The 72089-nt window shown below is 43.6% G+C and overlaps 3 protein-coding genes across 3 annotated transcripts; 2 read left to right on the top strand and 1 right to left on the bottom strand.

Moving 5' to 3' along the window:
• Positions 1-32144: 32144 nt before the first annotated feature.
• Positions 32145-34808, top strand: LOC308289877 (C5a anaphylatoxin chemotactic receptor 1-like). The gene is made up of 2 exons (XM_080731645.1): positions 32145-32179; positions 32942-34808. The coding sequence occupies exon 2, from the start codon at positions 32948-32950 to the stop codon at positions 34007-34009; it is 1062 nt and encodes a 353-aa protein (XP_080587771.1). The 5' UTR covers positions 32145-32179; positions 32942-32947; the 3' UTR covers positions 34010-34808.
• Positions 34809-38773: 3965 nt separating this feature from the next.
• LOC308289970 (C5a anaphylatoxin chemotactic receptor 1-like) lies at positions 38774-39850 on the top strand (the record flags this gene model as incomplete). The annotated part of the gene is made up of 1 exon (XM_080731750.1): positions 38774-39850. One exon carries the CDS (start codon positions 38774-38776, stop codon positions 39848-39850), a length of 1077 nt encoding a protein of 358 aa, XP_080587876.1.
• A 7756-nt stretch (positions 39851-47606) lies between these two features.
• Positions 47607-59294, bottom strand: LOC308289278 (dapper homolog 3-like; the record flags this gene model as incomplete). The annotated part of the gene is made up of 4 exons (XM_080730925.1): positions 47607-49123; positions 50415-50561; positions 50925-51048; positions 59058-59294. The coding sequence occupies 4 exons, from the start codon at positions 59292-59294 to the stop codon at positions 47607-47609; spliced, it is 2025 nt and encodes a 674-aa protein (XP_080587051.1).
• Between the last annotated feature and the right edge of the window lie 12795 nt (positions 59295-72089).

Here is a 72089-nt window from a genome sequence, read left to right as displayed (position 1 = left end):
GAAGACTAGCTCAAAGCAAAGCAGACAAGGCACAAAAACACACAAGAAGGATGGGGAAGCCACTATTTCCTGCTACAAATGTGGACAAAAAGGACATATGAGAAGCAAGTGTTCCCAGAAAGTGTGGTGCAGTTACTGCAAGAGCAATACACACGCTGAGCCCCTGTGCAGGAAGAAGGGGAAAGAAGATGGAGCCAGAAAGGTTGCAGAGAAAGAAGAGGACATCGACGACGAGGATCATTGCTTCATGGCCAAGGCAAGCAGCGAGAGGCCATCAGCCAACGTAAAGAAGAAAGGGATCATGATGGACGCCGGCGCAACGTCCCACATTGTGAATGACATCACTAAGTTCAAGAGCTTTGATAGCTCATTCCAGCCCGACACCGATTCAATCGAGCTGGCGGATGGGACCAAGTGTAGCGGGATGGCACAACGCAGAGGGACGGCGCTGATCTACCTGCTAGACACCGATGGACGTCAACATAGAGCGCAGCTGCAAGACGCACTGTATATGCCAACGTATCCACACGACATCTTCTCAGTGGCAAGAGGGACAAATGGTGGAGCTACAGTCACCTTCAAGAAGGGGGACAGCCACATGATCACCAAGAGTAACCACAGGTTTGATTTCCATGAAAGTGGTAACCTATTTTACTTGCCAACTGTTCAGAAAGATGTCAATGATGATGATAAATGTAATGTGTGCCACGACATGCAAACTTGGCATGAAATTTTGGGGCATTGCAATTATGAGGATGTGCAAAAATTATTGGGTGTGGTAAAAGGCATGGAGATAAGAGGCAGTGCAGTCAGGCCAGCACAGCTGTGTGAAATTTGTGCAAAAGGGAAATTCACACAGACAAGGAATAGGGAGCCAGACAAAAAGGCTACAGAACCTTTACAGCTGGTCCACACTGATTTAGCTGGTCCAATGAGAACCCCTAGTTTAGAAGGGCACAAATATGCACAGTCTTTTACAGACGACTATTCAGGTGCCATAACGGTGTACTTTCTGAAATCTAAAAGTGATGCAATACATGCCACAGAGAGGTTCTTGGCAGACTCAGCACCTTATGGAAAAGTCAAATGTCTTCGTTCTGATGGGGGCGGGGAGTTCATAAACAGGGAATTCAAAGCACTGTTAGACAAAAATGGGATTAGGCACGAGACATCTGCACCTTATTCGCCTCACCAAAACGGCACAGCTGAGAGGGGCTGGCGAACCCTTTATGAGATGGGCAGGTGTATGCTGTTTGACAGCAAGTTGCCAGATAAGCTCTGGAATTATGCTGTACAGACAGCAGCCTATGTAAGAAACCGGTGTTACAGTAACCGAACAAAGAAAACACCGTATGAGATGCTCACAGGCAAGAAACCGAATATGTCGAAACTCCAGAAATTTGGATCTGTATGTTTTGCCTACAACACACAAGAAAAAGGGAAGTTAGATTCCAGATGTGAGCAGGGCCTTTTTATTGGTTACGATAAGAATAGCCCGGCTTATCTTGTGTACTATGCAGACTCAGAGAAGGTCCAAAAGCACAGGCTAGTGAAATTCACAAACAAGACAGCCAAAGAAAAGGAAACACAGACACACGGACCACACATTGAGTGTCATGACAGAGAGGTACACCCCAGGGTTTTTGACAATGAGGAAAATGTTGATGAAAACAGGGGAAATGCTTCAGGTCAAAGTGTACAATGTGATGTTTCTGAAGCTGAAGGTGAACAGCAAAGCACTGAGCGTGAGACTAGGAAGAACCCACCTAGAACTAGGAAAAAGCCTATCCACTTACAAGACTATGAGACTGAGGATACAGTAGACAAACTGGTAACGTGTGTAGATTCATGTTATAGAGCTGTCTGTGACATACCACACAATTACCAGGATGCTATAAGGTCAGCCAAGTCACAGCAGTGGATTGATGCAATGAATGATGAGATGCAGTCCCTCAGGGAGAATGAAACATTCAAAATCACCCCATTGCCATTAGGCAAAAAGGCAGTGGGGGGTAGGTGGGTGTATACTCTCAAGAGTGATACTGACGGGTCTGACAAATATAAAGCACGATTTGTTGCAAAAGGTTATAGCCAAAAACAAGGTATTGACTACGAGGAAACTTTTGCACCTACAGCTGACATGACCACTGTTAGAGTAGTCATGCAGAAAGCTGTGCAGGAAGATTTAATTTTACACCAAATGGATGTGAAAACCGTGTACTTGCACGCACCAATTGATTGTGAAGTCTATTTGGAACAACCTGAAGGCTATGAGAAAAAGTCAAAAACAGGAGAGAAACTAGTGTGCAAACTAGAGAAGTCCCTATACGGTCTTAAGCAGTCAGGCAGGAACTGGAATTCTCTGTTACACTCATATCTCACTGAAAAAGGTTTTGAACAAAATCCTGCTGATAACTGTCTGTACACAAGGGAAAAACAAAATGAAAAAGTGTTCCTGCTTGTATGGGTTGACGATCTGATTATAGCTGCTAATAACGAGAAGGTTGTGAAAAGTGTCAAAATGATGCTCACAGAGATTTAAAATGAAAGACCTCGGGAAGTTGAATAATTTTCTTGGGATTGATTTTAAACAGTCAGAGGGCCAAGTCACAATGACACAAGAGAGATATGCTAACAAAATACTCTCCAGGTTTGGTATGCAAGATTGTAGATCTCGAGAGACCCCATGCGAGTCTAAACTTGATTACACAGACGATGCTGAAAAATTGGAAGATCCTAGGATGTATAGAGAGGCTGTGGGAAGTCTAATATATTTGGCCACATGCACCAGACCGGATCTAAGTTTTGTCGTTAGCAAACTCTCACAGCATTTCTCAGAACCTAGTGAAGAGCATTGGAACACTGTAAAACACGTGTTCAGGTACATAAAAGGTACGACAGACCGTGGTCTATGTTTCAAAAAGGATGACACAGGTCCACTGGGCCTAATAGTCCATAGTGATGCTGACTGGGCATCAGAGGTTACAGACCGACGTAGCACCACAGGTTACTGTGCCAGTCTGAGTGAGAGTAGCTCTCTCATCTCATGGAAAAGTAGAAAGCAACCAACAGTAGCACTGTCTACCTGCGAGGCAGAATACATGGCCTTAGCGTCAGCAATACAGGAGTGTATATATTTACAACAGCTACTCAAAAGTATTGATAAATATCAGTATGCTCAAACCAAAGTCTATGATGACAATCAAGGGACCATCGCACTGGCCAGGAACCCGGTTAACAGACAAAGGTCCAAACATATTGATATAAAATATCATTTCATACGCGAAGCTGTCAGTAGTGGAAGGGTATGTTTGGAATATTGTCCTACTGATAACATGGTTGCTGACTTAATGACAAAACCAGCCACTAAGCTCAAACTGCAGAGGTTTGCTGTGTATCTGTTTGGCACTTAAAGTGCAAGAAAAGCATGTATATGCCAAATGTGTTTTTGTTGTTTTATTATTTTTTGTATTTGAAGGCCAAAAAAGGGAGAATATTTGTTTATTTTCTACTGTGTACCACACAATAAGCTAAGATCGAGTGGGGGTGTTAAATGCAGTATTATTCTGGGCGCTCTTACTTATTATGTCCAGCAGGGGGCAATGTTGTTTGTATTGACTCAGCCTGTGTACTCCTGTAACCTGTACCTACCTGTTCCGGTATGACACTGTGTGTTGTGTGATAAAAGCTGAGCGGCAGCACACCGCACTCTCTCCCGCCTGATTGAATAAATATGCTACAAGGAAGCTAAAGATATTCTCTGTGAGTTCTATGATATCTCCACCGCAAGACACTCAGTTCTACAGCCATCACTGGAGAACTTTATTGTGCTTACATGGCTCCGCTTGCTGCATGAGGAGCTGCCCAGACTTGTGAAGCAACAGTATGGCACAGAGCTACGTTCACGCACACTTGCATCCATTAAGCCAGAGATTTCGCAGGCTCTTGATTCCCTGTTAAATGAACTACAGGCGTCAGAGGACGCAAGGGCTATGCGCACAGCTGTCTCTGAATTTTCTAGGTCTGGTTCTAGATTTTCTAGCTCTAGATTTTCCAAGCCAAGACAGATGAGTCAGGGTCCGAGGAGGAGGGTGTGCCCTCTCTGTAAGGAGGCCAGAAGAGCTGATGAACACTTCTTGAGCACGTGCCCTTTTCTGCCCCCGGAGGACAAAAAGTTCATGGCAAGGACACGGCAGGTTACGGGGGAGCTGAGTGAGTCTGAGGGCGAGTCAGACAACTTTGCTGGTGAAGAGATGACTGCAGCCAGTGTTGTCCAGCGTGTGGTCATCAAGGCATCCCCGTATCTGGACACCTTTCACGGTCATCTAGCTGTAAGGCTCACTATTGACAGTGGCGCTACAGGGAATATGATGAAGGCATCATGCGCTACGAGACTGGGCGTCACCGTTACAAAGACCACACAGTTGGCCCATCAGGCTGATGGCTCCTCTCCACTGAAAGTAGTGGGGGAGGTAAGAACATGCTTTCAAAGAGGCGGGCAGAACTTGTACTTTGAAGGCCTCGTCGTGGAGAACCTTGAGTCTGACATCTTGGCTGGGATCCCGTTTATGGTGAAGAATGACGTTTCGATCAGGCCAGCCAAATATCAGGTGTGTGTGGGTGAAAACACCTACTATTATGGCAACCAGCACAAAGGCGACAGACATGCGGTGCGGCGTGCACACGTACTCAGTGCACCTGACAAGTCTACAGTATGGCTACGGATCTCACAAAGGCCTTCTATCAAATTCCATTATCCAGAGACTCTTGGAAGTACTGTGGAGTGGTTACACCGTTTAAGGGTGTTCGTGTGTATGTGCGCTGTGCCATGGGCATGCCGGGGTCGGAGACAGCGTTGGAGGAGCTGACATGCAGGGTGTTCGGGGATCTTCTGGAGCAAGGCCACATAGCCAAAGTTGCAGATGACATGTACTGTGGCGCAAACTCTCTTGATGACCTGTTGGCCGTCTGGAGGAGGGTGCTGTCAGCCCTGCAGCATTGTGGGCTGAAACTTGCCGCCACCAAGACCACCGTAGCACCCGTACAGACTTCCATCTTAGGCTGGGTGTGGCGTCAGGGTACCATCCGTGCCACCCCTCACCGTGTGTCTGCCCTGGCCGCGTGCCCGCCCCCAAAGACTGTGACTGAGATGCGTTCATTCATTGGGGCGTACAAGGTGTTGGCTCGTGTACTCAAAAACTGTGCTACCACACTGGCACCACTTGATGATGTGGTTGCTGGCAGAGACTCAAAAGATGTGATCCAGTGGTCTGACGAGCTGCTATGTGCTTTTAGTAACTCCCAGAAGGCCTTGTCCTCAGCTCATGCCGTTACATTGCCGCGACCTGCTGACCAGCTATGGATTGTTACTGATGGTGCTGTCAGGGACCCAGGTTTGGCAGCTACGCTGTATATCACCTGTATGGACACTGTGAAAGTCGCTGGATACTTTAGTGCTAAGCTGCGTAAAAATCAGGCCTCCTGGCTGCCCTGTGAGGTTGAGGCCTTGTCAATAGCAGCAGCAGTGAAGCACTTTGCTCCCTACATTATTCAGTCATCTCAGAGGACATGTGTTCTGACAGACAGCAAGCCATGTGTCCAGGCCTTTGAGAAACTGTGTAGGGGTGAGTTCTCAGCAAGCCCTCGTGTCACATCGTTTCTGTCAACAGCCAGCCGGTACCAGGTGCACGTGCGGCATGTGGCGGGGGCATCGATTTTACCGTCTGACTTTGCCAGCCGCAATGCAGCAGAGTGTGACAATCCAACGTGCCAGATTTGTACATTTGTGCAGGTGGCTGCAGAGTCTGTTGTGCGCCAGGTGAGCACTGAGGACATTATGCGAGGAGCGCAGAAGCTGCCGTTCACCTCTAGGTCAGCGTGGCTGGCTATACAGTCTGAGTGCTCAGATCTCAGACGCACGGGCGCTCATCTCCGTCAGGGCACACGACCGTCAAAGAAGCTGACGAACGTGCGGGATGTGAAGCGTTACTTGAATGTGGCCACGTTGTCCAGGGACGGCCTCTTGGTTGTCCGCCGCCACACTCCTCTTGCAGCATCAACAGAATGCATTGTAGTGCCGAGGGCTGCTCTAGATGGTTTACTCACTTCTCTCCATATTAAGCTTGACCATCCGTCCACCCACCAGTTGAAAACCATCGTGCAGCGTTACTTCTATGCCTTGGACATGGATGCTTCTGTTCAACGTGTCGCTGATGGGTGCCATCGATGTGCATCCCTGAAAAAGGCCCCGGCGTTCATGCTTGACCAGTCTACGTGTCACCCACCCGAGGTCGTTGGGGCCGCCTTCGCAGCAGATGTGTTTAGACGTGAACGCCAATTCATTCTTGTCGTTCGAGAATGCGTGACATCCTTCACACTAACCTCCATTATTGAGAATGAACGCTCAGAGACACTCAGAGATGCTCTACTTCGCCTGTGCGTAGGCGTGTGTCCACTTGATGGGCCCTTTGCAGTAATCAGAACTGACCCAGCTCCAGGGTTTGCTGCGTTGGAAGAAGATGAGGTTCTCGCCACGCACAGGCTGGTCGTGGAAGTGGGCAGGGTTAAGAACATCAACAAGAATCCGGTGGCTGAGAGAGCTATTCAAGAACTGCAGGGTGAGATCTTACGCATTGAGCCTAATTGTAAAGCTGTCACACCCCTGCTGCTCTCCGTCTCCACGGCCCGCTTGAACAGCCGGGTCAGGTCACGTGGGCTGGCTGCCCGTGAGATGATGTTCCAGCGGGATCAGTTCTCTCATCAGCAGTTACCAGTGGATGACCAGGCTCTCATCAGAGAACAGCAGTCGCAGCGTGTGGCCAACCACCCTTACAGCATGAGAGCGAAAGCACCATCCGGCCGTGCAGGTGCGCCAGTATCCCTCCAACCAGGAGACCTGGTGTACCTATATGGGGATCAGAACAAGTCAAGAGCCCGTGACAGATACCTGGTCGTCAGTGTTGATGGAGCATGGTGTAACATCCAGAAGTTTACGGGTAATCAACTGCGCCGTACCTCCTACAGAGTCAGAGTGAGTGATTGCTACAAGGTGAGGGACCAGTCTCCTGTCACGGAACCAGTGGACGCTGGCCTGTCGTCCGATGAGGATCCTGTGGAGTCTCTACGTGGCCCTGATATTCCACCGGCCATAGCAGAGCCGCCCCTGTCACCCCAGTATCATGGTGGCACGTCAGCAGACGTGCCTGAGACATGTGAAATGGACCAGTCAGTGGAGAGTGTGCCTCCTCCTGAGGCTGAGAGAGAGGTGACAGTGCCTCGCAGGTCGGGGCGTCAGACCAGAGAGCCAGATAGGCTGAGATATTATTGGTGAATGGACAATGCACAAGTTGGGGTGTTATTTAAAAAAAAAAAAAGAGAAAAAGGGTGGCGCCAGGGATTATGTTATTCCCTCTGACTATGGGATTGTGGGTGGCATGTGATTGGGCATGAGAACATGTATATGTATGTACCGTCATTTCCTGCCCATTCATTCAGTAAACATGGTTGCACCGCTCATCCTCTCCTGTGTGTGATTTACAGTTCCTCCTATCTAAACTGGCGTAGCTGTCCCAGCTGACTTCAACCAAAATATTACCTACCTAGATCTACGGTATTATAGGTAGTCTGTAGTTGGACAGATTAACAGTTAATGCAAAGACCATTACACTAAGTGTGTTACGGTCACACCCACCCACACACAATTTATTTTAGTAAAGAGGAAAGAGAAACATTGTGGAACCAGACCAGAAGATCAGATAATAGATGACGATGACTCTTTCACAGAAAGATGACATTCTGGGGGACAGAAGTAATGGCTACAATTCCAGTTTGTGATTTTTTTTATTGCACTCATATTGGCTTCACATAGAATTTCACTTTCAAACAAATCCTGATAATTAAAATGTATTCAGCTTTATTTTTAACGTAAATATAACAGATCAGGTACTGTAGACTTATGTTGACAGGCCTTTGAGCAGATTTAGATCGACATGGCTAGGCTGCAAGTGGTAGGCCTACTATGCATGCATAAAAGGCCAGTCTAAGAACTGCATATAGAGATACCACAAGTCATGATCACCCCAAATAAAACCCAACAAAGACAGTGTCATTATCTTTGGATGCAAAGATGTCATGACGATCAGGCCCCCACAAATTAACCCAGACCTCATCTCCCTGGGCAAGCCGCACTACACTACTGATGCTGGCCACTTGGCTGCATTTCTCTGGAAGGCTGGTGTCGTACATGGAGACAACAACCTCGCCATTCTTGTAGATGCCGCACTGAGCCCTTCCGTACACAGACGCGTGCACAGTGAAGTGGTAGAGACCTTCACGGGGGCAGGTGAAGATGCCTGTGTCGCGACTTTAGCCAGCTCCCTCGTTGACGAGCACATTGGCAAATTTAAGCACACCTCTGTGACACGGGTAGCTGTCCGAGATGTTCAGTTTGGCTGTGAAGGCAACAACCTTGCCTACAGTGTGAGGGCAGAACAAGAGATTGGTCATTACATGAAAAGGGATAGATTATCATATTCATTCAGCTGGTGTTGTAGAGGAAGTGTTGTGCAACAGAGTCAGAGCCATAGCCAGACAACATTACTATGATCCTATCTAAGATCATAAATAGACTAGACTAGCAATGGTTCTCAAATTTAAATGTCAAGGTCGCAACTCAACTATGACAGTAAAGCCTACAAATGGAACCAAATGCACCCATTATGGTCCATTTGACCCTTACAGACTTTTAAGGGTCAATTTAGACCATTTATAAAGGAACCCAGACTAAGATAGTCCCTGGAATCCACTTTGAGAACCACCGTAGAGGGTGATGTCAGTAGGCTACATGTCAGTGTCCTTTTTCTTTCTTTTTTTTCATGTAATGTTTGAGCTTATAATAAAGAATGATGTGACACTCCAAGAAGCAAGCAATCTATTGGCAAACTATTGTTAAAAAAAGAAGGCCTATACCTAGAAGTGGAGTGAAATGTCATTATTGATATTTTATTCATTTATTTACCAGGGGTCACATCAGGTGTATCTCCACGACGAGAAGCCATTGTTGTGATGTCTGATGAATGATACACCTCCAAGGGGGGAAATACATGTCAAGATTTCAGTCAATAGTAATAAGGGCATAAGTACATCTTTTGTATAACATAAATTATTAGTCGTCCAAATCTGTCGTTTAGCATGGTGATATTGCAATCATATCCTATTGCATTCTTCTATAATGCTTTGATGTAGTCAGCTTCAATTGTAAAGAAAATGCTAAAAAATAATTTTCCTGATTGAGCAGACCCCGCCTCTAAGATTTATTTTGGGCAAGTATTGAACATGTGTAATCACAGTTAATCATAATGATATAACTATCAGTTAATGCTTTACATAATTCCGTCTAACAGTCTATCGGTTAAAGAGGTCCTTACCTGTTGCAGCCTTGCAGAAGAATGAATTTTCAGCCTGGTTTAACCTCTTAAAAGACATGTAGGGAGTGGACACAAGCACAAGTAGTTTGTCTGGATTGTTGCAAGATGAAAGACAATCTTAAGCAGGTCCCTGAAAACATGACAAGAATGTAAGTTTTGCGAGAAAGACTAAATATTTGGGTTTCTGCTGATCGTTCTAAATTCTATGGGGTAACTACATGAAAAGATTTACATAGACAAATGAGAATCACTTTATTGGCCAAGACAAATGAAATAAATGGTAAAGCATGCATCTATTAAGGGCTCTGCTTCACTGATATGGTGACTACAACTATCCCACAACCTTAATTAGAATCGCCCCGTGTGTTTGTGTGTTTGTGTGTTTGTGTGTGTTTCCATCTGTAACTCCACGTTCAGCAGTTGTTCAATTGTCTAAAAAACATAATACAAAAATCAATGACGCATGTACCTTGCCCAACATCAACTTTATCACCTTCAAATGTGTCTCTACTTCTCATAATCCCCAAATGTTTAAAATATTTCCCCAAATTTTGGCCTGTAGGCGGCTTTGTCCTGTGATGCGATTTACATCACAAATGGGCGTCAACAAGCGTCTGTCTGCTTCACACCAAGGGGCTGTAGGCTAGTGTCATTTAATGGACACAATCTATCTATCTATCAATCTAGATATAGATATCCTTATAATCTCATAGTTTTTGTTTTATGGTTTTATTGATACAGGTGTAGAAGAGAGGAAGAGTTGAAAATGCATGGTTATTGCTGCCACACACACACACACACACACACACACACACACACACACACACACACACACACACACACACACACACACACACACACACACACACACACACACCACCAAACAGATAGTTCTGTGTAAGTGGTCGAAACCACAGCACTTTCTTGTATGAGAAGGAAACTCTCTGGCATCCTGCATGAGGGGAAATATGAAAAAAGGCCTCTGTGTGAACGCCTACGTTTTCACTGTTTGATGTTAGTGAGGACAATGATGCTTTTTAAGTGCATATATACATACAATTATAGTTATTACAATTCAATATTAACACTTTATTTGAAGGTGTGTTCATAAGACTGACATAGCTCTGACTGTCATATCCATGTTCTGACGTCTATTGTCATGAAAAGGGGTATTTCACTTTAACACCTACTGTGGCTTCTGTGTGCACCTCAGATACAGAAAGAGTATGTGAAAGTGAGTATAGCACACAATATTTAGAGACATTAGCATCATATGCAGGTGTTTTAGAAATATCACATGCACCTTTGTCATTTTGGAACAAACAAACAGGTCTCAGTGGAAGAGAATATTTGTAATGGTATCAAAACGTCCCTGTTAACCACAGCACTTAAGCGTGTACGTATGGCAACAATGTCAGTTAACCCACCAGGTTGCATCCTGCATCAATGGAAACAATGTGCTGTGGTTTTTAAGGTGTCAAAAACAACAACTTTGCCCCCCTGCTCAATCCTCAGTGTAAGAACACCCAGAGATGTGTGGAACGAGACACAGAGCAGCTTGCATGCACTTAAGTGTGCATACACTCATGTGCCACGTGTCCAAATATTAGGGTGTTACTTATTTATTTACTTACGCCTATCGCCCAACTTTGGGCATAGGCCACGCGATGCCTTTTATATTGTTTTATTGTACCAGGTGGAGAAGAGAGGAAGAGTTCAAAATGCAAAACATATAAAGTAATTATCATTTATCATTATGATGAGTTGATGCAGAGCGTGTACAGCTGCAGCTGTTGTAGGACGGACAGACAGACAGACAGACAGACAGACAGACAGACAGACAGACAGACAGACAGACAGACAGACAGACAGACAGACAGACAGACAGACAGACAGACAGACAGACAGACAGACAGCTCACCACAGGAAGAGGAGAGATAGTCACTCAGTAACACACACACACACACACACACACACACACACACACACGCACACACACACACACACACACACACACACACACACACACACACACACACACACACACACACGCACACACCAAATGATGCACACACATACTCCCCCCACCACCATCATGATCTACCCTTGTATATATTATACATACACAACACACATTTTCTATAACGGTATAGAAACACAATATATTAGGAAACAAAAGGTTAAATGCACAAATTACATTCTTGAGTTGTCTATAGAACCCTGCAAGAAATCTCCAAACATTTCAGTGATGCATAACTGAATGTACAGTATTGGTGTGTTGGCTGATCAAAACCCTGATGAAGACTGGCAACAGTAGAAACGTTGCTTAAATAAATTATTTGCATCGTGGCTGAAGAGTTGTGTGGCCTCTTTCTTCTCATTCGGCTGAACATTATTATCTGGTGAAACTATCAAACTTGTGAAGCAGCATTCTGATCTGTCAAGATTCTTTAAGTTCCTCAGTTACTGCTGCTGTTACAGGTTATTGTAACCGAAGGTCGCAGTTTACCATGAGAAATGTCACAGCTTGTCTCCGTCTGTGTCAGTCAGTCAGTCAGTCAGTCAGTCAGTCAGTATACGAACAATTTTAAAGTCTATGGGTTGGTTCCCTTGTCACTGTGACATCACAGGTGACATCACCTTTGTAAAAGTCCATATATGGGTATTCCCCAGAATCCCTTTTATGCCCATATATGAAGATCCCTGATCGATATGTATATATCACTGGCCCTGCTTGGCTTTAATAATTAACATACGTTTTATGCCCATATATGGAGATCTTTGTCCCAATGTCATCAATATTAAGGACATATCTGGGAATGCCCATATTTGGTAATGCCCATATATGGGCGCCTCGGATAAAAGCACTAACGTATGATGCACCATTTACCCATTCTCTCTCAGTCTGTCAATCATAGTATAATTCTCTCACTTGTAGACGATCTGTCTCATGCTTAGTTGCCACACAGATGCATCTTGTGATTAAACAATACTTACATTCTTGATCATAATGAAACTTTATTTGGAAAAGAGATCTCATCTAAATTCTTTGCAGCTTTGACTCTTACTTGAGGCAAAAATAAACTTGTGAGTTGTGAACTTCCTCTACGGGTTGTGCAGAGTTGAATGTGACATTAGAGCAGAGCATGCAATGTCATAGGTTATACGGTATATCGCTACTTTTGTGACAAATGGGTGAAGTTTGTCTCAGAACAATGCAATGTGCTCAAGACAGATTACCTATTATGGCAGCATGTCCTACAAGACAAAAATGATCAGATCACTTGCTCTATAGCGGAGGTCAACAGGAGGTCAAGGACCTCTAGGGGGTTCTCAGAGTTACTAAAGAGGCCAACAAATCTTTTTCATTAACCACTTGAACCCTATAGCAGCCCTATTCTGAGGAGAACCTACCGATGAATAGCCGATCTACAAGCTCACGATGCCTCGCAGCTCTTTCGGCAAAGAGGTTTAGTGTAGAGGGAAAGAATAGCAGATTAACTGATGACAGTGCAGTCAAACATACAAGTAGAAAATGACTGCAGGGCATTGTGAATGTCTGCTGTAAAATCATCAGCACCTGTTTTGAAAAGCCTAGAGCTAGTTTTAAGCAACAGGGCAGAAAGATGACATTCTGGGGGACAGAAGTAATGGCTACAATTCCAGTTTGAGCTGTTCCTTTCAGGGCAATGTGTGCACTGACTGCAGTCTCTAACCCAGTCTCTTCATGCCTGAGGGTGTTACTACTAAAACATAACAAATACGTGAAAAACAGGACTGATATTTGAATTCATTACCCAATTTTCCTCTTTCTTTCTTGTAGCCCTAGCTTATTTTTATAAATGTGTGCATGGGGTTGATGGCGTTTATACGGTGTAAGAAGCAGTTCTCAAAGGACAACTGGTTTTGGGAAATACATTTATTTTCTAATTAAATACACTAGAAGCTGGGCCGCCCTTAGTCGGCGACCTGGCCAACTCGGAACAATGTAAATAGGGAATGAATGCCCCGCCCTTTAATGCAAACCCCATTATACCTGTTTTCATAGGACCCATTTTGACCATTTGTCTGCCTGTGTCCATTTATGCCCATATATGGAGATATCTGTATCTGTCTGTCTGTCGGTGTCCATTTTATGTCCATATATGGAGATCACTGCAGTTATAGTTCTGGGTCCATTTTATGCCCATATATGCCCATATATGGAGATATCTGTCTATCTGCGTCCATTTTATGCCCATATATGGAGATCTCTGTATCTGTCTGTCTGTGTCCCTTTTATGCCCGTATATGGAGATCTTTGTGATTCTGCATCCATTGTATGCCCATATATGCCATATATGGAGATATCTGTTTATCTGCGTCCATTTTATGCCCATATATGAGATTTCTGTCGCTTTTTCAAACAGATGGTCATAACGGGTCCTATGACAACAGGTATAATGGGGTTTGCATTAAAGGGGGAACCGGCACTGTGTCTGCAACACAGTCGGAGGCACAGACAGATACAGAGATCTCCATAATGGGAATAAAGGGACACAGACAAACAGATGGAGGAGGAGACAAACTTAATGCAAACCCCATTATACCTGTTGTCATAGGACCCGTTTTGACCATCTGTTTGCCTGTGTCCATTTATGCCCATATATGGAGATATCTGTATCTGTCTGTCTGCATCCACTTTATGCCCATATATGGAGATCTTTGACCATCTGTTTGCCTGTGTCCATTTATGCCCATATATGGAGATATCTGTATTTGTCTGTCTGCATCCATTTTATGCCCATATATGGAGATCTATGCAGACACAGTGCCAGTTCCGGAAAATCCTGATGTCAGACATCAGAATCCGAACCTTTCGTGCTGGTTCCAGAAAATCGTGTATCGGGTCGGGTCGAGGCCGAGCACTGCACTACCTGCTGCGGTGGGGAACGCACGTGCCGAATTTGAAATAGGGAATGAATGCCCCACCCTTTAATGCAAACCCCATGAATGCCCCACCCTTTAATGCAAACCCCAATATACATGTTGTCATAGGACCCGTTTTGACCATCTGTTTGTCTTTGTCCACTTATGCCCATATATGAAGATCTCTGCACACACAGTACCGGTTGCGGAAAACTCTGATGTCAGACTTTATGCCCATATCTGGAGAACGCGCGTGCCGGTGGGAAGAAGGGTTCTCGAGATACGCGGATTACATACATACATACACATTCACAGAGATTTTGTGTTGACTCATGTGGCGTACGTGATGTCAGAGCCTTTTATGAAGTGATGTCACAATGACTCAGCGCTTGCGCCGATTTCCTCCGGAACAGCCTGATGTCAACAATCAGCTCCGCATAAGGAGATTCCGAACGTTTCGCGCCGGTTTCGGAAAACCGCGAGTCGGGTCGGGTCGAGGCCCGGCACTGCACTCCGCGCGGCGGCGGGGAACGCGCGTGCCGAATCTGAAGCCGGTGGGACGAACGGTTCTCGAGATACGCGGATTACAAACAAACAGACAGAGATTTGTCGCATTTATAGATAGATGTGGTCATATTAGTTAAGGATATGTGTAATGTCCGAAATGAACTGTGGAAGGCAGCAATACTTACATTAGTCACAACTCTCCTATTTAGCCTAAACAAATGGAGTTTCTTTGATATCAACTATTGGACAAAATGCAACTATTCATTCCAGTTACTGTAAGCTACTCTTTCTCTTCAATGTCTCGCGTTGCCATGGTTACCATAGACTTCCATGTAATTGTGCAATTGTGTCAAAAGTGCACGCCCATGCCTAGATGATGCACCACGTGTGTAGATGCTGTTCACAGCTTTCAAACAAAAAAATCCGCTTGGAAATCCGTTCAGGCATTCATGATTTATCAGCCATTATGTTTTCTTCAGATGTAAACAAACATGGCTGCCATGTTTGAAAGAATGAGTTGGTATGGGGGTTAAACATGCAATTTCGCTATTGCAATCATGCCTAATACATTTCTGGAGGTCCAAAAAAAAATTTAGAATTTTTTTTTTTTGAAAAAAAGAAAAGTTGTTTTTTTTCAAAAACGGCCTAAACTCGGGAAACTCAGGGTTGGCACAGCGGTAGTACCAATACAAACTCGGGAAACTCGGGGTTGGCACCATATGTGTTAACTTAAATCAGTCTTTTTATTTTTTTACATTCTCCAGTCTCCAATCTCTAAACACTTCCACGTTTTGCTCATCTGATCTAACATAGCTGTCCCAGCTGACTTCCACCAAAATATGACCTACCTATATCTATGGTATTATAGGTAGTCTGCAGTTGGACAGATTAACAGTTAATGCAAAGACCATTACACTAAGTGTGTTGCGGTCACACCCACCCACACACAATTTATTTTAGTAAAGAGGAAAGAGAAACATTGTGGAACCAGACCAGAAGATCAGATAATAGATGACGATGACTCTTTCACAGTATATTGCCAAACTCAGCGGAAACCCAGATCACAAACACGATGAGGACACAACCATAAGTCAGTTAGATATCTGCCGCTTGCAGGTCAAGTGCATTTTCACCAAACAAGATCTGTTTGAAATCATGAAAGAAATAATTACTTGTTTTATTTACAATGTCTGATCTGTTACAGCCTATAATAACTAAATATTTGAAATGATGAGGTATTCCTAACAGTTTTCATCAGTCATTTTAAACACTTTGTATATTCCATCCACCTGTAGAAGCTAGACCTGCGCCTATACAATATACTGTATAGAAAAGATTAAACCGTGCTGCCAGCACTCAGTTTATTAAAGCGATGGCCACTGCCTGTTATATACTGTATATCCCCAGACCATCCCTGAGCCCTTGATCCTCCGGCTAATTCCCTGAATCGTCCAAATCCAAATCCACCAATGCCGGTAACAACACACACAGTTGTATGGCTGCCGTTGGCTGGGGAGGTAAAGACGGAAGATAATGAAAGAGAGGAAGATATAATGAGCAGGAAAGACAGAGAAAAGGGAAAGGAGGTGCATTGATAGGAAAGAGGGAAGGACTTTAGCCACCCTCAGCCAATTTAGCCTCCCAACGGCAACCTTATCATTTGACAGACCAATAGACTCTTTTCATAGCAGCCATTTTCATGGGTAAAAGAAAATAATAATAATAATCGTAGTTTGTGTTTAGATATTACTGCGTGCCAGCATGGACGGCTCCTGTACAGTTTAACTTCATGCAGGCACAGAGAAACATCTACCGTATATGAAACACAGACACAACTAATGTTATTAACTTCATTAACTTCCCAATGTATGATTGAATGGACCATTGTAAAGCGCTTTGAGTTCGTGACTTGCTTAGAAAAGCGCTATAAAAATGTAATCCATTATTATTATTATTATTATTATCATCATCTGTGTTTACCGTCACAGAGAAAGGATCCATTGTCACATTTAGGAGAGACATGGTCTGCATGATCAGCTTAGTCATCATACATAAAAGCAAAGCAAGATTTAAAAAGGAGGGCCTTCTGTGGGGTCCCTGACCTTGGTGGAAGACCCTCCTGCGGCAGGAGTCCTGGCCACCCCACTATAGGCCAGCAGCAAGGCTGGGGCCTCACATCATAACTAATAAAATAAAATACTCTCAAATCAAGATTTTAGGTTTCACAATCGTTAAAGTTTCATTCAAACATTTTATTTAGTCAGCTGTGGCAACCTATTACCTCATCCCCTCACCATTACACAATGATTAATAACCAGAACCAAATAAAATCCCAGAGACAATCACATACTATTTCACCAAAGATATGATGAGCTGCTGATACAATCTTATTTTTACACCAATCCACACCAAACTTTGCAGTGTTACAGCTGTGTTTAACACTTCAAATGGCCAACTCGGTGACCCTTGCGTGATTACAATATTCAGCAAAATAATCTGGATTATAATTTTAGTCATAATCGTGCATGCAGCCCTTCTATCTGTGTGCCCTGCAGTTCATAGTCCCTCACAGATGTATCAAGCCTCCACAGATTGCCGGTGGCTCGGCCAGAGGGGTAGGGCAGCCAGGCCCTGCTGCTGACGGCAGCAAGCGAGTCGACGTAATCGAAAGAGACGCTAATCCCACTTCTATCCAAAGCCTGTGGGGCTGGAGAAGGATAGAGGGAGCGACAGAGACAGAGAGAGTAGGAGGAGAGAGAGAGCGGGAGGGAGGGGAGGCAAAGACAAAGATTGGGAGGGAGTGGGAGAGCACGAGCACTGACAGAGGGAAGAGGAGGCAGGAAGTTGGCTATCGTAGACCAGGGAAGAGCGTGCAGCATGTGGCCTGGTTGGAAGTCCTGTATCCTTCATGTCTGCTCAGTGGCTGGACCAGTATTGATCTAGGCCCAAAGAGAGAGGTGGCATCTTGGCTAAACATTGACATACGGAGAGCGCACCACCTCCTGAGCCCCTGCTGAGTCCTCCAGGACTCCCAGAAGGAGCCTCCCCTTGTCCAGGCTTCGCCCTGGAGGCCTCCAGCCTCTCTGATGAGGGTCCTGCAGAGGGTGAGGGCTGTGGGAGCTGCATGCCAACTCCTGCAACCCCCTCTCCTCTGCCCTCGGATGTAGGACCTATTGTGGAGGTACCCTGCTTCCACACCGTGATGCTGCACCAGGAGGATGGAGAAGACATCTGCCTGACCACCACTGAGGGGTAAGGACAGGGTGCTTCTTTGTGTGTGTGTGTGTGTGTGTGTGTGTGTGTGTGTGTGTGTGTGTGTGTGTGTGTGTGTGTGTGTGTGTGTGTGTGTGTGTGTGTGTGTGTGCACACTCGCGCGCAAGCGTGTGCGTGTGCGAGAACCAAAGTTGGTGGAACGTTAGTCATTTTAACAAGGACTTGTTTTCCAGCCACACTACTTTGCCTACCAGTATAATGGACAACTCAAGACAATACACAAGCACTCTTGATGTCGGAGTGAGCTGTTGAGCGAGTTCTGAGTCATGTGCAGCAACACACTAGGAATCAATTGTATATTAATGCTAAATACTTTTTAGCTTGATTTCATATTGTCCTCTACAAGTCTGGAGTAGCCAATAGCCTGTGTGCTTCAGTAGCTACAGATCAAGAAGACAAATAAAGGAAACATTTGGGCAAAGGATAATCTGACAGTGGATGTGTGCACTGTACATGTGTATGTACGGTATGTGAGTGTGTGTGTGTGTGTGTGTGTGTGTGTGTGTGTGTGTGTGTGTGTGTGTGTGTGTGTGTGTGTGTGTCTAAAAGTTGCCATATTGCTCTCATTAAAGTAGGAGGTGATCATTGGAGGTCAACATCAGCTCTGACCATGATACGAACTTTGAGACACCAACTGTCAAGCATTTTTTAAGATAGGCCTACACAAGGAATCTCAAAGCCCATTAGACCCACTGAATATTGTTAAAAAGGCTTGAAATGTGAGTTGTGTCTTTACAATAACAAACGTTATATGTCAATTTATTCACGTCAATTCGGGCCCCTTTTATTTTTGTGGTGGAAATGGGATTGTGGTAGGAAATAAATTGGGTGATGGGGAATTATCTTTTTGGATTAATAGTTGTATTGGTAATTCAGTTTTACACATTCAATAATCAGATATCATATCTATGACTATGATGACAAACCACACAGAAAAGGAACGTTTGGGTGGTGGGGGATTAACGCAAGAAATGTCACTTATTTCCCCCCCAGGTCACACAGGAAAGAAAAATGTCTATTTGCATAAAGGAAATGATTGTCAGATAGCTTGTTAACTGTGATCTAAAGTATTAGCTGTGGTTGCTAACACCTTGTCATCTAACCCCGTTTCCTGTCCCTAATCCCACTATAGCGTTAGTGGCCCAGTGACAACTCAAGCCCAGTTTTGCAACCAGGTGGCTGTCTGAAATTAGATTTCTTCATCTTTGCGTTTTCATTTTGTTTCTGAGGGAATAGAGGAATCTAAGCTTGTTTTCAGATTATGATGGAGAGACAGGGTGATTTAAACTTCAATTTAGAAAAAAAAAAAAAAAACACATTTCAGTTGCTGTGAAGATGAATGAGCTGGCCTGCTAATGACCCCAAAGGGATTATGTTTATTTATTTTTATTCTTTCAACCTCATCATTCAGATTATGCTCCCTTATTTCTGTTTTTATGTACCATGAATGTATGTTGTCTTTTTAACCACTGCACAAACAAAGTTCCGAAAGGAAAATAAAGTTCTTTGAATTGAATTGAATTGACTTATTCCCACACCTTGTTATCCATTCTTTTATGAATTTGTTTTGTAATAAATCAATTAATAAAATACATTATCTTGAATAGCATTCCATATGCAAAAGTGATAGCTTACAAATCAAGATTCATTCATTGAGATCAATAGAATGGGAGTGTTTAGGTTTTATTGTAAATGATCTACCTCAGTTATTTTAACACCTATGTGTACCTATTTAATGGCTGATGTCAGTTTTGATAACTCAAACTTTGAAAAATCACAAAATGTGCAACAAACAAAACAAACAGAACAATTGATTATGGTAGATTCTAGAATGGGGGATGGGTGCAGGTGGCTAGCATGCAGGGGATTACAATCTGACTAAACCACTACATTATAACAGCAGAGGCTGAATGTTTCCATCACAGGTGGCGCTCAAACAGCTTAGTTTGACAGTCTCACATACAAGTTGGTCAAAAATGATTTCAAAGATTTCAGAGCGTACAAACTGGCTTAGTAATCAGGGGTGTCACAACAAGGGGGGGGAAAGTGGGACTGAGGGCCCAAGGTGGAGGGGCCTTAATATTTTTATACTTTAGCTATTGAAAAATAGCAGATATACAAGCTCACAGTGCCGTGCTGCGAGCTTGTAGATCTGCTATTTTTGAAGTCGTGAAAATGTGTGCAAATCTTTTAATATATGTATTTATTGAGCGAACATATTGTGGTAACTTCACTCCAAGAAAGGAACACTCTCACGCTTTTCTGTCGTTGACTTTTTATATCAAGACTCTTTGCAGTGACAAATATATATACAGAACACTGTGGAGCACACACGCCAACACTGTAGCCTAGTCAGTACTTTTCCTATCTGCCGGTCACACCGGAGGTGAACCCTAATAACCCCAAGACTGGGAGACTGGAGTTCAAGGTCACCAGCTCCATCTACAGGCGACACCATATCATACTGTGACCTTATAACACCTCTCCCCCCTTAGATTTCAACATCACAATAAATGCCAAGTAAAGCCAAAATAGCAAATACATGTTTCTTTTTTTTTTTTCAACACATCCACAGATTATCTCAGTGCATTTTTTTTTCTTTTTTTTCTTTTTTTTTTTCTTTACACCATAATAATAATAATCACTTAGTGATAAGTTCTCAACACAAGTCTATCAGGAGGTCTACGGTCACGTAAACCTCTGCGCAGCACTGGTGTGGCTGCAGTCACCACTGGCGAAGGTGATTTGGGAGGGACTGGTGTTGGGGGCATGAGAGGGGTCTGTGCGGGTGTGGAAGAATGTTCATTCTGTTCAGGGGGCACAGACGCCTCTGCCAGTGTCTCTCGCTCAAGCACAGGCACGGTTGTACCTGCTTCCTCAGTAGGGTGAAACACCACTGGTGACTGTGTGACTTTCTCTGTGTCTGGACCTGCCTCATAACGCAGGCGCACATGGTCCTGATGTCTGCGGAACTCCCGTCCGTCCCTCAGCTTGACAACATGTGAGACTGGACCACTCTGCCTAAGGATGACCCCAGGCAGCCATTTCTGGTTGTTGTTATGGCTAAAGTCCTTCACATAGACACAGTCACCTGGTTTCAACTGTCTCTCTCGTGCATGTTGATCATGTCCTTCCTTCATTTTCTCCTGTTTTCTCTCCACCTTGGCCTTCAGGTCTGGACGCAGCAGGTCCAATTTTGACTTGGGCCGCCGGCCCATCAACATCTCAGCTGGGGTGCGTCCAGTTGTCGTCTGTGGCGTGAGGCGGTAATTAAACAGGAAACGTGACAGTCGGGTGCTAATAGAGTCTCCTGTCAACCTCTTCAGACCCGCTTTCACTGACTGAACCGCCCTCTCAGCCAGCCCATTAGAAGCCGGATGAAAAGGAGCCGTCCGGATGTGATGAATGCCATTCTGCTGCATAAACTCACTGAACAGCTCACTGGTGAACGTCGCCCCGTTGTCGCTAACCAGGGAATCTGGTAAACCATGAACTGCAAACACTTGACGGAGCTTTTCTATGGTCGTAGGGGCTGTGATGTTGCTCACGATGTGGGCCTCTATCCACTTGGAATGGGCGTCGACCATGATAAAGAACATCTGCCCCATAAACGGGCCTGCAAAGTCCACATGTAGCCTAGACCAGGGACGGTCGGGCCACTCCCATGGGTGCAGTGGTGCTGGTGGCGACATATTCTGGTTGAGCTGGCATTGTGTGCACAATTTCACCTTGTTCTCCAGCTCCAGGTCCATTTTCGGCCACCAGACATAGGACCTTGCCAAGCTTTTCATCCGAGACACACCTGGATGAGTCTCATGTAGTTCCTCCACAATCCGTTGACGAGCCGGGGGCGGTGCCACCACCCTCGAGCCCCAGAGAATGCATCCATCTTGCAAACTCAGCTCTGTCTTGCGTTTCGCATAGGGTTTGAGGTCCTCACTTTCAACCTCACCGGGCCACCCTTGCAACAAGAAAGTCTTAACTCGTGACAGGACTGGATCTCTCTCTGTCCACTGTCTGATTTGTGCTGCCTTCACAGGTGTCTCTGCCATTCTCTGCAAGGAAAACACTGTCTCGGGCGGCACATAAGTAGTCTTAGGTGTATCTGGTAGAGGCAGTCGACTCAGTGCATCAGCATTTGAATTGTCTTTACCGGCTCTGTACACAATTGTATACTGGTAGGCAGACAAGGTGAGGGCCCAACGCTGTATTCTGGCTGAGGCCAGCGGTGGGATGCATTTAGTCTCGCTGAACAGGCTCATCAGGGGTTTATGGTCCGTATGGATGGTGAATGGACGGCCATACAGGTACTGATGAAAACGTTTTACAGCGAACACAATGGCCAACCCCTCCTTATCCAACTGTGAGTACCCCTTCTCGGCAGCAGTCAGGGTGCGAGAAGAGAAACCAATAGGCTTCTCGGAACCATCCTCCATGACATGGGACAGGACTGCCCCCACGCCATAGGGCGAGGCATCACAGGCAAGCGTTATCTCTTTAGCTGGGTCATAATGAACAAGCAATGTCTCTGAGTGGAGGAGCCCTTTAACTTCCTGGAATGCTCTCTCCTGCTCTTCACCCCACTGCCACTTAGTGTCGTTGTGCAGCAGTTTGTACAATGGGGCCAGGACCGTTGAGAGTACCGGTAGGAACTTGCCATAATAGTTCATTAGGCCTAAAAACGATCTGAGTTCAGGTACACACTTGGGACTTGGTGCCTCTTTGATGGCTCGCACTTTGTCCTCCAAGGGCTGCAGCCCCTCTGCTGAGATCTTGTGCCCCAGGTAGGTTACACTGGGTGCCATGAACACACACTTGCGACGTTTCAAACGCAGTCCTGCGTCCGTCATCCTCTTCAGCACCTGCTCTAGGTTAGCTAGATGCTCCGCCTCCGTAGCCCCGGTGATCAGGATGTCATCCAGGTAGACTGCTACGTGAGGAATTCCCTGCAACAAAGTGTCCATTGTTCTTTGGAAAATGGCGGGGCTGGACGCCACTCCAAACACTAGACGGTTGTACTTGAATAACCCCTTGTGGGTGTTAATGGTGACAAACTCTTTTGACTCCTCGTCCAACTGCAACTGTTGGTAGGCGTGGCTCATGTCCAGTTTTGTGAAGAGCTTCCCCCCTGACAGGGTCGCGAACAGGTCATCCACCCGTGGCAAGGGATACTCCTCCAGCGTAGAGCACTGATTCACCGTCAGCTTGTAGTCGCCGCATATCCTTGCCGTTTTGTCCTCCTTTAACACTGGAACAATCGGAGCCGCCCACCTTGAGAACTGCACAGGCTCTATGATGTCCAAGCCCTGCAACCGGGTCAGTTCCTCCTCCACAATGCTCTTCATAGCATAAGGCACTGGCCGGGGCTTAAAGAAACGTGGCTTAGCATCAGCATCCATATGAAGTTTCACAGCCACGCCCTTCAGTGTGCCCAGCTCATCCTTGAAAACTTCTGTGTAGTTCTGCAGCAGGTCCTCCAGAGTGTGTGTGCGGGCATATTTAATTTCATGCCAATTAAGGCGGAGTTTGCGGAGCCAATCCCGGCCCAACAGACTAGGCCCGCTCCCTGTGGCTATCACCAGCCTGGCTTTAGCTCTCTGACCATCAGCTTCAATGTCCACATAAATCACACCCAAGTGAGGTATGGGCTGGCCTGTATAAGTCCTGAGCTTGAGTTTTGAGGGCTGGATAGGAGGCAGACGGGCCCCCCATGCCTCTCTGTAGGTCTCCTCACTGATGACTGAGGCAGTAGCTCCAGAGTCAATCTCCAACGTGATATTTTGCCCATTAACCTTGACTGTGGCATAGTAAGGCTCAGGTGGCTCTTCATCTGTTTCCACCCCAAACATATTGTAAGTACACGTAGCCTCCCCATCCTCCTCTTCTAGATGGTGTGTGGCTGCTTGGGGCTGCTGAGTTTTCCTCCCCCCAGGCTTAACTCTCCCCTTAGCACTTCTGCACTTTTTAGCCAAGTGGCCCTTCTTATTACAGGAATGACAGACAGCATCTTTAAACTTGCAGTCATTAGCATAGTGTGACCCCCCACACCTATAACACTCCACCCGCTTTGCCTGCTTACTATTCTCCTTTCTGACTTGGTACACAGCCCCCGCTTGAGACCCATTCCCCTTCTGGATATCTTTTGCATCATGTGCAGCCATTTCCATACCCTGGGAAATGTCGAAGGCTCTTTTAAAAGTCAGTGGTGGAGTTTCCCCCAGCAGGCGGCGCTGGATGGCGTTTTCATTAATGCCGCACACCAATCTATCACGGAGCATGTCATCCAACACGGCCCCAAACTCACAATGTTCAGATAGCTGACGTAGCTCCGCTACGAAATTTGACACAGACTGACCTTGTCTTCTGAAATGGCTGTGGAATTTAAACCGCTGGACAATCACAGAGGGCTTCGGGTTGTGGTGGTTTGCCACGAGCAGGACAATATCATTGTATGAAATATCTCCCGGTTTCCTTGGAGTGGCCAAGTTCCTTATCAATTTATAAGTCTTTGCCCCACACACACTCAGGAGAATAGAGCGCTTCTTCGCCTCATCATCAATGTCATTTGCAGAGAAAAAGTGTCCCAACCTTTCCTCATACTCCGTCCAGTCCTCGTTTCCCTCCACAAACTCGCTGATAGCTCCAAACATTGCCATCTGAACGCGTCGCTCGACGCCGCCGCCAGCCGGATTCTCCGCTGCCGCCGCACCGCCGTTCTGAGCGCCTCAGTTCGTCTCCACGTCCCCGTTCTGCGTCGCGTCGTCACCGCCGCCGCTGCTGCTCATAGCCTACTTCTCCAGCTTGAACAGCACGTAATCCAGTTTACCTCGTCGCCAAAAAGATGTGGTAACTTCACTCCAAGAAAGGAACACTCTCACGCTTTTCTGTCGTTGACTTTTTATATCAAGACTCTTTGCAGTGACAAATATATATACAGAACACTGTGGAGCACACACGCCAACACTGTAGCCTAGTCAGTACTTTTCCTATCTGCCGGTCACACCGGAGGTGAACCCTAATAACCCCAAGACTGGGAGACTGGAGTTCAAGGTCACCAGCTCCATCTACAGGCGACACCATATCATACTGTGACCTTATAACACATATGTAATTCAAATTTTGGCGTGGCCAAATACATATAATTTTGGGGGTCCTTCACATGAAAAAGTTTGAGCACCACGGACATAGAAACATAGGTTTTTTTTGAAAGAAAAAGGTAGAGGTTTATATTTTTTCCACCTGAAACTCACTGGCCTTAAAGATTCTTCTGTGATTAACATGTAAAAAAAATATTTTTGCACTACAACCATGCTACACCCCCCTCATTTTTTTGACCCTCTAATGCTGTTTGCGGATATTTGGTTTAAAAATCAATACTAATATAAATTTTAACTTAACAAATCATCATCATACATTGACTTTGTCTCAATTCCAAACATTCCAAATGATAGAAATGGTAAAATAAACAGTGAACTTAGAGTGAAGCATCTGGCAAGAGAAAGCGCTGTGTGTCCTACAACAGCAGACAGGAAGACAGACTGCTTGCAGGAGGCGCAAGAAGCTCATAATGTGCCTCACATGCAGTCCGTGTTTGTGAAGCATGTGCCTCTTAGTGTATACGTACAAGTGTACATTCATATGTGACAGCTCTTATTTTACATGAATTTCAGCTATCAGTAAAAACGCCTAGCTCTGTCAGTGTTTAATGTGATATAGCAAAGCATAAATGCAAACATTTACCATATATATCATATGAATTGTTTGGAATTGAGACAAAGTCAATGTATGATGATGATTTGTTAAGTTAAAATTTATATTAGTGTTGTTTTCTAAACCAAATATCCCCCGGGTCAAAATGACCCGCAAACAGAACCAAGGTGAAGTGAATCTGAACAGAACTTAAGGGTTAAACCCTCCCCCCTATGAAGAACATTCTTGGGGGCCCCGCAGTGAATCCTTGTACCCAGTGCCCAGAATTGTACCAATTACCAGAGACATTGAGCACACACGTTGAGCTGACAGGAACATCTCAAACTAAAATCGTCATGATGTCATCTTTATGCAGTTGAACACTTATAGAACACTAGGCGTTTCAAAACAGGTGCTGGTGATCTCAGAACAGACATTTACAATGCTCTGGTCTGCAGTCATTTTCTCCTCTGGTTACACAGGGGTGTCTTCTTGGCAAGGAAGTTCTGCTGCAAAAGTATTGCGATATTAAGGGGAAATGGGGTCAATCTGGAATTCTTCTAAGAATACATTGCCTCAGATGTGCAGGGTATTGTAGTTCTCGGGCAGAACCCTCTTATCGCCATATTCTAACTTTGTATTCTACTTTATTCTTCTTTTTCGTAAATTAATGCCCTACTTTCACCAGGGGGTCTGGGACCCCTAGGGGGTCCTCAGACTCAGAGTTACTACAAGAGGTCCTCCAAATATTTGTGTGATAGAAGCTTTTTTTTCCTCCTTTTTTAAATTAACCACTTGAACCCTAGTGTCCATGTTCTGAGAACTTTAACCAAAAATAGACAATCTAAAAGCTCACAACACCTCGTAGATCGGCTATTTTCGGCAAAGAGGTTTGGTGTAGAGGGGAACAAGAGCAGACTAAGTACAGACTAAGTAAGTAGTGAAAGGTCAAGTTTATTAAGTATTGACGGTTCAAGTGGTATTCATAGATATGGAATCTATGAAAAGGTTGTGGGGGTTCCTGCTTCATCTCTCTCTCAACTAAGGGGTCCTTGGCCTGAAAACGTTGAAGACCCCTGCCCTGCTTGATCATTACAGCGTCAAACAAAAACATCAAGCTCGAAATGCTGCATGCGTGCAATCTTTCTTGAGCACATTGCATTGTTCCACTCGTGGCAAAGTTCAACTTCGTCACAAACGTAGCTAAAGCAAATGTGTATCAACGTATAACTTTCAAATGGTCATTTGCAGATGGCAGATGCACATAGAGAACAGGATTTATTACTGCATGCTCTGCTCTAATGTCCCTTTCATCCCTGAGCAACCAATAGAGGAACATCACAATAAGATTATAATAGGAAGTTCATCACGTTTGCCTCACACAGTTGAGTAACATGATGGCAAAATGGCAAAAAAATTGCCTTTAAGTGTGTGTGTGTGAGAGAGAGAGAAAAGGGGATTCACAAACCCTAAACCGATTGGGCTGGGGAGACTATAAGACAAAATGTTTCCTTTTCACGAAAGCATTTCTTTGACAGGGTTCATACGGACACAACATTCAGACATAATGTTTTCTTTTCATGGTTCATGTGGACACTTTCAGATATAAAGATGTTGATATCGTATCAGCCAAAGGTCACAGAACCACAGACTGGTGGTGTCAAAGTGTAGTTTGTTGTACTGTATCAGTCGTGCCAGGGTGGCAGCGCAGTAGCAACCTTTTTTAATTTTATTTATCTCTGGGACCGGCATCTACACTGTAAAGCTTCTGAGCTACAGACCTGTAAAAGTCCATTTGATTCCAAACTACCAATCCCCTGCAGGTCCCTTTGGGAGCTTAGACAATGCATTCTGTGAAATTCACAGGTTCTATCCAGGTTCTATCCAGGGTCAACAGCCAATCTAATAAAGCCCTGCTTGAATAAAAAAGGATCCAGCATTGTGTATAAAACTGTAGGGATGTGCATTTCCTACTGCTCTTGTCAACAGCCAATCTGCAACGAGTCCAAATTGATATAACACCCCAAAAAAATCTGTATCAAACCTTTCTGAAGGGTCACAGTGTTTCTTTGACAGTTCCTCTGAATGAGGAGTTTCCATAAAATGTAAGTGTAAAACAAAAAAAGTAAATTATCAGCCAATCTAATAAAGCCCTGCTTGAATAAAAAAGGATCCAGCATTGTGTATAAAACTGTAGGGATGTGCATTTCCTACTGCTCTTGTCAACAGCCAATCTGCCACGAGTCCAAATTGATATAACACCCAAAAAAAAATCTGTATCAAACCTTTCTGAAGGGTCACAGTGTTTCTTTGACAGTTCCTCTGAATGAGGAGTTTCCTAAAAATGTAAGTGTAAAACAAAAAAAGTAAATTATGCAATCTGTGTGCTTCACACTAAATGTGTCAGATGGCACTTTGTCAAAGTGGTTTGTTCTGTTGAGATTGGCTGGTAGACATCTGAGCTGCATGGGATTTTCAAATGCTTTGGCTACCCTTTACACTATGAGATGGAAGCTAAAAGCAGAGTTTATGCTGCCACAGCATTAAATTAGGGTGAGTGAGGACGTAATCCTTGTTGATATGATCAAATTTGACTAAAATTCTAATCTGGGGCTCAACTCTCTGTGTGTTTGTTTGCATTCGTGCGTGCGTGCGTCCGTGCGTGCGTGCGTGTGCGTGTGCGTGTGTGTGTGTGTGTGTGTGTGTGTGTGTGTGTGAAACAGAAAATAATAATGCAACTAGATAAAGGGTACAAGGGGATCATGAGGGTGATACTTAAAAAGGCTGAAAAGGGTGAATGATACCACAACATCTGTTAGAGAGAGAGAGAGAGAGAGAGAGAGAGAGAGAGAGAGAGAGAGAGTAATGAGAGATGAGAGAGGGATTTTTATTTATTTATTTATTTCTGATTCTGAGGAACCAAAAACAACCTTGTACAAAAATAAAGAATCTAAGTGTTATTTTAACTCTATACTGTGCACCTGTCTCATCTACAGAGGGATGGAGATGACTGGACAAGAATACATGGAAGACATGGACAGGAAAGACAACATGTTGCCCTTCCAAGTAAGTTCCATCACTTCCGTTACATATGACAATATATGGCATTGGTTTACGTTTTATCTACACCGGAGAAAATAGTGTTATTCTCATGTCCTATGCCAAAATTGTGATGCCTAATCAATGTAAATGTAGGCAATAAACAACTGTTTTTGGCATCAACTGATGCCATGATATGAGTCACCATGGGGCCCATGATGTTACCCTCGATCATTGCAACCTCCTCCCACCATCCAGATCTTCCCCGACCCTATCGAGATCGTCCTGGACCCAGAGTGCTCCGCCAACTGCCTTGTGCACGAGCATGACAACGCCAAGGAGCGTCTACCGTCCATCGTGGTGGAGCCCACGGACGTGACCGAGGTGGAGAGCGGAGAGCTGCGCTGGCCCCCGGAGAGCGTGGACCTGGAGGACGAGGACCTGTTCCTGGAGCAGTGCATCCCCCCGGCCAACATCGCCGACTGGGGAGAGGAGGACGAAGAGGTGGAGGCAGAGGAGGAGACCTCAGTGATCCTGAACCACCAGCCAAGTCTGACACTCATCGGTGAGTTCATTGTGTAAATCAGGGGTCTTTTCAACGTTTTCACGCCAGGGACCCCTTAGTTGAGGCCAGAGAGATGAAGCAGGGACCCTCACAACCATTACAGAGATTCCATAGTTTCATTGTTTGACAGCACAATCATCAGTGTGTTTTGGATTCATGTAAATTTGTGTTTTCAGATATTTGACCACTTGAACCGTAAATACTTAATAAACGTAACCTTTCACTCTGTACTTAATCTGCACTTTTTTACCCTCTACACCAAACCTCTTTGCCAAAAATAGCCGATCTACAAGCTCACAAGGCCTCGCGTTGTGAGCTTGTAGATCGACTATTTTTGGCTACAGAATATGAACACCTAGGGTTCAAGTGGTTAATATAAAAAAGATTTGGAGGACCCCCTGGGTAGTAACTCTCAGACCCCCTGTTGAAGACCCTTGGTGTAAATAAAGGTTAAAAACAACAACATTCACATGGGTCATGGGGTACTATGTTTGGCTTTAGTCACTCTCTCACAGTGGTTACTCAACTCATGTCTATATTTACATTCTTAAGTCCCTTCTTTCTCTTCCCTCTCTCTGTTTCCCTCTTCTATTTTTAAAGAGTTTTATCCAGTGAAAAACTACAGCTTTAGCCTGCGTGCATGCAGCTACAGTAGTCATGGATTGTTGACTACTATTGTACTGATATCATATATTAAAGTGTAAAATATGAAAATGTTATTGCACGTGAAATATTGATTAATATGGTTAAATAGTCCTGTGATGAATTAAGGGTGTTTTTCTGTTTTTCTTCCCCCGTAGACCTGCAGTCTGACGCGTTTAGAGATGACACGCCGACTCTTCCTCCTAGCAATGCTCCGTCCCTAAACTGATCGACTTCATCCCAACACCTCCACTGAGGCACCAAGGACTCATACGTTTAGTAGGCTCAATGGTTGCACATGGAGTAGATCCCCTATCAAAATGGACAAATAGCAGCAGTCTGACTCTGTAGATAAGTGGTTCTCAATTAAACATTTTATGTCAAGGACCCTGGAAATTATTATATGTTTGGTGTCCGTGGACCCCATCTGAAAGGATTGTGTGCCAGGGACCCTCATACAAGATTTGTGTTGTTAATTATTTTCTTTTTTGTGAGTGTGAAAATAGCAGATCTACAAACTCAAGCTTGCAGATCATCTATTTTCAAATAGCCGATGCACAGTATAGTATAACTTGGTTAAAGTGTTTAAACTGATCTTAGTTGATGCTATATTAACTGGTTTTGCTGGTGACCACCTGCCCTGGAACCCCCTCGAGAACCCCTGGGTCTCCAGACCCCACTTTGAGAACCACTGGTGTAGATGTTATGTATTTTGTTAAATCCACACTGTGTGTGTGGGTGGAGAACATATAAGCAGTGGATTGATATCAAAAGTCACAAGAACATGTTTTCTTGACAAGAAACGCACAAACCTTATGAACCATGCATGCACAATTGCACATACTGTAAATGTAAATGAATCAGACATGTACACTACACGCAGACGCGCATGCACACACACACACACACACACACACACACACACACACACACACACACACACACACACACACACACACACACACACACACACACACACACACACACACACACACACACACACACACACACACAGAGGGAGGCGGAGTATGCTTTGCATAAATGTCATTGCCATTGCTTTTTCCAAATTTTGCTGATGTTTTTATTCTCATTTCCTCATACACCATGAATATACCGACAGCATCACTGACAGTGTTGACTTAAAGGTTTTGTCACAATACTGTATCTCTAATACACAACATGGGATAATTCTGCATTAGTACACGCTGAATGCAGAATTATGAGTCCATGTCCCATGTTGTGTGTAGAGATACATAACTCATAGCTCATAACTGTATTCACAACTCTCCTTTTTCCTTTCATGTTGTTCCACATGGTTAGTAATTGTGTCCTAAGCAAATTATTCTTCACAGATTAGGCTTATTTAAATCTTCGCTTTTGTTGGTGAGAGTACAAGGTATTATATAAATATTGTCTGTGTGTTGACAGTGTCTGTCAACACACTAATGAGTATGCTATGAGGCAGATTCTGTGTAATGATTTATCACAATATGGACATGTCCATATGGACATGAGTCACATGACAATTATGAACATATTGAACGTCACAGAAAAAAGGTATCATTATGAATAAAGCACTTTGACAAAGTCGTCTTGTTTTGTTGTATAATTCAGAATGTGTCTTTCTTCAAATCCACAGAGCAGAATGCTGATTATTTCTTACATGTGTTCATAATGAGTAGCTCATGTCTTCTGCCTTTATAAGAAACTAGAGGTTCAGGCCCCTGCGCAGCCCTCACATCTAGAGTTCTGGTTGCTATGTGGCCTTGCCAGCTGGAACAAATCCCTTTTATGCCCATAGATGGAGATCCCTGATGCCCACTTCCCTGATGTCCACATCACTGTGGTGCGACCTCGCTTGTCACCTTGAGGCGTCTTAGTAGTGTTGAAGCACTCTCCTCAGATTACTGCTTTTATGGTTTCGGGGGATGTTTCCTGTTTTAGTAAATGGCAGATGACAATACTACTGCATCTACTAATGCCTTCATTCAGCGGTTTCTTTATCTGTAACACATCTTAAATCTATCCAAGGGGGCGTATCGTGTGTGTGTGTTTAAATGTTTCTGAAAAGAAAGACAGTTCCCTTTTCTGTAGAGCTGTGTGGAACCAACATCAAGACGACTTTGAAGCAGTGAGTTAAAACATTAAGAATACGACTTATTTGTTGTCTTTTAATTGCTTGACACAATGAAATTATTGTTTTTCATAAAACACAAATACTTTAATGTGTAGTGACTTTATATGTGGGAGTGGGATTATTGAGACATAATAGGAAAACCGAAAGGTTGGCACGATATAAGAAACAGGCTGGACGGTTTCATGCTTTGGCAACTGAAGTATATGGCCACTGCATGCACAAATGTAGTATTTATCACTACATGCACAGGTGTAGTGTTTAGTTTATTTTAAATGTATTTTTATACAGCTGAGGGCCATATAAAATACCTTTCCTCACTAATGGTCATTCCTCCCTCCTCACTATAGGATGGTACTATTTCAATGTATCTCTACTTTGCATCTCAGTGGCTTAGCTCGATAGCTTGAAAATGTACCTTGCTTGAAATTAGTGGCCATTTCAAGTTAATGGAAAACACAGCATTTCTTTTCCTGTTGCATTAAGTATGATCAAACCGTAGCCATGGTTGTTGCATCAAGAAAGGATTTAAGTTTAAAATCTGGTGTGAAAACCAGATTTTATATTCAAGCTATACACATCCTGCCTTTGAGACATATAGAACGAGTAGACGAAAATGGTACCATAGTGAAAATTAGCATAAGCCTTTCACAAGAAATGAAAAAAAAAAAAATAAATAAATACAAATTTTATGTAATTGTAGAACCTTTCTGTCATGCCATTTTACTGACAAATCTTTCTTTTTTTTCAATACGACAGCCCAAAATGGCAGACCTTTTTGACTACTTTGAAGACTACAACTTTAATTTCACTCACATTAATGAAAGCCTGCCTTTTCCTACTGACGTCCCAAGACCTGAGATTCAACCGTATCAGCTAGTGCTACTACTCGGCTATGGATTTGTCTTCCTACTGGGAGTTCCCGGGAATGCTCTGGTGGTGTGGGTGACCGGCTTCCGCATGACTCGCTCTGTCAACTCGGTGTGGTTTCTCAACCTCGCTGTTGCAGACCTCCTATGCTGCCTCTCCCTCCCACTGCTCATGGTGCCTCTGGCCCACGATTACCACTGGCATTTTGGTGCGGTGGCCTGTACCCTGGTGAATAGCCTATTCTACCTGGTGATGTACTGCAGTGTCCTGCTGCTGGTAGTGATCAGCCTGGATCGCCTGTTGCTAGTTATCAAACCCGTGTGGTGTCAGAATTACCGGCGGCCCCGGCAGGCGTCCGCGGTGTGTGTCGGTGTCTGGTGCCTGGCCCTGCTTGGCACCATCCCCCAGTTCACAAACTACAAGCAGATCAAAGCTGGCGAGTGGAAGAGGGAGTGCATAGTGTCGTACACCACACAAAGCGCCGCCTGGATCATCACCTCATTTCGCTTCGTGTTTGGATTCCTGTTGCCTTTCTTGGCGATTGTGGTCAGTCACTGGGTGGTGTACATGAAGGCAATGTCAGGGGGCTCATCGAGGTCCAGCGGGGCTCGTACCAAACGTATGGTGAGGGTGATTGTAGCTGTAGCCATGAGCTTCTTCCTGTGCTGGCTGCCTCTGAACGTGTTGGACTTCATCATTCTGGGGACCCCTCGAACCTCTGATCAATACCCCATCATCCACCTGACACATGGCCTGGCGCTCTGTCTGGCATACCTAAACAGCTGCATCAACCCGTTGCTCTACGTGTGCCTTGGCCGGGGTTTCAAGGAGACCATGGGACGCTCCCTGCGTAGCGTATTCAACTTCATCAACGAGGAGCCCTCCGCTGCCAGGCCAAGCATCACCAATAACAACTCCAAGAGCACAGGAACCACTAGCAGTAATACTGTTGTCTGATGTATAGTCAAGGCGGGCGAGGGGAAGGGAGACAACTTCATTAGCTTATACCCACTCAGTGTGTTAAGCTTAGGATAACTGGCATCATTAGCATTCTGTACAAATTATTTTATACACATGTTAGATTCAATCCAACAAGAAACAGGCTGCACTATCTCATTGCAGTTCTGTTGGTGTGTTCATTGGGGAACTTCACAATGATTACTTAAGTGATATCGGCACTCATCAAATATGCTGTATGACTCTGTGGTGTGGGTTTAGGTGAGAGACAGCTGCTGACGCCCGGCTCTTGCTGGGGGAGAATGTCTTCCACAATAGCTACAATATTGCGCAAGAGCTAAGTTTAGTAGTGCATGTGCACACTGTCCTCCAAAAAAAAGAAAAACAAAATATATATAAGCACCACCTTTTTATATTGAGAAATGTCCAAATGGCAACAGCATAGTGCAAAATCTTTTAAAAGGCACTGTGCTTTTTTGGTCAAGGGGAGTGCTTTCAAAAGTTGAGAATAGTTTGATAAATGCCACTTTGAAAAGGGCCACTTTTTTATCACATGACCAATCACGATAAATTGTTTCTGGAGAGTGCTGGTTCAACCTTCCTCGACAGTTTAAATTACCCATTGCCTCTTGCCTAATACGCTTTAGCACAAGCTTCGTATAGACAGAGCGCCTGGACAAGGTTGAAATATCCCCCACTGTTGGGGGTAGAGGATGTCATGGCTTTCTTTTTCCACAGATTAAGCGTTCTAGAAATCTCGTATTTTTCCCCAGCCTGAACACACCATGGAGTGCACTCTATTTCCTCAAGTCTTATGAAATGTAAATTGTGAAACCACTTCTGTTTTGTGATCACCCAGTGATCCCACAAAAAACAACAAAGCAAGCATTGATGGCTTTTATTGTTTAAATAAATAAATATGTTCGTTCTGAAATATTGTCAATAATTCCAGTCAACTCTTCTACATCCATACACACACACACAACCACAACAAATATTTTGGAAATAACGATAACATACTGTATAAGATTTTATTTCCGTTTAAGACAAATCCACATCACCGGCATACATGACCACGCATCTACACATGCACTCACCCTTGACAGCACAAGGGATCGTCGGTCCATCAGATCCGGAGTATCAGCAATATGATAGACACACATAAATGCTTCCCATTTGAGTATGTGAAATGTGTAATTAACTACAAATACTGCAGTTGTGTGCCTCCACCAGCCATTGGAGTTTATATCCATGTCTGTATAGACAGATTTATAAATACATACAGTAGGCTATTAAGCAAATACTTAATGTAATAAAACAACATAATACAGTGCATTCAAATAATAAAGTGTATTTTTTGGTGAAATGTAAGTTAAGATATGTGTCTGATCTGATGAGGTCACATTGATCTTGACCTTTGACCACCAAATTCTGATCAGTTCATCCTGGAGAAGTATTCATGAAGAAGTTTTGTAAATGATTGAATAATCAGAATCAGTTTCATTGTCACTTCCACAATAGACCATATTCACCTGGCGCTGCCTTATTCAGAATCAGTTTCATTGTCACTTCCACAATAGACCATATTCACCTGGTGGCCATGTTTGAAGATTCGGCATGCGCGTTCCCCGCAGACAGACAGATACAGATATCTCCATATATGGGCATAAATGGACACAGGAAAACAGATGGTCAAAACGGGAATCTCCGTATGTGGAGCTGATGTCTGACATCAGGGTTTTCCGTAACCGGCACTGTGTCTGCAACACAGTCAGAGGCAGAGGCAACCCATGTAAAAAAATAAATACAAATAAAATAAATCAGCATTCTGCTCTGTGGATCTGAAGAAAGACACATGCATAGTCAAAGGCAGACAGTTATTATGCTGAATTATACAACAAAATGAGAAGACTTGGTCAGTGTTTTATTCATAATTATACTTTTTTCTGTGACGTATACAATATGTTCAGAATTGTCATGTGACTCATGTCCATACTGTATGTACAACATTGTGATAAAACAGGCTTATTACACAGTGTCTGCCTTTGTGATAGGAAAAGGGATAGTTGTGAATACAGTATATGAGCACACACACTAATGCAGAACTATGAGTCCATAATATCCCATGAATGAGTGAATGAGTGTGTGTGTGTGTGTGTGTGTGTGTGTGTGTGTGTGTGTGTGTGTGTGTGTGTGTGTGTGTGTGTGTGTGTGTGTGTGTGTGTGTGTGTGTGTGTGTGGGTGCTCACGTGCTCACACACACACGCTTGCTTAAATGTTGCTGAAAGGAGGGTTTCCTTATTTCTGTAGTGCTGTGTGGGCCAACATCAAGTGACATCAATCAGTAAGTTAAGACATAAAAACTATTACTTAATGTTTTGTCTTTTGTTTGCTGCATGACTAAATGAAATAATTCTTAACAGGGGAAAAACTACTTTAACATAGTGTTTTAGTGTATTAGGGACTTTATTTACTGAGAAACATAGTAACAAACATAAATAAAACTGAGAGGCTAACAGGATAGAAGTTTTAAAGGCAGTGTGGGGGTTACCTACCTAATATAAAATGACTATTAAGCTACTTGAGAAAGAAAGTGGTGTTTTTTAGTTTTATCTCCAAACTGTAAACATAAGTTTCCTTGGGAGCTCATGAGGGAAATGGTGTGTGTGAATTATGGGCATCACTTACTATTGTCATTCAATTCACTTTGAGGGATCAAATCAGAAAAAGAGCTCCTCTGAGCGCAGATCTCCACCTGGTCAGGAAAGTTATTGTGGGCCAGAAATTCGAATATAGAGATAATGTATCAATTTGCATGAAGTTTGGACAAAATCTGTAGGAGTAATATCAACAAAATATTTGCCTCCTGGTCGTGCTATAGGCTAAAAAGATTTTTTCACTGGTGTGTGCAAAGTTTCACACTGATGTCCAGTTATAGGTAAACGTGAATCTGCCTGCTGATGCTGATTTGACATATTTTAGGGTGCCATTTCTCCTTTGGCCTAGTAGGAATGTGGGTGTAAAGTTTCATGGCAATCGCACTCTGCGTTCATGATTTGAGGAATGTTGTTCTCCTGCAAACTTTGGAAGGATGGAAAATGAGAAATGGGACAGACCCTGTGTACCAATTTACATGATGTTTGGATCAAATCTGTTGGGAGTAATATAAAAAATGAATTGTTTAGCAAACAAACTGCCTCCAGGAGTCCTGGTGGTGCTATAACAGGTCGATCTGAAGAATTTGGAGTAGAGGTTCTGCCCTGGCACCCATGGAGTTTATGTGCACATGTTTCACATCGTAGTTCACAGACAGACGGACAGGGTGCAAAACATAGTCTCGGCCATACCTTCGGCCTGGCGGAGACAATCCGCATCGATCCTGGCAGAAATCAAAAAGGGTCATATTAGTCAACCTATACCCTACAAGAATTCCTTCCATACAGCTGATTGAAATTGATGATCAGTGCTTAACAAGCACAAGCACCATGTAATAACCCATGCAGCGATTCAGTGTCACAGTAAAAGCAGCCAGTAAGAATGAAACACAGGACAGGAATTAGGCTACTGCTAAGAGCAAGTGTCAAGATCCATTGATCATACATTTTAATCAGCTGGTTGGAGGGAGATCTTGTGGAATAAGTAGGCAAACAAATGTGATTCTGTCATGTTGTGATCCCATATAATTGTGTCTGACACAGATCACTCAAATGAATTGAATTTATTCATTCATTCAACCTTTGTTTATTCACTCGGGAATACATTGAGGGCAAGCTCTCATTTTCAATGATGCCGAGATTACAAACACAATGACCGGAAGTGATGCCCATGATTCATGCAAGGCCTCATGGGACACTGTAGACTTGTGTATATCAGTCCTCATTAATGTGCAGTTGCATACCTGGGGACAGGGGTCGGCAAGTCAGTTTGGTTAGATATTGGGTCAGGAACATGCGTACTGCCTTACAAACCGCCTTTACAATAATAATTATATTTCTATATAAAAGTTAATAAATAATGTGTGTGTTGTATAAATGTAAACTACTGGTAGAAATTAAAGTGGAATCAAATGTTACAGGTGCAAAAAGAAATGCTTGTGTAATCATTAATAGTGCAAGCCCCATCCTTGACCTTGAATGAGTCACTTGTTCCAAGTTTAAAAAATAACATTTTATCTGGAGACAGTCATACTCCTTTCTGAACAAGAGCTCTTTATGGTTCAAGGTTACTTAGAAAAGAGAGAAACAGTGTATAGTTTATATGTGAAATTAAGTTTTGGTTAGTTTTAGTCCAAGGGGGAAGCACACACATCTAACATATTTCACAGGTGCTGAACAACATTACGTACAATGGTGAAGTAAGGCTGTCTGCACTCTGGTCTGTAGCTCCCAGTAAAACATGTATTTATGGTAACAACGTTTTGACCCCTTTTATGAAGACTCAAAGAGGTGGGAGTGGGACTGTCAGTTAGATATTGCAATTTATTTTCAAAACAATTTGTTGTGGATATTACTGGTGGGCCAATTCTAAACAATTTATTTTAGAGCATGGATGGTTGTTGTAACAAGAATAAAAAAAATTATTGAAATCAAGGGTGAAATACCCACTCATCAGATTCAAACCTTTTCTTTTCCCTTATTAGTGAGGACTGAGTCAGATACATTTAAAAAAGAAATACTCATTTAATGTCACCTCAGATTGCTCAGAACCTTATTTTAGACATGCCATTTTACTAACAAATCTTCCTTCAATTTGACAGACCAAATCATGGAAGGCTTTGACTATGAAGATTACTTCGAAGACTACTTCGATGATTTGAATTCAACTGGCTTTAATGAAAGCCTGCCTTTTCCTACTGACTTCCCAAGACCAGAGATCCAACCGATCCAGATAGTGCTACTATTCAGCTACGGCCTTGTCTTCCTACTGGGAGTTCCCGGGAATGCTCTGGTGGTGTGGGTGACCGGCTTCCGCATGACTCGCTCTGTCAACTCGGTGTGGTTTCTCAACCTCGCTGTTGCAGACCTCCTATGCTGCCTCTCCCTCCCGCTGCTCATGGTGCCTCTGGCCCACGATGACCATTGGCACTTTGGTGCGGTGGCCTGTACCCTGGTGAAAGGCCTATTCTTCCTGGTGATGTACTGCAGTGTCCTGCTGCTGGTAGTGATCAGCTTGGATCGCCTGTTGCTAGTTATCAAGCCTGTGTGGTGTCAGAATTACCGTCGGCCCTGGGAGGCGTCCGTGGTGTGTGTCGGTGTCTGGTGCCTGGCCCTGCTTGCCAGCATCCCCCAGTTCACGTACAGCGAGCAAATCGAAGCTGGCGACTGGAAGAGGGAGTGTTTAGTATCGTACTCCCCACAAAGCGTCGCCTGGGTCATCACCTCGTTCTGGTTCCTGTTTGGATTCCTCTTTCCCTTCTTGGCGATTGTGGTCAGTCACTGGGTGGTGTATAAGAAGGTAGTGCCAGGGGGCTCATCGAGGACCAGCGGAGCTCGTACCAAACGTATGGTGAGGGTGATTGTAGCTGTAGCCATGAGCTTCTTCCTGTGCTGGCTGCCTCTGAACGTGTTGGACTTTATATATCTGCAAACCGAGCCATCCTCTGATCACGCGCCCAGCGTATACCTGGCACATAGCTTGGCGGTCTGTCTGGCATACCTAAACAGCTGCATCAACCCGTTGCTCTACGTGTGCCTTGGCCGGGGTTTCAAGGAGACCATGGGACGCTCCCTGCGTAGCTTATTCAAATTCATCAGCGAGGAGCCGTCCGCTGCCAGGCCAAGCATCACCAATAACAACTCCAAGAGTACCAAGAGAATCCTCAATGACACGACTGTTGTCTAATGCAGAATCGTCGAAAGAGAGTTACGACCCTATTTGATCTCGCTACGATGCCAGTACGTGTTTTATCTTTTGTGCACGCTTATACACCCGTTATGAGGATTCAATGTTTGGAACTAATGATTGCCTGAAGGCAAGTGTTGCTTCTTCATTGTTCTTGTTGTTATCCTTTAAAAGACGATGTCGGCAGGGAAAGAGTTAACAAATATCAAAATCACCTGTAAGTTGGTTTTGTAAAGAATTTTGATTATTATATGAATATTCTTTGTCGATACTTTCTCCCTCTCCCTCTCCCTCTCCCTCTCCCTCTCCCTCTCTCTCTCTCCCTCTCCCTCTCCCTTTCTCTCTCTCTCTCTCTCCCTCTCCCTCTCTCTCTCAATAGCTCTCGTCTGATGGTATAACTCCCCAATCCTCTGCATTCTGAACAATTGATTTTATAACATTGTGACTCAATCCAACAAAGGTTACACTCACTGCAGTTCTGTTGGTGTGTTCATTTGTAAACATCACAATGGTTTCTTAAATGTCTAGTGCACTTATCAAATATCCCGTATGTATGTGTGCCTCTGTGGTGTGACAGCTTCAAAATTGCACAATTTGCCTTACTGTGTGCTGTGTGGCGAAATTTCCACTTCTGTTTTATGGTTAATGGGCCTCCAAAAAAATTGTAACATGTACCTATGTACAAAAACAATCATAACATTTCCCAGACGTAACATAGGCTATTCCAATGTATTTGCATATTGTGTCTAGAAATATGTATTTATCATATGTTTTTGCATGCAGTCTTAAAGTCTTGCATGAAAGTGTTATGTGCCAGTGTTTACGTATTGATATGTGTGTGATGGGTGCTTTGTGTCTGTGTAATAGAGTATGTAGATACAGTATGTGCATATGGGTTATGTTCCTTACGACAAGTTGTTTACTTCCCTTTATTGGGACGGTTGTATTTACATTTGACAAATTAGGCATTTAGCAAACGCTCTTAAATCCAGAGTGACTTTCAATTAGCAAGGTAATGCATCAATACATCAACATCAATAGGTCTACAACAAATGCAAGAAATATCAATTTAGACAAAAATAACGTAGGTAAACTGAGCACCTTGTCAGTTAAAAAAAAAGCTTTAAATAAAAAACAAAAAATGCTATCTAGCTTTCATGTATGGTCATTGGAGGTAGGCGAGTGATATGGTAAGTGATATGGGTTAAGGTGGAGTCTGAAGAGGTGAGTCTTCAGGCCACGGCGGAAGCTAGGGAGTGAGTCTGTTGTTCTAAGTGCTGCAGGGAGTTTATTCCGCAGTTTGGGGGCCAGGAGGGCAAATTGTCTAGGACGAGTTTCAGTCTCCCTACTCTTCAATTGAGACATTTAGATCGTGTCAAGACTCAAAGCTCATGTCTCGACAGGATCTGACACAGATTTTGAGCTGATGGTCAAGATTCAATGTGTAACCCTGAGCTAGCAGGCAGGCTCTATTAGCTCAATGGTAAACATTTCAGCACATGCTCATGAAACCGGGTTCAATCCGGGGTAGAAGAGGCAAGTTACATAGTGCAGCTTTAACCCTGAGGCCCACTGTTGCTTTTTGGACACATTTATATTTTATTATTATTGTTTAGTATTACAATGCCATTGGCCTTTGGCCACAATATTTGCATATAAATGTGTCAGCCCCCACAGAGGCTGACATTCACACAACTTCAGGTTCTCCGGAGTCCAGAGTCTCAACGAACAACATCTCACTTTTTCACTGAAGCTATTCCTCACAAAAACATAAGTAAAATGCCTGTAATAATTTTTTTGGTGATCATTAGAATGTCTAGAACATATATACATGTGTTATTATTGTGAAAAATATCCCCCAAATATAAATTAGAGCATTATTTATGATTTATGTCTATAAAACCTTACGAAAACATTTTTTAAAACATTACATTTTCCTCTCCAAAGTACAACACCATCTGAATGGTTGATTTTGCAATTAGAAATTCATTCGGGCCTTACAGGGTTAATGGAAAAAAGACGAAGGATGAAATGATTTTTTTTTCCTATAGGGTCTATAAATAAAGTTTGCTTGATTGTAGGCCTACCTCTGTGGCATATTGTTACCATTGTTATAGCTCAATTGCAGTGATGGGCAAGCTACTTACTACTATAGTAAGCTACACTACTAGTTACTCTTGAATAAATATAGCTCAACTACACTACAAGCTACAGAGCAAAAGTAGCTAGCTACATCAACACTAGCCTCCTTTTTTTTCTTTTTCTTTTTATCAAGAACAACTTTCCACCAAACAAATGGGCAGGCAAAACATGCTCAGTTTGATTGTTTATTATAAAACAGACAGAAACTAGAAACCCTCTATCTGGCTTTAAATTAAATGTATACCCCTCACTATTGGGGATTGGGGACTCATACTATTGTAATGACTGGCCTATTAATTTATTTATTCATCCCGACCGTGATGGCCCGGCTACTTGGAAAATGTAGTAAGCTACATTACTAGTTACTCTTGATTAAATATAGCTCAACTACTACACTACAAGCTATCCCCAGAGAAATGTAGCACGTTTCCGTTATGCTACTTAGAAATGTAGTTAAGCTATGTAGCTAAGCTACTTGTAGCTAGCTACTGTCCATCACTGTTTAATTGTAGTTACCTGTACAGTTGGTTATATTTCCTCTCTTGGATTTTGGATGTTCCTCTTTTACGCCACACGAGGGAGCTGTGTTCTGAATATCTGATATTGATGCTGAGCAGACAAAGATGTCAGAGTAACTTTTGCTGTTGTCAGCTTTTCTCTGTCTCAAAGAAGGGAAAAATGGACTGCCCACTCTACGTAAACATTGCAAATGATTATGTAAACTTTGCCAAGTAAATCACAAAAGAATGTTTACGACTTGACTTTCGGGAAGTATTTCATAAATAGATAGGTCTACTTGGTCATATGGTTTAGTGCAGTGGTTCCCAAACCTTTTAGCTCAGGTCCCAAAAGAGAAATTGGTACCCAAACTACTGAAAATAGCAGATCAACAAGCTCACAGTGTGTGGCACTGCGTTTTGAGCTTGTAGATCGACTATTTTCTCTACTTCTTAAACATTTGTTTTCTAATTTAACATTCGATTTTTGTATATATATTTGTATTCATTCTTGACATTCTTTTAAAAAATCATTGTTTTGTTATCCATGAAAAATGTTGAATTTTCTTATTTCTTATTTCTAGGGATTCTTTATTTATTTTTTACGTTTTGACATTTACTCGTGACCCGTAGAAATCAGTGGTTTAGTGTGATTAATACAGTGAAACTTGAATTAGTCTTCCCTATATGTTGAATGTCTTTGAGACTGTGAGTTGTGGAGACACACCTAACTCACAGAGCCCTGGAGGGACATGGACACATCTCGCTCATCCCTGTCTTGGTGTGCACTTAACCACTTAAAACCTCATGGTTGACCGGGCTCTATGCTAGAGAATGCTGTTCTGTTAATGTGGGGAAATCTAGCTGATGCTTGTGTTAAGTGGTAAATGTATAGCTAGGCAGGCAGTGCTTTTTATTCTCTGTCAAAGCTTTTTCCACAATATGGATGCTTGTGTTTAAGTGAGTAATTCAATTCATTATTAATTAATTTATCATTCATTTATAGCGAGGGACTTGTATAAACGACAGTTATTTGATATCTCTTTTAGTAAGGGGATTTTATAAGATATTTGACCAATCTGCGAAGTAAATCGTTACCAAGAAATTTCTTCACCAATGTATTTCTAAAGGTGTGTAATAATATGTACTAAAATGTTGAAATTCAACTCCCGGGGTAAACCTCATAAAAAACTGATTTGTGTTTGTGTCCCATTAATTTACTATACAGGATAAAAAAGAAAAAATCTGTTTTAAGTAGCATGTGAGGGGTCAAACTGGTTTTTTTTCATTATGCTGAATCCATTGCAAGCAATTGTTTTTCACGAAAAACATTCCTAAAATCGGACCCACAAAACGATGATTTAGTGATGAATCATCACTTTTCACCGTTTTGTGGGGGCCATTTGTCGCCCATTGAATGTTTTTCGTGTAAAACAAATGCTTGCAATGGATTCAGCATCATGAAAAAACCCTAGTTTGACCCCTCACATGTTACTTAAAGCAGATTTATTTTTTGTAGTTTTTCCTGTATAGTAAAGTTAATGGGACACAAACACAAATCATTTTTTTTATGAGGTTTCCCCCGGGAGTTGAATTTCAACCTTTTAGTACATATTATTACACACCTTTAGAAACACATTGGTGAAGAAATGTCTTGGTAACGATTTACTTCGCAGATTTTCTTATGTTCCCCTTACTATTTGTGCGTATATCTTTGTGTAAAAATAATTCTGACTTCTATAGATTTAAAAATTATTGAGAAGATGACACTCAAATCGGCAAAGCTCATATATGAGGCATCGTTCGCACTTTAGACGATGTAAATGAAAAATCAGAGTTAAATGGCAGAAGCTAAATGGTACATTTTGGAGTTGCTGGATTTGGTAACGACTTACCGGTATATACTAAGATTGTTGTAATAAGCATTAATTAACAGTTAATATAAGACTGTATAAGATGCTTATGTGTTAATAAGACTGTGTCAATGACAGCATTGTAAACATGTTAGATGATAAGACACTCGTAAGTCCTTATAAGAAACGTGTTAAGGGACTGCTTAAGAACATTAATAAAAGCATTATGAGTGTTTTATACTGTTGTTTATAATGGCATTATAAAAACATGTATTCATCCTCACTAACCTATTATGTAGGCCTAATCGTTCAACCGTTAAGAAGCTTGCTTTATATTAACATTAAAACATAATTTATTAGCAGTTAAAGTTATACCGTGTAACTTTTTTTATAAAACAAATCTTAAAATGGTCCTAGCTGTTAAATCGCTAAAGTTTTAAAACCCCCACTCCGTTATTTTCAGCTTCTAAAGCCTTCTCTTTATATGTTTTCTATGATCCCTGCCCGGGACCGGTTTTCGCGGAAAAATTGCGTCATCACACTACCGGCCAATCACAGCGAGGGTTATACACTGCCGGCCAATCACAGCGCAGAACATACACTGCCGGGCTCTCTGGTGGGTTTAGGAAACACGCCTTCAGGAAGTACACTGCAGTGTTTACACTGGAGGAGTCTAGCATGTAACTCCCCAACCGCTGCTCGTGGAAGGACACGGGAGACCTCATTGAAAGCGTCTCGGCGAGGCGAGGCGGACGCGGTGGTCTGACGGCCCGGTCCGCGAGCGAAAAACGGACGGAAAAAGTGAACGCGACCGCGGTTTGCTATACTGCTACAGACCACCAGTTGAGCAACTTACACAGTATAGCTTTAACTATGCACTTAAAGTATTAACATTTTAACTATGATTTTTACCTCATCTAAGACTCTTAAGTAGGAACACAACCTTAAACCATTGAGCTAAATGTCATATTACAACTTCTTGGATTTGAACCCATGGGTCCTCTGCTGATAACTTTACTTTCAAAATCTAGCTTGTGCTAATTTCTCAACCACAACTTTAATTACAATACACTAATTGAATTAGTTACACTTACTGTATTTTATTTCAAGCAAATTGTTCAGTCAATAAGGAAACAATTCCCTTTGTTTTCTTTGCTTTCATTATGGCAGCAATATTGTAAAGGTTTTAACAAATTCTACATAGTCAAGGAAATGTATTCAAGACAAGGAGAAATCTTTATTTACAAACTACATTCATTTCAAACAAGGCCACAGAACGGTATTTACAGGCGTGTGTGTGTGTGTGTGTGTGTGTGTGTGTGTGTGTGTGTGCGTGCGTGCGTGTGCGTGTGTGTGTGTGTGCATGAGAAGAAAGAAGAAAGAGAGAATGTGTCTGTGTGCCTCTGCGTTTCATGTACATGGAGCCAGAGTGTGACCCTATGGCCTACAGCTGACTCGGGGACTTCAGCTTATTTCAGTTCGTTGGTCCTTGATCACAGTGATCACAGTACTGGTCTGGAGCAGCTGGCTGCCAGAGGAAGAGAGGTAGCCAATTATTCACATGGGTGGGGCTAATGGTGGGGATGGTGGTGGTGGTGGTGGTGATGACGGTGGTGGTGGTGGTGGTGGGTGGGGGGTTGGGATGGGATGGGGTAAGCTGGTAGAGTATAATGTACTTTTTACATTATGTTTTAGATCATCAGTGGATCAAACCATATCATATAAAGTAAACTGATTTCATATTTGTTTAAACAAAGAGGTGCATGTGTGTCACGGGCAGAACATTTAGAGATGATGTTTTCACTTGGTGTTGGTCACTTTTCCAGTTGCAGTGCAGCATTATTAAATTAATAACACAAAAACAAGGAGGATTAGGAACATGAGTTTATAGTATCCTTCTCACAGCTGACATTTTAACAAATAAATGCAAATGAAGTCAATAATGTTAATTAATTGTGTGTTTCATTTTGGTGTGTTGGCCTGGCTTGGCCTGGCACATGGCAGGGTATTGTGTTCTTTGTTGCTACACTAGTGACTCCTACTGGTTGGTCGGAGCACCTGCTCAGTGGGGAGCAGAACTCGGAGGAATAGCCTAGATTCTTCTGCACACATTTTGCCCTCACGGTGAAACTTCTCACTGTCAGGTCAAAAGAAGCAGCTGGCGACTCATTGGTGGACGCATGTGGTTTTCTACATTCTACACCAGTGTTCCTCAACCTTTTCAGGCCACGACCCCCAAAATAATCATATTTTAACTGGTGACCCCCCCACCCTGACGAGCACTAAGAGTTGAGGTATTACATTTTGTATAACATGGTTTTATTGTGAAAATAGCAGATCTACATGCGCTATTTTCACAATTTCTGCCTCTAATATTCGACAATTTGGACAATGTTTAATTTGTCATTTCAGAGGTATTAAAAAGTCCTTAAATTGTAACTTTAGAAATGTTTTATACACTTAATCTTTATGTTGGTTTGTTTAATGTTGAGTGAGAAAACAATGTTGCACAATAAGTTAATCATCTGGGGACCCCCCAAAATAATTTGGGGACCCCCCTGGGGGTCCCGACCCACAGGTTGAGAACTACTGTTCTACACGACCCCCAGGACAGCAGCGGGGGTTAGCAGCAACAGGACCTGTTGTAGTAGCCTATATACATTAGTTCATTGTTCGTGGGGAATTATCAAAATGACAAATATGGGGAGAGGAAAAAAAGTCTGCTGTGAAATCTATCTATTGATGTGAATAATAAATAATATTTGAAAATGTAGCTACTAGATAGCTAATAGAAATGTTTTATTTCATTATTTTGTTTGTGCACTCATGTCGGCTGTGCAGGAAAACACCATCGATTTGCGTTTGTGTTAGTTTAACATGGTTTTAGCCAAGTTAATTGAAAAATGTTTTGCTGAAGAGTCTGATAAAAAAAGACAACTTTGTAATGCTAAACATGTCACTAAGTAACATCACATGCACTACTCCTAGTTAGTTATTTGTAGCCAATAAGTACGTGGAAGGTGTGTGGGTTTCTGTATATTGTGATTGATCATGGCAGTGTTATTATTATTGCCCATTACCTTACTGTCCGAGGGTTATGAGCTAGCAGATGAACCGAATAATACTGGCATAGGATCCTTTGACCAAGCTTGGTCAAAGAGGTAGATACAATATGAAAACAGGATATGTTGGAGAGGTAATTAATTTGTGGAAAAACGTACTACGGTAAAAGTTCCAGTTCAGAAATGATATTTGAACATGATTTCACACGGTGGTCATAACTTTGAGGGAACCTGAACGGAATCTGAGGATCTTCTTTTTAAGAGCGTGAGAGGCTTTGATCTTCACAAAGGCCTTGGGTTGGGATGAGGCATTGGCAGTGGCTTGTGGGGGGGAGGAGGAGGAAGAGGAGGAAGGGGCAAGCCGTGGGGGCAGTTGCTGAGGCCACACCAGTCCCCCACTCTCATCCGAGCTACTGGACAATGAACTGGAGGCTGGGGAGTAGACCTCACTCATACTAGACTCAGACTCCCCTGGGGCGGCCGCTGCGTAGCCCCCCTCAGCCCGGCAAAGAGGTGCTCTCTCTGGGTAGTCCAAGAGTCGAGGCTGGGCGTGATGGTGCTGTCGGTAATGATGCGGCTGCGTCTGGGGGCAAGGATGGCCTTGACGGGCTCGCCGAGGCGGTCGTCTGTGCACCTGCCCAGTGTGGGCCTCCCCCTCGTCCTGGCTCAGCTCCAGATTGGAGCACCAGCGACGACCCCCGTTGTGGATGCCAGTGCCCGCTTGGGCCCCCATGATCTGGGCCTGGCATTGTGCCGGGTCCCTCCGGCTTTGGGGCCTTTCAGTGGTGCTGTATCGACGCTCGGGCAGCCCACGCTGGCCCAGGATACTGTTCTCTGACTGAGATCGACTGGTCTTACTGCTTGGTCTCTTTGAGCTCTGCCGCTCATCATGGGTCTTTTTAGAGCTTCTTGGTTTGGAGCTGGGGTGGTCAGGTGAGGCAACACCTCGGCCGGGTTTGGGCAGATCTGGGGCGTAGTGCCTGGGGGACCGGACAGGGGCCTGGCAGCCCTGGCCAGGGATGTACTGAGCACTGACAAGGTGCTGGTTGTGATGAGCTGGGGAGTGAGTTAGGAGGTAGGGCTGGGGGGACTGGGTGGGCTCACAACAATGGTCCAGAGCCCTGACACCACAGCTGGGGTCAAGGGGGGGCAGGGATTGTAGTGGCAGCCCCCCGGCCAGAGAGTGAGGCCTGGCGTGGGGGTAGGGCAGTGCCAGATAGCAGTCCTCCTCTAGAGATGGAGCCTCTCCTCCGCAGGCCTCCTCTTCCAGCAGATCACCCCCCCAGATCTCATGCTCCGCTGAAAGGTCACCTCGGGGGTCAACAAGCAGGTCAACGTAAGGGTCAGGCAGGCAGTGCTCCGGGGTGTGAGAGGGGGTCCTCCTGAGCAGGCTGGAAGTGCTGCAGTACGAGGGGTCGGGGGTCAGGGTGGTGCGAGGCTGACTCGGCCGCAGGGAGTGGGTGTGGCGCTGGATGAGACCCAGGATGTAGCCTTCAACCCTCAGGGCGTGCTGGTAGACCTCCTCCTCTGTCACCTGGTCCTCCTCGGTGGCCTGCTGGTGCCAGCCTTGGTCGAAGCCACCGAGTTCCCACTGAAAGGGCTCCTCCGCCGGGCCCTCCTCGGCGATGCCCTCCAGAGGCGGGTGAGGGGCAGAGAAGGAACGGGGCAGAGTGGCACGTGGCACATCCAGGTGCTCTCCGTTCAGCATCAGAGGGTCTCCTATGAAGATGGAACAACACTGTAGTAATGCAGAATCTATTTCTATTATTTTGTTTCATAAAACTAAAATAAGCGTTTAACATATACAGATCCTTCATGAAACCAATAATTGAAAGTAAATATTTTAATAGCTTTATAGGTAATTGGTTTTCTGTTTGGAAAGCCTATCATGTTTGGCATCAAAGTAAGGGCAGTAGGAAAATGATAGAGATAAGAGGTAATAGTGGACCTAGTATGCACATCTAAAGGCCACTTTTAACCGCACAGATTCGGCGACGATTCGGCGGCGGAAGGCGGCGGAAAGCGTCTGTTGCCGAACGGGAGCTCATCGTCAGGTTTTCGGCAGCGGGTCGGGAACCTTATCGACCGAAAACTGGAAAACTGGACTTGCTCAGTTTTGTTCAGTCGCCCCTCGCCGTCGGTAAGATTGAGGGAGTTGTAGAATAGTTTACTACTGCTCCAAAACCAAGCCAAAACAAGCCAGAGACATTTTCCCGTCGCATATTTTTACTAAATACCATATTCTCAATCTCAACTCTCAATTCCTATTCCAATCGGATCCAAAGCAAAGCTAGTAGTAGGCTAGTAATAGTCCATCAAGTGCCCTTGTTGTTGTTTTCTTTTTTTTCCTCCTCTGCACGGAGAACAGAGCTGCCTCCGGCCGGGTTAGGGTTGCCAGATTCTGTGAGTGAAATACGCGACCAGGTCTATGAAAATAAGCCCAAAAGCGCGACCAGTTTCACCTCTGAACTCTATTACATTAGTTATTTTATAAAATAATGTTGAAAGCAAGGCCAAATAAGCAACTACACTTCAGAAACAAGCCCAAACAAAAGCAACCCACATCTAGCAACATTATAGGAAAACAGGATCAACGTTGCTTATAAGGAGCAGACCTGGCACCACTGCCATACAGTAACTACAGTCGGCGTCGTCTGAAAAAAATAAAATAAAAAATAAGTGCTTAGTTTTTTGCAGTTCTTTGCAGTCTGTGTACAGTCAGAAGGAGTCTCCTGTAGGCTGTTTGGTGTGTAGACACCTTTACACTTCATCAAGTTACTATAAATCAGTGACTCGTTTTTCAAGACTGCATCAAACAGTTCAAATGCAATGCTAAAATTGCACAATCACTTACAGCAGATCTGTACACGACATACAGTACATTAGGAATGCTAAAACACAAAAAACCTGAACTACTCTTCAGGTTGACTTGACTTGTCTAATCATTCAAGTCTCATAAGGTTGTAGCAGCCTTGAAGTGGTCTCTGCCAGGTCTGCTGGTGTTCCTTACCCAGAGACTTGGGCCTGTCACTGCTGTAGGCCCAGGGAGACACAGAGACCTCCGTGGGCTCAGCAGAATAAGGCCTCCCCTTAGGAGACTGGCCCTCACTGGACTCATAGAAGCCTGTGAAGCACATGACAGGGAAATGAAGAGATTCTAAACTTGTTTTCATTGTCTACCCACGTTACCCACAAACAGGCCACCACGGCACTACCACAACCGCCAGCAACTGGAGCATGAAAAGCCACATTTGTGCAAACAGGATAAAAACATCAAACTCATTACACAAAGAAATAGGAAAGCTGGTTCACATTATACGTTCAGAAAGTGAGGACTTAGCGTAAATGACATTAACTACATTATGTGCACTTTCCGCGGCTCTAAATTGCATGCATAAAAATATGTCAGTTTCAGCTATGGCTGAAGATAAGAGGTTAAGAGCAATATTGTTTCTTTCTGTCTTTGCACTTGGAGCTGCATGTGTTATGCAGGAGACATTATAGCTGTTGTTGTTATTACCTGAGCTGTCCCCTGTGTCAGCTTGGACCCCATCACAGCTGCCCTCGTCCGTGTCCACCCGCAGGTCTCCCAACTGATGTTCCAGTGCTTGCATCAACCCCCAGGGGGAGCTCTGGAGTGCACTCTGAGACAGAGAAAAAGATAATAATTAAAGATGTAAGTTGTACTGTAGCTCCTAAAAGAAGAGAGCAGATCAAATCCTTACTTTTCCCATATTGGATTTGGTACACAGCTATTACTAATATATTATGTAATAGTACAACTCAATTTCAATTTGGTGTAAATGGAAACATGTGTCCAATTGTGTGTGTGTGTATATATATATATATATATATATATATATATATATATATATATATATATATAGATATATATAGATATATAGATATACAGTATATATATACACACACACACACAAGCATCCTAAAAGTTGTGTTGTGCTTCTGCACGTTGCTCTATATGTATCCATGGGCCTCTTAGCCATCTGGAACATGAATAATTCACTGCTCTGAAAAGTGTGTGGAGATGTTCTTTTATATGGATGAACACGTGCGCACACACAACACAACACACACACACACACACGCACGCACGCACGCACGCACGCACGCACACACGCAGTGATTATATATACCTGGCATACTGCGCACACTGACAGAGACTGACGCAATTGCTAGTCATGCACCCATGAGAAAGACCGGAAAATTGGTCATGCTTGTCTAATTAACGAGACAATTTCTGCCTGTCTGAGGTCATCTGATGTTCAGACTTACATCAGCACATGTTTGTGTGCAAGCTTGTCTGCATGCGTTAAAACACACACACAGGCACGCACAGAAATATGACATACATACTTGTTTCAAGTATTCATTCATTACAGACACTCTTGGCTCATTTACTTCATTACCACAAGATTGAGCGTGTCGCTGTGAAGAGGTGACATTTCCAGCATTACAACTCCGCTATGATGGAGAGCCTGTCACACAACTGGCACAAGCCATCTCTTCTTCAACAGCACCATGTGTGCGTGCGTGCGTGCGTGCGTGCGTGTGTGTGTGTGTGAGAGAGAGAGAGAGAGAGAGAGAGAGAGAGAGAGAGAGAGAGAGAGAGTGAGAGTGAGAGTGAGAGTGAGAGATAGAGAGAGAGAAAGAAGTCCTATTGAGCTAGACAGTCGCACCATCTCCATTCCCTCCATCGGGCCAATTAATTCACACCAATGGCGGATCATTTCAATGAAGAATATTCATGCTTATAATATTCAATAATCGTGTATTGCCAAAGCCAACTAACAGTTGTCTTAGAATTTGTTTAGGTGAGCTCAGAGTGAGATAACTACAAGAACAATATGAATGCACGAGAAACATCGGGCAACCAATAGTTCCAAAAACTACTGTATATACTAGTTTACATTGAATCCTCAAAATCTGTGTTGATCATGAATTGATCAGAATTTAATTGAAATGTACATGATTGAACAATGTGACCTGTAGTGTTTCTGACCCCTAATTGGTGCAGCTCTTTCTAATCTTGTGGCTTTTATCATGACCACAGGGGTCAAGATGACAAATGTCACTGACAGTGACAGCGCACAACACTCAACTCTATAATGATGAGTACCCAGACAGGTTAGTATTCTATTCTACCAGGTAGTTAGTTACATTCTATAAATGAGTACCTGATTAGATAACTAGCATGAAAGGCAGCATTGCTCTGGCTCCCCTGCATTGACAATGTGAACCACTGGGCTACAGCAGGCTCGAAACACTTAAGAATACAGCTTTATCAGACTTCATGTTTTTACTTTTAGCTCATAAAACAATAAATCCATTGTCAAACATAAGCTGCAAGCAGAGAACAGAGATCCTTATGAAAGCATTAAATCAGTGGCCATGGGGTGGCCTGGTGGATAGAGAGACCATCATTAACCAGGCCTTCAAAGGTTTGATTGCAACAAGAACAGTGAATGTGTGTCCATCTCTATTGAAAATACCAAACTGCATGTCCTCCAACCACTAAAGCCACTCCTGGATGCCCATTCAATCACTACTGGTAAACATACTGTGTGTCTCACAGTATGATGTGGGGGGAAAAGAAAAAGAAGAGGGGGGAAAAACATCATTATGTGTATAGTACAGTACAGTATATGGTTTCAGTGATCGAACAATAAACAGTAAACTAGCAGCCCGGACTCCTTATAAGGATCTTTCAGCCACCGCACAGCCCTGCAATCAGAGCCTGATCTCTGGACTCCTTTGTCTGGAAGGACTGGATCAATGCTCTGATAACGCCAGTGGCTGTCGAGCGCAATTGACCCAAGCTAACCTATACTATAATCACACAACCTCTTTACACACACAAAAACAACCGGGTGCTTTCTTTTGTCACGACAACAGGGCTCATTGTGTGACCATAAACAGAGCATTATCATTACATCGCTGCCGCATTTGTATATGAGAGAGAGCAGGGAAATGGCTGGGGACACAGTGTCATTAGCTACCAATGTGAGGTAAAGATATAGCTTGGAGGGGAGGTTATTGGGAATCAATTCATCAATGACACACTTTCACCACAATTGATCTTTTACCTCCTCCCCATTCGAGCCCAGTCAGTCATGCATGCAGTGCACACACCCACCCATCAATGTACACACACGCGTGCCTGTGCCCACACACACACACACACACACACACACACACACACACACACACACACACACACACACACACACACACACACACACACACACACACACACACACAGACTGCGGACACTGTGGTGCTGCTTATTAAAATGTAATGAAATGGCACACAAAACAAACATGGCTTTGTGGGCCGACAAGCCAAGCCAGTGCCGTCTCAAGCACAAGCACAAAACCACACTAACACCGACCGCTTCCACTATGAGGATGGCCCTGGCTGGGGGTCCCGGTCCCCCCTTTTTTGCAGCGATATGTCTTTGATTCTCTTTCATTATTAATGGCATCTACCCCCATGGTTGCCAGACAGCCTGCACACTGTATCATTAGTGTTTTACTGCATCCCCTACCCCCAGGCTGCTGGGGGATGGGGGGGACGACGGGGGAGAGACGGACGGACAGGGGAAGTGAAGCCGGCAACACCTAACCATAAAACTGTAAAGATACGGAGGGTGTAAAATATTAGGACCACCTCCTCTCACGGTCTGACGACAGACCAACCAGATGAAAGCTATGATTGATTGCGTCTGTTAAATTGACTTTCAGTCGTGAATAGTGAGTGGAGGAAGCGCAGGGGAGCGGACCGAAAAACAATTTTCTTAAGCCTTGGGATGAGTGATGCATGCACGGATCGCACCAAAGTCAGCTGCAGGGAAAATATATTATATATATTATATTTTATTTCACAACCTGTAAAAACAATGTAATGCTTGTAGATCAGCTATTTTCACCATTTTAAATAGTTTTTAAAATGATCAATTCAAAACGAACGGTTTTGGATATACATGGTTTCCACCCATTCTCAGGGTAACTGTAGGCTTCTTACCACAGGATCTGAAGTACTGTATGTATTGATGCTGTGTGGACCATGCATGCACAGTATCTCATCTGGCCTTGGATCTGAAGAATGCCCCCCCCCCCCCCCCCCCCCCCCCCCCCACCCCTTTACCAGCAGACAGCTTTGGAGGTTCAGAGTGGGCAGCATGGCTCTTTAGAGCTGGAACATATTCAGCCATGGAACAAGGCACACAAGGCATGCAGGCTCACTTCTGGCCTCTCTATAATTAAAGCTGTGTTGTGACTGGCTCCAGCGAGAGAGAAAGAGAGAGAGAGAGACTGTGGGAAGCCGGAAACTGCCACACGTACGTACGTACACTGACTACACTCATGTGCACAGAGGCCAAGATGGACCACATACACACACACGCACACACACGCACCGCACACACACACACACACACACACACACACACACACACACACACACACACACACACACACACACACACACACACACACACACAGCCCCCCATCTCCCTTCCCATTCTACTTTTTACGAAAACATTCTTTCATTTATAGATTTAAGTTGAGTTCCATGAATAATATTGTGTGTGATATTCAAATACTATCCAGGTTTAACATGCACATTCACAACACACAGGCACACGGTCAGACTGCAGGGTTTGTATAATTGCAATGAATAACATTCATTAGCATGCCCTGTCTGTGCTGTGGTGCCCTGCATTCAGCGTCTAGCAAACCAGGGGACTGCCAGTGAATAGAGTCTGAACATAACATAGGCCCAGTCTGTGCTCAGGTGTCCAGCAGCTGTTTCAAGAGCCTTCACAAAGCGGTTATATAATGTGCAAAAAAATGATGTGCAATAATGTTGGGTATGTGTGTATGCACCTATATGGGTATTTGTATAAGCTATTTTGATCAGGTAGCCTATACAAAAAAAATAGTACATAGTCTGTGTGGGGGGTTGCACAAGGGGTTCTAATTAAATGTCAAGCTTATGCATGGATTCGAGCTTACGCACACGCACACGCACGCACACACACACACACACACACACACACACACACACACACACACACACACACACACACACACACACACACAAGCTCACACGTGTGCGAGTGTGTGTGCTGTGCAATAAGCTTGAGTGTGCATGTATACGTGCATTGAAAGAAAAGACTAGGGAGCTACGATCCATCCAGTGGACAGTCCGTGCTCAACGTGGCCCCGACCACTACTCTCACTAATGATGATCACGTGATGCTGTATCAACACAAGCGCACATTAAGGCGAGCCACGCTAATTATGTGAGCGTCCACACTGATGTTATCGTTATAGTTGTGGTGTGTGGACTCTGCATCTACTATAGAGTTCAACGATATTTAAAATGATTTCTATTCATAGTTATTGTGCTTGGTGTGGAAGGCCCATAAGACGTCACAGACATAAATAAACCATGGCATGCAATATACCAATAACGACCCTAACCTACAGCAGAAACGCTATTATATTTTGACACTTGCTTCTCATGCCAATAAAGCTCCTTTGAATTGAATTGATATCGTCCTACACTTTAGACACTTCAATTAAAACACTTTAGACACTTCAATTAAAACACACATGGGCTGTTATTTTGACTGTCTTAAGTACCAGCTCTTATGCCTTAACTTATAGGCCTGTCCATACTGTCTCCGACCACCGAACCTTTCGATAGAGAGTTCCGACTTTCCGACGTGCAGCTTTCCGAACTCTAATGCGGGGTAATGCTTTTCGGAAGATGCGAGTGATGTCATTTTGTAGTTGAACCGGACCTTTCCGACGAAGAGTTCTGTGGTCGGAGACAGTATGGATAGGCCTTTAAGTTAAGGCATAAGAGCTGGAACTTAAGAAAATCAAAATAGAGCCCTATAGTGTACAGTATGCACATACAACATGAGATAAATATGCATGAACATGAATATGTGCACTCAATTGCAGTGCACACAGGCTGAACACATACACACGTAAGTGAACTCATGCATGCACATGCATAGGCACACGCAAACACACCACTTTTCCTATTAACTCCACGTATAAATAGGTCAAATGTTCAGTTCACACAACTCTTTTGTGTACACAGTGTTTATGCATTGTCTGCATATGCACAATTGGCAATTATTTGGCGTACAGGCTTGCCCCCACTCTGACTAAACACACCCAGCAGGGTGGCTGACAGTGAAGACACGGCCTTGTGCTTTCCCAGCTGCTGTCTGGCGTCCCATTGGCTGTCAACACCTCAGACACACCATACACTGTATAGGACACAGAAAGACACAGATAGAGCCCTCAGTCCCAATGTCTCTGTCTCAGTGGCTTGGGGCCTTTGGGGCTTTGCGTTGGGGACTTACATGTGCCAAGTTGTACTCGCATATATTATAGGCTATCTCCACACGCACACGCACACACACACACACACACACACACACACACACACACACACACACACACACACACACACACCCCAACGGGTGCCATGGGTCAGCTGCTCCTCTTTCATATTAAAGGCCCTCTACATTCAAGAGACTTTGGCATGGAAGATGAGATTGGGGATTTAATGGCTCTGGCCCACATGGTGACCTGATATTTGGAAAGCTCAATCTCGGGGATTCAACTGGGGAGAGGGGGGTCAGGCAAATCTCCAGGCAACAAATCTCCAAGGAATTCACAGTGTAATTATCGTCGCGCTTCAATAAGCTTCGCAGTTGATAAACATCGATCCAGTGACGGTTTCCAAATCCACAGAGACAAGGAACTAAGGACAGAATATATGTTGCCACGTAGGAAAGCACGTCGCATGTCTGGCCTAATAATATAATGGTTCTTCTCGGTCGTGCATCGTTGGAAGGGGGCCGGTGTTCAGAGCGCTGACAGCTCACCGGGCCATGCGCTTTCAAGGCGACTCACGGGCACGACGCGCACGACCCCCCCCCCCCCCTCTCGCGGTTGCAGCATCGGCGGGGGCCTCGAGATCATTAGTATTCCGCTCCATATGCGCCTATTGTTAAGGCCCCAGCGCAGGCCAGGGAGGGTGGGAGAGGAAGAGATGAGAGCAATAGGAGGCTGCTGATTTAATTTCTTTTTCACTCTTTTTTTATGAAGCCTATTGTAGCTTAGAGCGAGTCTGAGACCAGCGGGAGCCGACTGTGGGTGTGGGAGAGCAGATACAGTGAGACCATTTTTCTGGAGCTACTATAGGGTTTAACAATTCAAATAAATAGGCTACATCAGGGGTCTTCAACGTTTTCAGGCCAAGGACCCCTAATAGTTGAGAGAGAGATGAAGCAGGGACAACCTTTTCAGAGATTCCATTGTTGAACAGCACAATCATCAGTGAATGTTGGATTCATGTCAATTAGTGTTTTCAGACACTGTCTGATTTTTTTCCCATCTACACCAAAGCTCTTTGCTGAAAATAGCTTATCTACAAGCGCACAACGCCTCGCGCTAGATTTTCGTAAAAAATTCTCCGACGCTAGGGTTCAAGTGATTAATAATAATAAAAAAAAACACACACACACAAAGATTTGGAGGACCCCCTGTAGTAACTCTTGTGTCCCAGACCCCCTGTTGAGACCCCTGGGCTACATCGTTGAAACAAAGTCCATTAAATGCCAGTAATAAAGCAGAGTTTACAGTCAAGAGAAAGCTACAGACTGTATACAATAATACACGCCCACCAATAAAGACAATGATAATGCACTGTAGAAGCCTAAATTGGAATAAGCTATCCATGACATGCGTAAAAGTTTCCATTCTTGTAGGCTAGTTGAGATGTCACTTAACCAATGTTCTTGGTTTTTGAGAAGTTCCCATCGTGGGATTAATTATGACATCAATCAATCACAGTCTGAAAAAACACGCCTACCAGCTACTTCTACAGGAATCTCTCTCTGAGTCTGACCTCACTTTCACTTCGGCGGATCTTGGCACAGAATGCATGCACAGCACAATATAGTCCTCACATTCACCCCTAACTACAAACTCAGCCATCAATTATGCACAGGATATCCTAATTAAAATGGCATGACATGTTTAAGCTAAAAGCCATCGTCATCAAAACGAACGTTTCATTTATTTATGATCTCGTGCAGCATCAAATAAAGAGGTTGTTTAAGTAGTAAAAACCCATAGAAGCCCATGATCAAGGAACAATGGGCCATTAAATGGTAGCTTAAACCCTACACAAGCGGCGGGTGCTCCACCCCCTGATTTCGTTACCCCAGGCATAAATCTCAGCCCGAGCGATGGCTACAGATCACATCCTTTGAGAAAGACCCAGGCAGTGCCTATATTAATCAACTTAAGTAACTTTTCTTGCAGATAAGGGTCGCCACTGCACAAAAGGCGCACCCACACCAGTGTCCCTCCAACGGTCAAGATGATAACAAATGAGACCGCGTTGTATTCTAGATGTTCATGGTAATTTAATTGGCGAGACAGGCAATATAACGGATTCTTATTTGAGTGATGATGATAGCCTATTGGTCGACCAACACAGAGCCACCAATCAGTTCAGTATCCATCCATCCGTACATAAGGCTAACTGTAAAACAAAGTAACACAAACACAACTCACAACCCTATAATAAAACTTCTTACCAGCTGCCGTCTCAATGTCAAGTTCTCCTGGCCCCAGCTGCTGAAACACGCCAGCTCGCTTCTGGCTGCAGGGTCCTGTGTCATCTCTGGCTCTCCCAGAGCCAGCGCCCCCAGCACCAGGCACTCCTGCCTCTGCTTGCGGAGCTCCAGCTCACACAGCCCGGCCAGACTCGCCTCCAGGCGCTCCTTGGTCCGACTGCGCTCCACGGTCATCGGGAACGAGAACGCGCGGTGCATGACAATTAATGTTTTTGTTTGTTGTTGTTGCTGCTGTTTTTAAATCCAAATAATCAGCACTAATTTCTGTTCTGCATTCTGAAGCCCTGTATAGTCTTATAATAAGCCATGATGATGGATCCCGTTTCTCGTGTTGATGTCTGTGTGGTGCTGACGGTTGCCATCGAGCTGCATGCTTTCCTTCAGACTATGCGCTATACATCTTCTATCTCGCAGCTGTCAAACACAGAGCAGCGCCCCGCCCTCCTCAGCGAGTGTCCACGACGAAAGTGGATTTCATCCTCCGCCCCTCCTGCAAATTCAATCTTCACTTTCATTGGGTACGAGGGAGCTGCGTGCGTCCCATCCCCCCATTGATTCATTATATTTACGCATGGACCTCACCCTTAATTCTAGGGCCAAGGAATGAATGAATGGATGAATGGATGGATGAATGGACCACTTTTAGTATAAAGATGAATATTGGTGGAGAACTGAGAAGGCGAGGTGTTTGTTGTGCTTTAAACTGATTATGGTAATAGCAAAAAGACAGGCTGACGTGTCTATTGACAGAGATTCTTAAATTCAGTGGCAGATTTCTGAGGACAGGGGCAGGGTGGGATAAGGAGAACAAGTCCCCAGAGGACCTGTAACAATGGGAATGAATGGATTATGCAATAAAGCACAATGTTGAGATGGTATGGCAATCTGAATACCTGATCCCTGCAGTTTATTATATAAATACATAGGCCTATATACAAGATAGGCTACCTTTGCCTGCAGCTATTGGTTGTGATGTTATATTACATTTATTGGATATTTAAAGGGGATTTGTATTTAATATAGGCCTACATACAAATTCAAATAGAAATCAAAGACCTTCTTTGTCTACGTATCATTATATCCTCCGGATGGAAATTGGACGGTTCATGGCATCTTTTACCTTGAGCAAGACACTGAATCCTTAACTGCTCCCAATGAGCTGATTGGTGCCTGCTGTTAGAAATGTGAATGTATTTGTGAATGATGAATGTAATACTGTAAAATCACTTTGTTGTAATTTGAATAATTTTGCAATGGAAATAATGATATTGTTGCAGTTAACAGTTATTGTTTACATAATAGATGAGCACTACTAGTGCTCAGTTTGACACAAACTAAAGTGAGACATCAAGCGAGCCCAAAACCGCGTGGAGTCTGGACCAAAGACCAAGGGGGGATGCGAGACCAAGTCAAGATTGTGTCCAGAAGAGTTTGAATCCCAATTGAGTCCATGATCGAATTATTGTTTTCCAAAAGGAAATATATTATTTATATTAATTTAAGTAAAGTACACAATAATACATATTAAAATAAAAGCATCAATCCTTTGATCTGAGACACTTTAGATATTACTTTGCAAAAGCTCAATTGGGATTAATAAAACAGAAGAGTGTCAAACACCTGTTATAGATGAAGGCATATTCCCATGAACATATAAACACCTTGAACATATAAAGTATAATGGCCTGTATCTATCTATAAATGTGCAAAATCTTATGTCTGTCCATCCCCCTCATATCTTGAGAACTGTCTAACTCAGTGTTTCTCAATTTCTTTTGGGTCAGTGCCTCCTATCCAACATCCAGGTCACTTACCGCCGCCGCAGGCTGGCTGACCTATGGTCATGATGAAGTATGGGTCATGACAGAAAGATTAAGAATAAGATCACGGATACAAGTGGACAAAATTAGCCTTTCCCTTAGAGATATTGTAGCGTGAGAAGTTCACTATCCGTGAGAGACTCGGAGTAGAACCGTTGCTCCTTGACTTGGAAAGGAGACAGCTTAGGTGGTTCGTCTAGTACGGATGCCTCCCGAGCGTCTCGCTATGGAGGTCCTCGCTGCACGCCCCACATGGGAAGAGACCCAGTGGCAGTCCAAGGACCAGATGGAGGGATTATATCTCCGCTGGTACAGTGACATCAAAGAAACAGAGGAATTCAAATACCTTGGATCATACGTAGTCAGTAGCAAAAAGGACTTCCTGACAAGGAAAGGACAGGCCTGGAGTGCTTGCAATAAGCTACATCTTATATGGCTGTCAGACATCTCAAGAGCTACCAAGATCAACCTGTTCAAAGCCTGTGTGTAAAGTATGCTGCTGTATGGTGCTGAAACATGGACAATGAATAAGGAGTTTCGGGATCGTCTTGACGGAACATACACAAGACTCCTCGCATGCGTGTCCAGAACCTTTCATGGAGGAACCATCCAACTAAAGCTCAGATATATGGAGGCATCATCCCTCTCATCTCAGTTGTGGTGGCACAAAGAAGACTCCGCTTTGCAGGACACAGTCACAGAGCAAAGGACCAGGTCATCTCGGATATTCTTCTGTGGAGACTACCCTGCCCATCAAGGGGAACTAGACTTTTCCAGATGTTCTGAGTAGGGACACAGGACTGACTGTGAATGAACTTGGTGCGGCAATGAGCAAACAGAGACCAGTGGAAGAAGCTTGTGTTGCAGATCTCGAGGGCACTCGAATGATGATGATGATGATGATGATCTCCACTGGTCTGGGAACACCTCGGGATCCCCCAGGAGGAAGTTGTTAACTTTGCTCTGGAAAGGGAAGACGGGAAAACTCTGTTGGAACTGTTACCTCCGCGACATAATTCAGGATAAGTGGTTGAAGATGGAAGGATGGATGGACTGTTAGTGTGTAATTATTATATAATTATTAGCCTGCTTCTCAGGGAGAAAAGAAAGACTGTTACAATTATAAGTAAAATTGCATATGGACGTCAGGCCCAGTCACATCAGTACAAATCCAACAGTGGTTGTGTCACAGCCCCGCCCCTGGAATCCAAACACTGCCCACGCCCGTTTCCATTGGCCCATAGACCGCAATTGACATAATGTTTTATATTATGATGTTATGAGGATAACCGGAACGCTCGGTATACAGCAACTTAGTCAAACCTTTTTTCTTTGCGGAATGCTCGGTAAAGCAGCCTGCTTGGTGAGAACAGACTACAGCCCTTTAAATTAAGTCAGGGACTACTTAGGCCAAAACTGTTAAAATGACGGAGGCGTGCTGTCTGAAGCGGACTTGATCTACGAGAGGCAAACGGCTTTTCAAAGATTATTTTTTGGGGTTTTTATGCCTTTATTGATAGTACAGTAGACTGACAGGAAACGGGGAGAGAGATGGGGAGTGACACGCAGCAAAGGTTGTCGGGAACAGGACTCGAACCCGCGACACGCTGACAGGCATCAGAGCCTATGTGGTATGCACCTGTCGCCTGGACCACTAGGCCAGCGCCAGCGGGCACCCACAAAACACCTTTCTGTTTGCCGCTGCCTCTTCTGGTTGATTTCTCAAATTAATTCACCAACCCGTAGCCCATCAATATAACGCTATTATTCTGATTACGGACACCATTATTCTGATTACTGACGTCATAGATTGGCCTCCAATTACTATGATAATGAAGTAGGCGGGTACAATGGGTATTGCATAACCGAATGGGGAATGCCTTCCGAACAAAGAGTGACCTCCAATAATCTATACTATCTATAATGGGTGCTGCACTAAGTACTTTGACAGCAGGTAATATGGGTATTGTATAACCAAGGGGCATGCATTCCCAACAGACATCTCCCAAGTTAAACAATGTGTAAATGGTGGATTTATTATCCAAGGCGCTTTACAGAGATTGTGCATTACATTCACCCATTCACACACTGATGGCGGAGGAATTCATGCAAGGCACCAACCTGCTCAGCGGAAGCAACTAAGGGTTCAGAGTCTTGCTCAAGGAGTCTTCGCTTTGGGGGAGCCCGGGATCGAACTGGGAACCCTTCGGGAACTCTCTGTGTTCTAAGACGGTTTCTCTACCCCTGAGCCACTGCTACCCTAAATAAATTACATCATTTACAGTAGACTGGGTAAAACACAGCATGGCTAGACCTTGTATTGTGTGACATGGTAGTGCTTATGATTTTTCTGAGGTGGTCCCAGTATTATTGGTTGTTAAAGTGTACTGAAAAGCACAAGGACAAGCTGTTAATTAAAAGAAAAGGAAAGAAAACTAGAAGCAGTGCTCTTCCGAGCACAGGTCTCCACCAGGCCGTGCGTCCTGGTGGTGCTACTGTATAATAGGCCAATGTAAAAAAGGTGGCAAAAATGTGTTTTACATAAGTCGGCCCAAAGGTGGCGCTATAAAAGTCTGATGTGAAAAATGCAGGGCAAAGGTTTATCCTTTGCCTCTAGGGAGTGTGCTTAAAAGTTTGAAACTGATCGGTGGAGTTATAGGTAAAACCACAAATCAGCCTGTTATAGCGCCACCATGAGGCTGATTTAAAAAAATTAAGTGGCATTTCTTCCTCGGCCTAGTGGGAACGTGTGTGCGCGATTTCATGATAATTGCACTTTGCGTTTGTGATTTGAGGCATTTTGTTCAAAACGGCTCAATCCTACAAACTTTGGAAGCCAATCTTAGCCAATCAGGATGGAATATGCAAAATCGGACAGATCCGTGTCGATCACATGACTGTCGAGATACTGCCTACCGATTTGTAGGATTTTTGGACAAAATCTGTAAGAGTAGTGCACAGAAATGTGTTTTGCAAACATCGACCACTAGGTGGCGCTAGAAAAGACCCATTTGAAAAATTTAGGACAGAGGTTCTAGATTGGCATCCAGGGAATGTCTGTGCTCACTTTGGCAGCGACCGGGCCAACGGCGACTGAGTTTAGTTGCTCACAAACTGCGAGGACGCACGGACGCACGCACGGACGGACGGACACACGGACGGACGGAGGGGAAAACATACTCTCCCCCATGCCTTCGGCTGGTGGAGACAAAAAGATAATACCTATGGCAGGTGCACAAGTATGCACAAATGAACTGGAAATGTGTGACCCTTCAAGACTGAGGTGGATATACAGTTATTAGTGAAATCAATAAAGGGATCGGATTACACACCAGCCCTTCCTTCCTTCCTGTGTGCTTCTGCTTCTCACAGCTCTACTACTAATATGTGTGTGTGTGTGTGTGTGTGTGTGTGTGTGTGTGTGTGTGTGTGTGTGTGTGTGTGTGTGTGTGTGTGTGTGTGTGTGTGTGTGTGTGTGTGTTTCCCCCCTGATGAATGACAAAGCCCTCACACGCCTAGCACTGACAATTGAGAAATTACACTGATCATGCCCTCAATCGTCACTTAACTATAATGCCATCTGGCCGGAGGTACATAACATTGAGATGGGACAACGTGCGCTTCAGTAGGGGTTTGGTCCATTCAGCCATTTCAGCTTTAAACAAACCTGCCTACTGTAGTCTGGATATTCTATGTACTGTCTTGTCTAGTGGTGTTACAGTACATGCTGTTCTTATGGGTTCCATGTTGAACACAATGAAACTAAATATCCCTCTGGGACAATAAAGTGTAATCTAATTTATACAGCGTATCTCTTACTTAGTGGATATTAAAATGAGTGGGAGAGGCATCCTTGAGTCCAATCTTTTCCTAGAGATAATTAAGTACATTTCAATTACCTCTGGGCTTTACTGTACATTATTATAATTATAATATTGCAGATATTATTGAGGTATATGCTTGTCACATCTGCTTGGACAGATGTGACAGTATGGTCAGTATGGTATAACATATTCAGAGCATGACAAGGAATCACAGTTTTCTGTGTTCTACAACAGAGGAAGCAGGGCAGAGTCAACTTGTATTGTCAGCATAGCAGCTCAACCTCCCTGACATACATTTTTCTTTAGGGTTGTATGTCTGAAATATCTTATCTAATAATTGTTCAAGCACATTTTTCAATGTCAGTGTAGGAAATGAATAGCCTTACAACCCAAGAGTACCCATCTATCAGCCTGTATTCGTTTTCGCATTATGCATTATGTTTATTGATTTCACATGAACAGTCAGATATATCTGACTACATTCATCAGGGGCGTCACAAGGGGGGGAACGTGGGACTGAGTTACTAGGGCCTAAGGTGGCGGGGCCTTAATTATTTTATACTTTAGCTATTGAAAAATAGCAGATATACAAGCTCACAGCGCGGCACAGAGTGCCGCACTGCAAGCTTGTAGATCTGCTATTTTTGAAAAGTCATGAAAATGTGTGCAAATCTTTGAATATATGTATTTTTTAAGCGAACATTTGTAACTCAGCTTTTGCTTCTGTGGGGTCCCTGGAACTAACTATTTTAGATACATATCATTTTGGGGGTCCTTCACATGAAAAAGTTTGAGCACCACTGACATAGAAACATAGGGCTTTCAAAAAACCTTAGAAGGATTTGAAATATTCAAAGACTTGATTCTTTTTCAAAAATAGCAGATCTACAAGCTCGCAGCGTATATCTGCTATTTTTCAATATAAGCACAAAATGTGAGTGAATCCTTGTACCCAGGGGCCAGAATTTGGTGCAACACCCCTGTGCCTAAGTCTCCAAAGTGGTTAGCATCTGCGGCAAGGAAGAGGCCCAATTTCTTTCCAATATGGCTGCTGTGCATAGAGCCTATTGAGCTTAGATGATTGATAATTATGCATGCCATATTACATTTTTGAATGTACCTGAAGTTATGGCCAGCTTTGCCAGCGTATAGCTTTCGGCAGTGATGTCCCAGTCGTTGTAACTTTCATGATGTCTCTGACTCTCCGTAATCTGGAAAGATTCAGTTGTTCAGTAAGTTGTACCATTCAGTTTAGGTATAAAGGATATGATGTCTTTGCTCTCTCACACACACACACACACACACACACACACACACACACACACACACACACACACGCACACGCACACGCACACACACAGCTGATGAGAAGTAACAAGTAGGAGAGGAGAGGAGAGGGCCTTTTACCAATGGTTGTTCGTTTTGTGTCTTCACCACTTGGCATAGCCCTCTACCATTACCATATTGCTTAGTTTAGTAAAAAACAACAGCACGGTTAAGCCAGAACTGCAAAAAGTGGCAGAAGAATAATAAAACCAACAAGAACAATATGCACTACATGCTTGGCCCCTAAACATTGGCCATCAGTGAGTAAAACCAGGAAAGAACAACACTTATGTCATAACACAATATTATATCGTCCAGCCCTATTCTGGCCAATCTATACAAAATGTAATGAAATGACAAAGCCAGTTTATTCAATACTTTTCTTTATTCATACTTCCTGTCTCTACTTCACATGAACCAGAAAGCCAATTTTCACCTCATTCTCTATTAGGCAAAGTCCTCAATGACCCAAAACCTACGCGCAGCGCAGGCAGAATTCTTTTATCAGTGTGTGTGAACACTGTAGATAGACATAACATATACTTGCAGTATATATTTCAGGTATAAATGTCACTAAAAGTCTCTCTAGAATCAAAACATTTAAAAAAAGTATACAGTAGAATCCATTTTCATTTTTGAACAGAGCTACATCAGGACGTATTTTGTCAAGACACAAAGATGGGCATTTGCTATGCCAGGGGTCTTCAACGTTTTCAGGCCAGGGACCCCTTAGTTGAGAGAGAGATGAAGCAGGGACCCCCACAACCGTTTCGAAGATTCCATATAGATTCATCGTTTGACAGCACAATCAGTGTATTTTGGATTCATGTTAATGTTTTCAGATATTGAACCACTTGAACCGTCAATACTTAATAAACTTGACCTTTCACTCTGTACTTAGTCTGCTCTTTTCCCCCTCCAAAGCTCTTTGCCGAAAATAGCTGATCTACAAGCTCAAAACGCCTCGCAGCGCGTTGTGAGCTTGTAGATCTGCTATTTTTGGCTAAAGTTCTCACAATATGGACGCTAGGGTTCAAGTGGTTAATATAAGAAAGGGGGAAAAAAACAAGTTCCTATCACACAAAGATTTGGAGGATCCCCTGTAAAAACTCTGAGGACACCCTAGGGTCCCGGACCCCCTGTTGAAGACCCCTGTGCTATGCGTTTGATCAGTAGTCACTTCTCGGCAGGGGTGTGTGTGTCTGTGCAATTTCTATCATGTCTTTACGAAGAGGGTTAGTAGTGAATTGTACAGTACATGCGAGGTTGTCACCTTGCTTCATCTGTGACATGCAAACCCATTGCCAATTAATGTTAATTAATTAATCAGTGAAGAGCACGATTCTTTACGCGTCTACGATAACAAAATTGGTCTGTTGGGTTCAGACATCATGCGTTGAAAAGGATAGAAATCGTACAATAATACGCATAATAATACCAATATCTGTGTGAGTGCACTCCAGAAATGGAAGATTGGAGAGGGATTTAAACAAGAACAATGCAAAACAAATCCTAATTTACATTTGGGATTATCAGACGAGCAGTAAACGTTAAGTGTGATACATATCACTGCAGAGAGAGGTAGATCTACCCGTGAAGGAGACCTTTAATGCCTTTCAAAATGAGGTGTTTGCTTGGCCCTTATAGTAGCCTATAATAATAACAATCGGTCACTGTTACAAATGTATGCATAGGCTTTGTGATGTCATGATGAATAAATAGATAGAACTTGGCTTCGGAATTACAACAAAACAAAAAACATTGAGAAATTAATAAAATAAAACAGTGTGGCATTAAAGCCAGATTGGGCTGATTCTAAAAAGGTGAGGTATAACCAACTGGAATGAACAACACGATTCCCTAAATGATTATCCAACTGAGAGTTGACCATACGTGACCATAAGTAAGAATGTTCCTATTGCCTACATTAAATCCATAGCAATCAAGCAATTTCCTTCCAAAACAGCAAACAAACATACAATTTGAAAACAAAAACTCTTAAAGCATTTCAATCACATTTTTATATACTGTATATATACGAAATACAATCCCATATATATATTTCATCATTTCAGTGTTGCCTAGCCTGATTGTGAAAGTGATTTCTATAAAACAGAAACATTTTCCAAGCACTTCAACTCCAGATCAGATTTCACGCACACACACACACGCACGCACGCACGCACGCACGCACGCACGCACGCACGCACGCACACACACACACACACACACACACCAGAGGCTCCCCCGCCAAAAGCATGCCTTTTCTGGTTTCTAAACATCCCTCAGTAACACACTGGCACACTTTTGTGGAAACATTATGCCCTCACTCAAACAACTCCCTCCTGCCTTACCCTGAAATATGCCATGGAGAGAGTAACAGTCACTCTATATTCAGTCTGAAGCCACAACTCTGGGACGTGAATATTTCAGAAATGCTAAATGGAAATATGCTAGAATGCCAGGTAACACGTGTATGATGAAGATTTCAGTGTCAGGAATTACAGGGGGAATTCTTTTTGTTTTTTGGGCAACAAAGTTTCAAATCCTTTGGAGTAACTGATTAAATATGACAATATTGCACCAAAAGCAATTCATAAAAAGGTTTTCTAAACCCCCAGACTGTAGTACTGTACCTTCTTTCTTTTTCATTCTGAACGAATGGTCCATAAAGTGCATTACTCTCACAACAACACAAAGTCTCTCTTTCTCTCTCTCTTGTTGTAAGTGCTTTCATGAGTGCCCTCAGCATCAAGGGGGGGTCTTTGTTGACTATAATTCTAAAGAGATGCTGCTTTCTGCCAATTCATCCAGTAGACATCTCACATCCGCGATAAATACTTTATTTATAATCTAGCATAACATCTGGAGAAGGAACATGTCTAGTCCCTCTCTTTTGGTTACATTTTAGATGTGTACGGTTGATACTCATGCTTTTGTTGCATCCAGCATATACACTTGAAAGGGGGAAGGAAGAGTAGCATTTGGGAATGATCACAGTATTTCATGGGTAGAGTGGTTCGGATGGTGGGTAGTTAAAGAATTAATCAAGAAAATGCTATATATCCATTTGAGGGGAAATAAATAATTACTCCAGTTCACTAGTCCATAGAAGTAAAATGCATTGGGTCCCATTATTTATAATTGTTATTTTGTCAAGTGAGGACCAATACACTAAATGTATTATCCTTCCAAACGAAGTACCATAATTAGTTTAGGTTCATACTAAGAACATGTCTGAATTGATTCCAATGGCAGATAGCTCATTTTGGATATGAAACTCTTTAGATTGTAAACTAGCCTGTTCGGTCCAACACAAGGCTGTGTCCAAACACAGGGGCTTAAAAACAAAGGCAGTTTGGCTACATGTGCCAGAAATGAAATATTGAGCAATTGTGGAATGCTAAAAACTTCCCACTTTACACATGAAAGCACACGCACACGCACACACACACGCACGCATACACGCATGCACATGCGCGAATACACTCGCGCAAAATCCACTCATTCATGCACACTAGACATGTCACAGACACATCTGGCATGCGTTTCACAGGTTTAAAACACTTTTTGTTTTTGTTAGAAATTCTTTAACCAGTCTAGAGCTCTGATAACTTTTCATATATACATAAATTAACAATAAATATATGTAAAGTTTATATATTTTTGAAATATATTTTAAATAATGAAATATGCACTTATATATTTCAAATATATTCATAGATTTCTTTCTTAACTTGAAACATTTTCAAAGAGATACAGTCACAGTTTAGTAATAAAACACGTAAGAACATGTGTCTCCCTACTCGTCCGGCTGCAGTACCCCTTTCTTCTCATTACAGCATCACCAGGGATTTTTGCTTTCCCAGCCAAAATACATTCTCATCTCTTGGAAAGGTGGTCAGGTACAGAAAATGTGCAATATAAAGGGATTTAACACTGTGTGTGAAAAACAAATACAAAATAAAATAAAATGCCAAGATATCAGCAATGATTGCAGAATTGATACCTGCAAATTTCCTGGACATGACGACGGTGAAACAGAATTCCTGTGAATTGCATGATGCGTCTCGATATATGATTCCTCCTCATGACGTTGAACGTTTATTGTTCAAACAGCTTCCTGTGGGTTTGCTTATGGCAGTGTTTCTCAACCACTGTGCCTGGGGACCTTTGGTGTGCCCTTGAGAAGGGTCAAGTGTGCCCCTTGAAAACTGCTTGAAAGCCAGTATTGTATTTATCATTTTAAAAATGATTTAAACTAGTGAAAACAGCCGATCTACAATCACACAACGCCTTTCACTACTGTTGTGCGACAGCCTTGTATGATGAAGCAGGGCTTTACTTTGCGAAGAAACATACACATTTGAAACGTGGTTTCTTCCCGACAGTGACGATATTTACACCCCCGTATTATGTTGGTGTGCCCATGGATTCTTGGGACATCAAAAGTGTGCCCATGCAGAAAAAAAGGTTGAGAAACACTGGCTTATGGCATGTTTGGAGGTAACAAAACAATGCAGTGGGTCTCCATACCATACGTCCTTCAAAACCCTAAGATTCTACAACACCAGAGCACAGTCTAGGTATATCTAACAGATAAACCACCTTGCGCACACTAAACTACTAACTCCGGGTCCAGCAGTTGTTCAAATGTCAAAAAATCAATAATGGTTCTTGCTCGGCGACCATTCACTTTTCCAGCTTCACATATGTGTCCAGTTCTCATAATCTCAAAATATTTGCCAATTTTTCACCATCTTTTAGCCTGTAGGTGGCGCGCATGCGGACACCGCATGCAAACAGGTTTACAGGTTTTCCTTGCCACAGACGGGACTGTACTCACGTCTTCTACTGCGCACGCGCCGGACTCGCACAGCAAACAAACGCAGGACAGCCACGACAGATATTATGCCTAGAAAAAAACAGACTTTACAACGTGGGCCACGGAAGCGCACACGCATTGCAGCTATTTTTGTGGAAAATTACGGTTCACGTATTGTTTGTGGGAAATTACGGTTCTGCCCCCTGCACTGTGTGTATGTGTGTGTGTGGGGGGGGGGGGGGGGGGGCTGAGCACATGCTCACGCTCACACACACGCACACGCTCCACAATTTAAATAACCTCCAAAATAATGTATCTGTGTGCACGAAGTTGCAAACATGTATGTTGCTTATTGTATTCCAGTGAATGTCGCGCTACGTGCGTGCATGTGTGTGTGTTTCATTGTGTTCAACATTGTGCGCGTGTGTGTTGCATGTTTGTGCACCGTTTACCTTTCACTTTCTACTTCCGTGTGTGTGTGTGTGCTGTGTGTGTGCGCGCGCGTGTCGCCCCTCTCTTTGCTCTGTGCGTCTGAGCTGTGTGCGTGAGCGTGTCCTGTGTTAATGTTGTGTATCTGTGCTTACTCCGCTGCAAAGATACTTTCAATCCCTCATATACTGTGCAGTGTGCACACCCCAAAACCCAACCTCTGCACATAATTCGGAGCACATACATTAGAGTGGGTAAGGGCTAGTATTCATATATTTTGTAAGCATTTTCTGCTTCATTTGACAGTGATAGTGAGTAGAGAGACAGGAATGACAGGAGAGAAAGGGGGAGAAGGGGATGACATGCAGCACAGGGCTTTGGGTGGGATTCGAACCCGGGCTGGTTGCAAGAAGAACTCAGCCTTAATATAGTGCACGCTCCACCAAGTGAGGTATCGGAGCACGCCAGTATAAATATTATTGAACATATCTCCCTGCCCAAAGGCTCTGCAGGGAACCAGCCCTGATACAGACCATACAGGACAGGTCACAACAAGGCAGTAGAGACTTAGAAGTCACCTACAACACATTACAGTTTTAAAAAGGGATACTGCAGAGAGGACCTCCAGGGGACCATTGGTTTTTGGAACAGTCGAGAGTGTCGAAAGCCTGCGAGACAGAAAAGAACCTCTTTCTTTTCTTTGACGACTATCTCCCCTCTTGTTCTGTTCCTCTTCTTCTTCTTCTTCTTCTTTATTTCCTTCTTTGAC

Source organism: Nannobrachium achirus, assembly GCF_963921795.1.
Source record: "Nannobrachium achirus genome assembly, chromosome: 8".
NCBI lineage: Eukaryota > Metazoa > Chordata > Actinopteri > Myctophiformes > Myctophidae > Nannobrachium > Nannobrachium achirus.
This window is presented reverse-complemented; position numbering and strand designations above follow the sequence as displayed.

What these genes read in the sequence shown, in the direction of transcription:
- LOC308289877 (XM_080731645.1), top strand. Translation starts at nt 32,948, where the DNA reads ATGGCAGACCTTTTTGACTACTTTGAAGACTACAACTTTAATTTCACT.